The 71,017-nt window shown below is 37.0% G+C and overlaps 5 protein-coding genes and 3 long non-coding RNA genes across 12 annotated transcripts in view; 4 read left to right on the forward strand and 4 right to left on the reverse strand.

Annotated features, from left to right (window-relative positions):
* The first annotated feature begins 2,984 nt into the window (after window positions 1-2,984).
* LOC112171564 (tRNA (guanine-N(7)-)-methyltransferase non-catalytic subunit wdr4) lies at window positions 2,985-5,300 on the forward strand. Its single transcript, XM_024308725.1, has 7 exons — window positions 2,985-3,211; window positions 3,622-3,799; window positions 4,139-4,209; window positions 4,583-4,661; window positions 4,754-4,813; window positions 5,022-5,125; window positions 5,228-5,300. The coding sequence occupies exons 1-7, from the start codon at window positions 2,985-2,987 to the stop codon at window positions 5,298-5,300; spliced, it is 792 nt and encodes a 263-aa protein (XP_024164493.1).
* Window positions 5,301-13,573: 8,273 nt separating this feature from the next.
* Window positions 13,574-16,992, reverse strand: LOC112171565. Its single transcript, XM_024308726.2, has 6 exons — window positions 16,535-16,992; window positions 15,302-15,356; window positions 14,456-14,880; window positions 14,299-14,358; window positions 13,954-14,188; window positions 13,574-13,826 (listed from the first exon to the last, which is right to left on the reverse strand). Exons 1-6 carry the CDS (start codon window positions 16,897-16,899, stop codon window positions 13,575-13,577), a joined length of 1,392 nt encoding a protein of 463 aa, XP_024164494.1. The 5' UTR covers window positions 16,900-16,992; the 3' UTR covers window position 13,574.
* An 18,284-nt stretch (window positions 16,993-35,276) lies between these two features.
* Window positions 35,277-37,774, reverse strand: LOC112172440. Of its 3 annotated transcripts, none has more exons than XR_005801897.1 (6): window positions 37,449-37,774; window positions 37,147-37,250; window positions 36,915-37,036; window positions 36,754-36,817; window positions 35,994-36,633; window positions 35,277-35,562 (listed from the first exon to the last, which is right to left on the reverse strand). It is a non-coding gene; the product is annotated as an uncharacterized LOC112172440 (long non-coding RNA). The 3 variants fall into 3 exon arrangements; XR_005801898.1 differs by having other exon boundaries at window positions 35,994-36,040; window positions 36,366-36,817; window positions 37,449-37,773; XR_005801896.1 differs by having other exon boundaries at window positions 35,994-36,817.
* A 3,841-nt stretch (window positions 37,775-41,615) lies between these two features.
* LOC121050102 lies at window positions 41,616-45,046 on the forward strand. The gene is made up of 6 exons (XM_040508957.1): window positions 41,616-42,070; window positions 43,248-43,302; window positions 43,724-44,148; window positions 44,247-44,306; window positions 44,417-44,651; window positions 44,779-45,046. Exons 1-6 carry the CDS (start codon window positions 41,706-41,708, stop codon window positions 45,019-45,021), a joined length of 1,383 nt encoding a protein of 460 aa, XP_040364891.1. The 5' UTR covers window positions 41,616-41,705; the 3' UTR covers window positions 45,022-45,046.
* An 11,362-nt stretch (window positions 45,047-56,408) lies between these two features.
* On the reverse strand, window positions 56,409-59,715 carry LOC112172442. 3 transcript variants are annotated; one of them, XR_002925300.2, is made up of 5 exons: window positions 59,466-59,715; window positions 57,592-57,716; window positions 57,287-57,351; window positions 56,865-57,200; window positions 56,409-56,643 (listed from the first exon to the last, which is right to left on the reverse strand). It is a non-coding gene; the product is annotated as an uncharacterized LOC112172442 (long non-coding RNA). The 3 variants fall into 3 exon arrangements; XR_002925299.2 differs by having other exon boundaries at window positions 57,287-57,355; XR_005801899.1 differs by having other exon boundaries at window positions 56,423-56,550; window positions 57,287-57,355.
* A 1,691-nt stretch (window positions 59,716-61,406) lies between these two features.
* LOC112172439 lies at window positions 61,407-62,761 on the forward strand. Its single transcript, XM_024309784.2, has 3 exons — window positions 61,407-61,675; window positions 61,788-61,848; window positions 62,169-62,761. The coding sequence occupies exons 1-3, from the start codon at window positions 61,512-61,514 to the stop codon at window positions 62,520-62,522; spliced, it is 579 nt and encodes a 192-aa protein (XP_024165552.1). The 5' UTR covers window positions 61,407-61,511; the 3' UTR covers window positions 62,523-62,761.
* Window positions 62,762-66,436: 3,675 nt separating this feature from the next.
* Window positions 66,437-67,885, reverse strand: LOC121050162. Its single transcript, XR_005802183.1, has 3 exons — window positions 67,377-67,885; window positions 66,761-66,866; window positions 66,437-66,640 (listed from the first exon to the last, which is right to left on the reverse strand). It is a non-coding gene; the product is annotated as an uncharacterized LOC121050162 (long non-coding RNA).
* A 1,325-nt stretch (window positions 67,886-69,210) lies between these two features.
* The window catches only part of LOC112172998 (FCS-Like Zinc finger 8), a 2,275-nt gene continuing 468 nt past the window's right edge, over window positions 69,211-71,017 (forward strand). The window contains exons 1-2 of the mRNA XM_024310540.2: window positions 69,211-69,980; window positions 70,074-70,871. Of these exons, the coding sequence (XP_024166308.1) occupies window positions 70,120-70,871 (752 nt within the window). The 5' untranslated portion in view covers window positions 69,211-69,980; window positions 70,074-70,119. The remainder of the gene's footprint in view (window positions 69,981-70,073; window positions 70,872-71,017) is intronic.

Raw genomic sequence — 71,017 nt, forward strand, 5'->3', positions numbered from 1 at the left:
ATAAACACAAATACAAGAATGGAACATATGAAACAAAGATCAAAACCAAATTCATAATCAAATTCGACTCAACCCTAATATTGTTCATCTTAAGTCATGAGAAAGAGTTGATCATGTGAAATATTCAAAGCAAATAATTTCCCATATTTTACTTTCCAATGCTAATTAACCTAAGTGAAAGCACAAAGATTAATCCTATCAAACATGCATTCAAGTTCTAGAAAGCTAGGCAATCATAACATGTTCAACGCAGGCTATCAACTCAAGTGTACAACTTAGTATGAAAAAGTCCACCTAATTGCAGTCCTTTTTAATTAACTTCGGTTTTTGTCCAAAACATTTACTACTCTTGATTCAAGTTCACAAAACAATAAGTTGAATCATGTTCTTAAATCTAGCAACAATTATATATCAACCCTATATGTTTTGAACCACATAAGAAAAATACATAAAAGATTTCAATCAAACAAATTTAATTAAACAATCTCACAAAAGCAACCAAGAATCACAATATAGGAATCTGAAATTTATTCAATCATAAAAATCTGGAATTAAACTTTATTCAAACGTTAAGGTTAACTAGAACATATATAATCAACGAATTCAAGCAAGGTTACAAAGAAGAGGTCGAATTACACTGTGAATGGAGATGGGAATGAGGGACTTGGACGTTGAACTTGAACTTTGAAAGCAAACCTTCAAGCTTCACGGCTCCAAGGTGGATGGTGGAGGGATGCTCACGGTTTCTTCTTCCTTCTTCCTTGCCTTGCTTGAAACGCCCAAGATGAACTAGAGAATGGAGAGACTAGACGTTAACTATGTTATTTTCTGAAAATTCTAAAGTGTGGAACTTTTTTAACGTCAAATATGAAGGAGTATTTATAGGGGCACGGCTGGGGTTCTCCAAGCAATCAGAAATTTCCACATCACTTCAACCAATGGTATGATGCCAAGTAAGCCTTGTGATGTGGTCCAACCAATCGTAGAATGCCAAGTAAGCCTTGGTGTGTCATCCAACCAATCAAAACTCTCCAAATTAATTCCCTAAATTCCTTTAATATATCGTTGCCTAAATTATATAAGGATTTTCTAATTTTCTTTATGAATTTCGGCCAACATTCCTTTAGGGAATTTATGGATGCACCTAGACACGTTTTGAGCTTTTTCTTGGTGTCCACATATCTTCTTTCCTTAAAAATCTCCCTATTTCTTCTCCTTGCGTCATCTCCTTGATTTCCCTTTGATTTTCACGTTGGTCTCTCTCTCTCTTTCTCTAAGTAATTCACGGCAAATTAAATCCCCAAGGAAAATAGATTTTCCCTTAAAGCTCTCCCTTGATTTCCTCTTCTTGGTTGACGCAAAAGTCTCTTTTTGGCAGGGTTTCCTCTTCTGGACAGGATTTCCTGGTTGAAACAGGAAAACTTTATTTCTTCATTTCTGCTCATTTTTGCAGTCCTTGAGCTCCTTCCAACTAGTTTGCTCCAAGGACCTGAAAATAGAAACTATTACTAAATATGGAAACTTTCTAAAAATAGTAACTTTCCTAAACAAGAAAGATTTATTTAAGGAAATAACTAAGTAAATATGAGGAAATAACACTTAAAACGTCGCATTAAAATGTTCCTATCACATTTCAATGTCCAGACTTTTCGAAATGCTTTTGTCTTCATGGATGTGACAGGTTTCAATGAGTTCACGAAGCTTTCCTTCAAACAATGTTTCACGAATGGAGGAGATCTGCAGTTCTCCAAAGAGGGTGGCAGCCTGAGTCACCCACATTTCAATCTCTTCTCTTCCCTTTTCAGTTCACTGATAAACCTTTCCTCCTCAAGTTTGGCTTTTTCAGCTTCTTAATGCAATTTTAACAGTTCTGCATGTTCAATACTTCTTCATGATCCTCAATTTTATAATTAATTTTGAGCCTAGATATAGATGGTGTTGTGGTGTGTATAAGAAGAAAGAATAGTAAGAGAAGGGAGAAAAACTGACAAAGAGAGCTGGGCTGGGCAGAAAGAGGGAGAAAAAGAGGACAAGAGAAGAAGGATAGGAGCAAAAACTAGGGAAAAATTGACCAAAAAAAATATTAGGGGTGTGTATTAAGGAATGAAGAATGTGTTAATAAAATTACTCACCAGCACATCATAGCTCACCGACTATAAATTATATAGAATAACTTAAAAGAAATGTTTTAAATTTACAAAAATAATAGTGAGCTTTATTTAAAACATTCATTTTAAGTTATTCTATGTAATTTAAGAGCGAAATAGCTAAAAATTAAAATTGACATCCACTTAGAAATCAAGTGCAGCTGCTAAAATTGATTAAAAAAAAAAACTAAAAATGCTCTGTAAAATTAGTTTAGAAGCCACATGCTCTTAGAGTCCTGAAAGCATAAAAACAAATTTTTTTAAACCCTTATTTTCAAAATATCTAAGCCTTATGTAGGTGGTCCTTTTTTTTTTTTTTTGAAAGTTATGCAGGTGCTTTTGCACGGTGAAACAAGAACATGTAAATAAAATCAATTGTGTCATCTCTACCACCTTTTTAAGCATAATAATTTTTCATTTTGTACATGAATAAAATACGAACTTATGTTTATAGAAACCCCATAATAGAGGAAATAGGAGGTTACAAACAATGTTATTAGGGTCCCGTATCAGGCATTACTTACAGATGCATTAGTTCCTTACACTGCCAGTACGAGGAAATAGTGAGGCTTAGTATTGGCTAAGCAATTTGCTTTTGTCCTATCATTTAAAACTTCCATAATCACTCTCTATGGCTAGAGATAAAAACTAATTGGCTTCGTTGAAATGCACGAGTAAAAATTAGCTGAGTTTCTTGTGTAATTTCAACTATATGGGGCGTACAAACAAAAATTAGTGTCAGTTTCGTTCAGAATCTGAACTTTAACTTTGTTTTGTAGTTGAATAAATACAATTCCTTGTTATGTTTTTATAGTCAAAACTGAGTGGTCTGTGTCAATGTATGTGAAAATAGATCTGTTTGAGCAAAATAATTACTCTACCTTGTGGTTCTTTGACAGTGGGGGTTGTGCGGTGTATTTGGTGGAAAATTCTGGTGGGTCACTTCATAAGGATTCCATAAGAGCCATTCGGTACAGAGCAAGTGGGAAGCTTTTTGTGTCTGCTGGTGATGATAAACTTGTCAAGATATGGTCAACTGAATCTTGGCGCTGCATTAGTACCATGTAAGTTGAGAGTCGTACTGTTAGCGGGAACTTTTTGATGATCTCTTATGGAAATGCATATGATATACTAGTGAAAAGATTGGCCCATGGTCTTGTACAATATGTGGTTTTGCTTACATCTATAAATTAGTGCAATGTAACATAACTTTGGCAAAATTTGGAGCATCTTATCTCCTCTGCGAAGTGCAAAAGAATCATAGAGTGGTCTGTAATATTTTTGCCATCTAATTTGGATTACTTTTTGGCACTTAATGTCACTTTGGTAGAACCATGAGATGGGATGCTCCCTCTATCTGCATCTGCAATGTATTTATTAATTTATCATGACTTCTCAGATACTGTCAATTATCCACTGTGTGCTAAAAGTATCTTTCTTCCCTATTTTAATATCTCTCTGTCTATTATTGTAGCTGCTCAGAGAAAAGAGTGACTTCAGTTGCCATAAGCAACGATGGTTCCTATGTTTGTTTTGCTGACAAATTTGGGGTTGTGGATGTGGATGTAGAGGGCTTTGACGGAAACCAAGTGTTTGCTGACAAAAAGGCAGCACCTATGCTTTCTCACTATTGTAGCATCATCACAAGCCTGGTGAGTCATTTGCGATTGTAAAGCTTTTTTGTGATTTTTATCAACTCTTATTTAGATGATTTTTTTTGTACTGTTACTTATCTATATTAGTGAGCTTTCATATCTCATAGATGAAAATTGTTTTGCTGTCCGTCTGATATTCATGAGAGAGAGAAAGAGAGATGCTAATTGTAGTTGTAATTTTTGCAGGAGTTTTCTCCTGATGGACGATTTTTTATCAGTGCTTATCGGGATTTCAAAATTCGTGTAAGCCAACATTGGACGTAATGACTGCCAAATCTATTAAGATAATAGTAATTTGTCTCGCACATAATTCACAGGGTTTTCCTCTTTTGACAGGTTAATGTGTTTCCCAAGAAGCCTTTAGATGGAGCCCATGAGATACAAAGTTTTGCCCTTGGTCATACAGAGTAAGATACTTTATATGTTCTCTTTTATAGACATTGGAGAAATATATAGATACATTCTTGTTTCTTTTCTTTTTCAAACAATAGTATGTGCTATAGTGTTAGTAAAATCATTATACCTTAAATCTGAAGGTGTTTACATATTTTTTAGATCTCAGTAATGCATTCGAAACTAAATGGACCTGGTTTACTGTTTCTTATATGAAGTAGCAACGCAACACCAAACATGAAATACTTTGAGTTAAGATATCTGTTGCAATGCTAACTATTATACTGAATCTTGATGGTATGGATTATCTGTGGAGACCTATACGCTAAAAAAATCTTTTTGCGGCTTAACATTCAGTTATCTTCTCTTCTTTGCATCTATTGGCAGATTTGTTTCTTGCCTTGCCTTTGTTTGCACTCAGGAGTTCCCCCAGGGTTTTCTTGTCTCTGGAAGTGGTGATTCAACTGTAAGTAATCATAAAACCTCATGTATTTTAAATTTCTTCTAGATGCATCCTGTGTACGTGGATCAATTAACCCGTGTTAACTTAATTTGCAGGTTCGCCTATGGGATATTTCCTCAGGATCTCTTTTAGATACTTGTGATATTAGAGAAAAGGTATTTCAGTTGTTCTAACTTCTAAGTTTCTTGAGCTTCTAAGTGACCTCTTTATTCTTTGTGGAGGATTTGAGTATGAAAAATGCATGGCCTAAAGTATTACCATGTTCTCTGAACCAATAGTTGATCGAGTTATTGGAACCCGAATATGTGTTTTCCTTTTTCTGGTGGCATGTCGCTTACTTCATTTCATTACCACTTCCTGAAGGCAGGACCTTTAGAGTTTAAAGGAATAGAAGAGGAGTGCTGTGCAGCTGTTACTGATTTATGCACCATCCCAGATAGTACACTTGTTGCAGTGGCTGTACAAAGGTAAGTTCCTAACCATGGGATTGTAATACCGTTTTGTTTCCTGAAATGGAGATCTTTATTTATTCATTCTGTCTCAATACTCATTAAGTTCTCTCATTGTAGTTTGCAAGGGATTATATTGTTGAGATGTGATCTTTCTGCTCAAACACTGCAAGGACCTCAATTAGTCAACTAGTAGTAGTAGTAGTAGTAGTAGTAGTATGATGATGATGATGATGATGTTTCCTGAAATGGAGACCTTTATTTATTCATTCTGTCTCAATACTCATTAAGTTCTCTCATTGTAGTTTGCAAGGGATTATATTGTTGAGATGTGATCTTTCTGCTCAAACACTGTAAGGACCTCAATTATTCAAGTAGTAGTAGTAGTAGTAATAATAATTATTAGGGGAATTTGATTCTACACCCAAATTGACACACCTCTTTTAGAATAAACCCATCCATAAGAGTGTTTTAATATACACCCAAACCAATTAATTAGATTTATGCAAAATAAAAAAAAACCTATTAAATAGACTAAATAATAAAACCCAATGTTGTTAAGAATTACTGAATCTGCCACTTTCAAATTCCCATTCACCTATTAAATAGGATTGATAATAAAATCCAGTAATGTTGCTGATGGAAGTCGATCATGAAACGGCTGCCCATAGACGTCGCCTAGAATTACTTAACCCTTGATTTCAGCAATTGATAATTCTCCTCTGGGTTGGAGGTTACGTAACTTCACATTGAAAAGTGTAATCTGCACATTCAAAGCTGGTGTCAATATCTCTACAAGCTTGTGATATAAATGGATTGCACAATCAGAGATTGGTGGGTTGCCTGTGTTCGACAGCATATCCGATTGGTACGGTTGATGAGTATTGTGATTGCTATCTATTCAAAAGGTGTGTGTGCTCCTGACGAAGAGGTATTTGTTTTGTGATGATTCTAGGTTTTTGATATTGAGTAGGTATGATAGACTATACAAGTTCTTGATTGCAGGTTTTTGTTTCATCTTCTTATTTCTCAATAGAAACTACAAGTTAATTTTGATGGCTAAATAGTACACCCACCTGGAATTTAGGTGCGACCTTCTCAAGTTTGGACATGTTATGACCGACGAGTTAAGGGCTGAAATTACTGAAGTGAAGCTTGATCTAATTGCACCCTCCATCATCTACAATAACATGGACCCTATTATGGAAAATTAATGAACATGGAATATTGATTCTATACCTACGCCTATTGGAATGGGGAATCAAATTTCATTCAAAAAAAGGGAAAGAAAAAAAAAGCAAAATGACATACCTTGATGAGAGGATGTTTAATCACTACATGATAGAAATACCTCTACAAAAGGATGTTTAATCAGATTGAGAAATCTACGAAATCTAATAGCAATATCTACACAACCACATCTACTTAAAAATAGCAAATATAAAGATCAAATCTGAAAGGAAGAGATATACAATAATTAAGACAATTAATCTTTTTAAATAAGGAATATCTACACAAACATATCTCCTAAAATATGGCATCAGTTACATACAATAATTAAGGCAATTGATCACGTTGACATATTTAATAATAGGATTATCTACACAAACATATCTACTAAAAAATGGCAAATATATAGGTCAAATAAAAAAGGAAGAGATATGCAATAATTAAGGCAAGTAATCGTTTTTAAATCAGGAAAAATAAATTGATGGTATTAAATTCTAATTTGTGTTTATAACTGATGCCATATTTAAATTATAAAAAAAACACCTATATTTGAGGAATTTTTTCCTTCTTCGACGAGAAGGGTAAAATAGTCAAACTAAACAAAGAGAAAAAAACTTAATTATAGACTTAAAACCTATACGGTAGGTTTAATTATGTGAATAGGTGTAGATTAAAAGAAAACATATGATTGGGTTTCCCTTAAAAGGAGCTTCATTTTTTGGGTTTTTTTCTAATTTTCTCTTTTTTTTTTGGCTAGTGTTAGTGATGAGAAAAGAGAAGGGGAATTTGATTCTACACCCAAATTGACACACCTCTTTTAGAATAAACCCATCCATAAGAGTGTTTTAATATACACCCAAACCAATTAATTAGATTTATGCAAAATAAAAAAAAACCTATTAAATAGACTAATTATAGACTTAAAACCTATACGGTAGGTTTAATTATGTGAATAGGTGTAGATTAAAAGAAAACATATGATTGGGTTTCCCTTAAAAGGAGCTTCATTTTTTGGGTTTTTTTCTAATTTTCTCAAAAAAAAAACCAATATGAAAAGAAACCAATATAATAATTGATGTCACCTCCATTAAGCAAAGCAATTAAGCCAACCCAAAAACAAAAAAGAATAGGCAATAGAAATCATTTTCACATTCATTATTTTCGCGGTTTTTCTTCTCTATGTTTTTCGCCCTTTCTTTTATTTTTGTGATCTTTAAAATTCTACCATTATCAAAGTTGCTTAATAATCTTTATTTATGGCTGGAAGAGAATAAGTGAGAGGGAATGAGGGAGAAGTGAAGGTGCAGGTTTTATTTTATCTTTTTTATTTTTCATTCTGCTCATTTTTTAGAAGGATAAAATTGGATTTAAAAACTTTCAAAAATTGTTGGAGGTCCAAATACCATTTTAAGAGGTATGAATAGAACTCCCCTTTAGAATACACAAATTTACCCTTCAGAAAGAAAAAACATATTTCATAGTTTTACACTTACACAGAGATCAACTAGGAAGTCACTATGTTGAATTTGTATTTCCACATTAGTGACTAAGTAACTATGCCATTAAAATGAAGAAGAAAATATTATAACACTACTACAATTTGAGTCACTCACCACTCCCGATAATGATTCGTAATTTTGACTTTTCTTGTTCTTCAACGGGAGAATAAAGGTCTAAGTATGTTGATTTGTTGTGCCAACCTTTGTGGTTTATGATCGTCCTATATTATGAAGGAAACAATCAATGTGTTAGAATTGTTGAAAGACTAATACCTACTAGTCTTCAGTCAATAAACCTTTCAACGGAAATAATATATAAACCTAGTAATCTAGTATAGCCAGGAAATCAAAAACTTCACTTTTTTTAGAGTAGTTCTAGTTGGACCTCTAAATTTGATATCTGGACATCTCTTACTTATTAAATCTCCAATTAACTTTTTGAATATTTAAAAAGCTAAGTACATATCCTTAATTTTACCAAAACACCCTTGAACAATTAAATTTGTATTTTCAATAATTTGTTGTTCCTTTTTTATTTTTTATTTTGTTAATTTTTTATTTTTATTTTGTGTGGGAGCTGTCTACATTTTTGTTGTACTTTCAGTGGCGGAACCAGAAAGTGACTCTTGGAGGGGCCGAACAAGTAGGCAATTACAAAAGGTTTTTAGACAATTACAAAAGGTTTTTTGTTAATCCAGATAGTTCGGATTTAGGGATGGTTCTAGAAAAGAGACTTGATTCTCAAATAAATAATATATACCCAATTAAATCTAATCAAAAGAAGTTGATCTTGGATCTTAATTAGTAATTAGGGCATGTTTACTTACTTGGAAGGAAATGGAATGATTACGGGGTAAAAACATTCCCGCGTTTACTAACACATAAAGGAATCAGAATGATTCCGGGTAAAAGAATTTCTGCGTTTACTAACACATGAAGGAATCAGAATGGATGTAGGTCCCACCTCCTTATCAGGAATCGATTCCTGAATACTCAGGAATTCGATTACGAAGGGGAGATGGGTTTAGGAATCATTCCTCCGGAATCAATATCGATTCCTTTCTTCTCCCATTCCACTTGTTTCCGATTCATGATTATTTTTCATTCCAAGTAAGTAAACGTGCCATTAGTCTGGTGCGAAAAATTTTCGTTTAAAAAAAAAAAAGGTGGGTAGTTATTGTAGAAGAAATAGATTCACTCATAGTTATTGCAGAGAGAAAATAGTGGCAGAGAAAAGTGGGGGTTGTGGAATCATTTCTTTTTAATTTTCTTAATAAAAATCTATTTTATAATTGTCCTATTTATCCTTGTGATTTAATTTATTCTCAAAGTTTTTTAATCTTTCAGGGTTAAATTTGTCAAATTTTTAGTTTTGGCTAACAAAGCCTCTTCTCTTAATAATAGTATAGATAACTACACCAAAATATTCAATGGAAATTTCAAATCAATTATTCCAAATCAGATTGTGAATTTACTTTTGTATTAATATAAGGAAATTCTAAAAAGAAAATAACAAATTACATACAAGTGTCATTTTGAGACTTTAATTAGTCATAAGGCCACCTAATTTTTTTGTACACATATGGCCACTTTAGAGCCCAAAACCATCAGCTTCTTTTTGTGCTATTCCTATTTTGCCCTCAACCCCCTTTCTCTCTCTTCTTCGATTTGAAACAGATCGAATTCTCTCTCTCTCTCTCTCTCTCTCTCTCTCTCTCTCTCTCTCTCTCTCTCTCTCTCTCTCTCTCTCTCTCTCTCTCTCCCCTTCACAAACTGACACGACAACATTGCAGACCTCACGATCTCACCGGTGAAGTACCTGATCGTCGAATGGCGAGTAGATTTCAAGCCTGACCCGAAGCATCTGGTTCTCCACAAGCAGGTTAATCTTCAGGTCTTGGATAGCGGTGTCTCAATTTGAGCTCGAGAGATCCGTCGGCACATCGATCGGTGACGCTTCTCCTTCAGATTGTTCTCCGTCGGTGACCTCCAACTCCGGTTATCCTCATCTTCCTCTAGAACGCCGTCCAGAATATGTCGGCTTGTGGTCGACTTCTCCGGCGGGGTCAGACTCCAAGAGGCGAAGACCAGCAGCCACGACCGGAGGAGGATGTCGTCGACGCGTGTGGAGTCGTCCTCCAAATTAAGCGTGTAGCTAACGCCGCCGTCTCCAATTCTGAAATTGAGATTCCAACACCGGTCCCTGATTTCCAGAATCCCCACTGCTTTTCTGCTTTCCGAACCTTCAACACCAAATTCCGTCAATTACTGCTACTTTTACTGGCTTCGCTTCGCCACCGACCTTAGCCCCTAGAAAGTTGTCTTCAATGGTCTGGTTTTGTTGATTTTTCAATCATTTTGAAACCTGCTTCTCTAATACAAGTTTTTTTGTTTCAATTTGAAGGGTTGGATCATCTTGAAGGGTTGGAGATTTGGAATTTGATCGGTCTATGTGTTCGTTTTGCTGAGTTTATGATTTTTGTATAGATTTAAGGCTTGAATTATGCATTGTTACTGTTTTTGGAAAAGGTTGAAACTCATTTGTTGAAATTTGTCATTCAGTTTGATAGCCTTAGGTTGATTTTAGTAATTCCTATGGATTTTATGGCTTACTCTAGTGAATGATGCTCATGGATACAAGTTATGTTGATGGATTATGATACGTGCAATGCATTCAAATTTGAGCAGTGCAAGGCCATATTTATAGTTGTTTTGATTTTTCATTGTAGCTTTTGTATTGATTGGTAATAGTTTTCTTAGTCAGTGATAGTAGTTTTGTTAGACTATGGTAATAGTTTTCTCAATCTCTGCTATATTTATAGTTGTTTTGATTTTTCATTGTAGCTTTTGTATTGGTTGGTAATAGCTTTCTTAGTTAGTGATAGTAGTTTTGTGAGGCTATGGTAATAGTTTTCTCAATCTCTGCGAATAAATTTTGTTTTGCTTAGTAGTAGCTTTTGGTGTCGGTGAGAGTAGCTTTTGGTGATGGTTAAGCAATTTTTGGTGTTAGTGACAGTAGTTTTTGTTTATGGTGATAGTAGATTTTGTTGCTGGTGACAGTAGCTTAGTGTTGGTGGGAGAGAGTAGCTTTTAGTGATGGTGAGAGTAGGTTTTGTTGCTGGTGACAGTAACTTTTATTGCTGGTGACAGTAGTTTTTGTGACTTTGCCCGAAATCTCACCATAGTAGCTTTTGTTGCTGGCGACAGTAGTTTTTCTTGCTGGTGACAGTAGCTTTTGCGACCTCGCCGGATTTGCCGGAAATCTCATCAGAGTAGCTTTTGTTGCTAGCCACAGTACCTTTTGTGGTCGCCGGAGTTCGCCGAAAGTTGGCCAGAGACCCACCGGAGGTCGGCCGGAGTTGACCGAAGACCTCGCCGGAGAGGAGAGAGAGAATGATTGTTGACTTTGTACTCTAGTGGCATTTATGTAAATATGTTGGTTTTTAATATCCAAAATATAACACCATTTTTAATCTAGTGGCCTTATGAAGGAAAAAAATAGTTAGTGGCCTTATGGCTAAAAAAACATTCAAATATACACTTATATGTAATTAACCCAAAAGAAAAACAATTTATTGAATGTTATATTAATGGGGAAGGTATTTGCGTTTTTCTTTTCTTTTTCTCTCTTTATCTTTATTTATCTTTTCGTATGAGTTAACAGAGTCTATTGATAATTAAAAAAAAAATGGAGGCCCAAATATCAAATTTGGAGGTCCAACTAGAACTAAACCTAGTATATATATGACTCTTCTCTCACCTTCCTCATCTCTTTTTAGGTCTGATTGAGTCTCTTGGTTTAAGTGGTCGGAAAATCTAAAAATCGCAGGGAGTTTTCATAATTTAATTATTTATGGCTGACTGGTCGAATCTTCCTCAAGATCTTGTTAATTGTCTCGCCAAAAGAATGACCTCCTTGGAAGATTTTTTGGTTTTTGGTAGTGTTTGCAGATCATGGAGATCAAGCACGATGAACAAGAACAACTTTACTGGTGGGTTGCGACATCAAGTCCCCTTCGTTCTTCTTCCAAAGCACTACGTTGTTTCCGTTCGTAAGTTTTACAGCCTCACAAAAGGTAGGGTTTACAAGCTCAAGCTGCCAAGAACTAGGAGAAAGCTGTGCTTTTCTTGTCTGGGATGGCTAGTGACCGTATCTGAAGGATTCACCATTACTCTGTTGCATCCTCTAAATCATCATGCCCCAATTAAGTTGCCACACCCTCATATAATTAAAACTGATATGAGAGATTTTATGGACTTAAATGTAGAGAAGGTTGTCTTATCGTCCAGCCCTTCTTCGACATTGGATTACACGGTCATGGTTTTTTATAAAGCTTGTAGTCTGGCTTTTTGTAGACCGGGACAGAGTGAAAATTGGACCAAAGTTTTGACTCCTGTGCCTCCTTTGACCATTATCGTAGATTTAGCTTACTATAAGGGACAATTCTATGTGTTGACCACGGACTGCAAAATTTTGATCTGTGACATTAAAAACCCTAAGCAAGCAAAGACAATGGTTGTTGCTCAAGTCGTGCCACGAGAACAAGTAGACATATTGTTGTGGAATTCTAAGGCACAGTATCTTGTGGAGTCAGCAGAGTCCCTGTTCGTGGTTTTCGGTTTTCGAAACAAGCCGCAAGATCCCTCATACGATGATACAACAACAGCATGCTGGTTAACTGCGAAATTTAGGGTTTTCGAGGTCTATAATGGTAATTCGTGGTCGACTTCGGAGGTAAAGAATTTGGGGGTTAGAACCTTGTTCCTAGGCGACAAAAGTCGTTCCTTCTTCATTGAGGAAAATACTGTATGCAAGCCCAATTGCATATACTTCTTGAATAACTATTTCGTCAGAAGAGACGCAGCCGACATAGGTATTTTTCATATGGAAGATGGAAATATAGAGTGGTTGTTCGACAAATCCTTTATTGACATTTATTTTAAGGAGAGCAAATCCAACTCTTTTCTAAGATCACATTTATGGATTCAGCCGAGTTTTTAATACGTAGATTCATGATACGTCTTTCTATTTTATTTTATCACATTGTAATAACGACTTCATAGCTAGGTCATCATAAAGTTCTTTTTTGTTGCTTCTTTTTGTTGGAGGAAGGGGAGGTCCCCCTCCTATAGTTCTTTGATTAGAAAAATGAGAGGCTTCTTACTCCTCTCCTATCCTCAATTTTTCAGCGTAAAAAAAGACCCATATATGCATGGTTTTGCCTTCCCACCATCATTTTTCAATTTAGTGATCGACTTGCAAGGCTAGGGATAATAGCAAAGGACTGAGATTGGCAATGAGGTCCAATTGCACTTTATGTGATAATCCAAAAGTAACAAGTCTTGAAGTTGTTACTTTTGGAGTTGTCGAGGACAATGAGCACAGCCATCGCTCGACGAGGATCCCTACGCCTGACTGTTTTAGCCATACACTGTGAGTCGACTTTTGTTTTAAAAATAAATGCATGCGATTTTATTTTTTGAGAATAAAATTTCGTATCATGTTTTCCTTGGCAATTTGAGTGGTGATATCCGATTTCTAATTAATTCGGTGATTTCTCGTGTTCTGAATTAATTTGATTTTCTGTATTTTGAGTTTACAAATAAATTGGTGACATCATGAACACTAAAGTATATGACAAGCGTATAAATCTCAAATAACAAGCGTCGATCATTCACAAAAATATATGACGGTCCTTCAATATTTGATTTACACACTAATATAATGCTTCAGACGTCTAACAAAGAAATAAATGCTGATCGCGCTTTACCAATTCAGCAGCACTCAACTCACACACAATAAACCTTTCAATAGTCCAATTCATTGTTGGTCTGGATATCTTCATCAGCTCTGTCACCTCGGCGGGTCGAAACAGCCTAACATGTTTGTCTAATACCAGCAGCTCCAACAACTTGCCACAATAATGATCCTCCATTGTGATTTCCATTTCATTCTTCAGTACATGTCTCAGAACCCCCTTAGCTTCATTCTAAAGTAGGATTTTAAAATAACCACAATGAGAAAAGTAAAAGAGGATGAACTTGTTTTTAAATGAAACGGATAGATTAAGTAATACCTCTGTATCTGATAAAAAAAAATTAAAAAAAAATTAATACCTCTGTGTACATTCCAAGCATCAAGTGCATAAGGGTATGTGAAATTAGGTCTTCATACTTCGCCATGTCAATATTTCCCTCCTTATCAATTAATGGACATTGCAGAGGTGGAAGGTCGGCATCAGCATCTGCAGACCATTCAAAGTATGGATGGAACTCCTTGCTTATAATCTTGTGGCTTTTGTCATCCTTGATGGCTTCTTTTTTGGTAGAGGGATCGTTGTTCGAGGACAATCTGTAAACAAACATGCTTTCAATTGGATTAACACAGGTCATCAATGACAAAAGTGTTTTCATTTTTATTTTTGTAAGTCAATAGCAGAACCTGAAAGCATGTATACAGACCTGAACTTTACATCATCAGTAGCACTTGAGTTGGCAGAAGTCTTCTCTCCATCACCAGAGCTATTTCATGAGAAAACATAAAGAAAAAAAGCATCACTTTATCACAGCTAGCAAACAACAATTGGACAAATTTTCTTATCTAGAATGCCAGCTATACCTGATTTGATACAGGTCGATGTGAAAAACCCTTCTAAGGAAATCTGGAAAGGGCTCGGGCTGAATATACCAAATTGTTTCTTTTTCGAAATTACCAGTTTGTTGATTGAGCCTGATACCCTTAAACTCCAGTTGGTAAGTTCCATTCCATTTGTATTCTTCACTTAGGCCCCGAAGCTCGGTGTACAAGAAGGCAAGGTCAGTGACCAAATTTCTGTCCAAAGCAAACAGACCTCTACTTTCCTGTTCATTGTCTTTGTAACGATGCTCATGAACAAGGATGAGGCTCTCTTGTTGTCCTTCAGATGAGTCCTCTCCATCCAATGAGTCATCATCATCGCATGAAGAATCATTATCAGCTATAAACTCCTCGTCAAAGTCCTCGAAAACATATTTTGATTCCTCGCTTCCATCTTTATGTCGCTTCTGCAATAAGAGAAACAAGCCAAGCTCGCTCACAGAATAAGAGAAAAAATAAAGGTAGATAATATTAAGTGAAAATTAGTTACAACACTAATACTGCCATTATTCATTATGGTATGATAGATAATTGTGATGATGAAATGTATTGTGGCATGGTTCAAATAAGAGATGGTGTGAGTTATGAGATCAGAAATCAGGACAGGGCTATACTGCCTTGTTCGTGTATTAGCTTCCAAAGAGTTCCAAAACTCTAAAGTTTTAAATTAAGCCTTCTTTGATATCCAACAGGAGACAGAATGTGTACAAAACCAATCTAGATATGTATCAAACTCAGTTCCCTAATAATTCTTCTAACATTACCAAAAGATTGCCAAATTCTGTTTATGCAATTTATGGCCAGAGGTAATACCCTTCATCAACATACCTTGAGAGGGTTTATACTCTCCAAACCTGCAGCTTTGACCCTTGTCACGAACGAACTGCATTGTGTGAAGGGAAAAGAAAAGATAATTGATTAATAAAGATCGACGTTATGCAAAGTAGCAAACAAGTAGCAAATGAAGTAAATAAAGAAAAAGGCAGCCAAGGGCACAAGGCCATCCCTACTGCAGAGTTGAGGGTGAAGAGAGATGCAACCCACGCAGCCCTTCAGGGCAAGCCATATTGTTGTGCAGCCTCCTCATCCAGACATTTACACATATATAGACCAAGACACATATAGGCATGCAATTGCAATTAAAAATCACTAGTATCGGATCAAATCCCTGAGTTCTCCTAATCGGCCGGTCACAGCTATAATCAAAAGAGAAAAAAGAAAAGAAAAAAATCAAATCAAGAAGTTTTCGTCATCTAGAAGATGGGAGTGGAGGTTCATCAGTAAATCAATCAAGGCTAGGTGTATCCAGTAATTAGACTGGTCCATGAATAAAAAATGAACATGTAACAACAACATATATATTGCAGTCTATAGGTAGAGTTGTATTTATCAACTGGTTTCTTCCCCTAACTGATTGGCTCAGGATCACTACCACACAGTCCTGTTAACAGTGATGCTTATAAATACACACACACTTAGTACACAAGTTAAACAACGGTTCACAAATTATGGCTTACCGAAACTGAGTTAATCTATTGGATCAACAAAAACTAAGCTAATTAATTGGATGATTGTTTCTTTCTTCCCAAATAAGGAAAAAACAGAATAGGAAATTATCGAAACAGCGGGCTTTGTCATCCTTTCGTTTCCTACAATTTCTTTAGTAACCAAGACCCTGTCACATAGTGCTGATAATTTCATTTATCACTTTCACACCCTGGCCTCACCAAAAGGAAAAAAGCCAACAGACCAAGCGGTACCAATTTCCTGAACCTATATATGTTTGTTGAAGGAGAAATCAACTAATCAATTAATATAGGAAAACGAAAATTCTCAATAAATAAAAAGATTCTATGAAAATTGGCAGGCATGCAGGAATTCAATCTGAGCTAATTTTCCGATGAGCAGAAAAAGAAAAAATCCTCAAAGCTAAATTCAGGATATATATGAACAAAACTATTACAGCATATATATATATATGTAACAGAGTCATGATAAATAGATTCCCAATCATATCGTTGTGAGCAAACAAAAATAGATCGAGGAATAGAAATGCCTCACCGGTGCTGAGTACTCTTCCTCGATCTCTTAGCCTCGCCACCACCGGAATTCTTATTTTCAGCTCCGGCTTTGGTGCCTTGGACGTTGGACTTGGCTTCCTCACCATCTCCGGACTCGAGCTCTTCGCCTTGTTCAAATTCCGTCTTCTTTCCATCACCTCGTTTGGTTCTCTTCCTCGCCGGAATCTCACGCCGCTTGTAGGGGCCCGACTTCGCCGGCGAACCGGTAGCTACTTCGCTCGAAGTTGCCTGAGTCGTCGACGGAGGCGGAGCGGAAGCAGGTTGAGTCACCTCATGATGAGTGGACACCGCGGGGCTCTTAGCCGCTTCCGGTTCCTCCTCAGGCTTGCGTTTCTCCGGAGGCATTGTCGCAGCTAGCTCAAACCCTAGAAAGAAAGTGATCAGAGAGAAAGAGAGAGAGAGAGCTCTGTCTCAGCGTCTTGGCCAAGCAAAGCAATTAACCAATGCAGTGGGTGAGCAAGTGACTCTGTTTCTCTCTCTAAATCTCTCACAGGCGCTTTTGCTTGTCTACGTGGCAAGCTTAAATTGGAAGGATCTGGAAGATAGTCTTCGGTTCGCCGCGCTTTTGCGATCGGGGAACTTGAACAAACGCACGGCTGGGATTGCTCGGAATTGTGATCAATGGCTGGCAGGCCGTCGAGGACACACTCACGCTCGCAAACCGTGTGTGTGCGCGCGTCAACTGTGAAGGCAAACGGAAAGGCTTTTGGTTTTTGGTGGAACCGCGTCCACACATTTACTGCAGCATTGACACACTCAGTCACCACAAAGACATGAACCGGTGTTAAATATATAAGTTACTGCGACAAGCTTACTTCACAAACAAAATTAGCAAGTTTTAATCTGATCCCCATAAGCAGAAGCAATTAGCAAGTTCCTATTTCATTAAGGAAAATGTAAGAGTTTATCACAACGTACGCTTAAGGCGCGCACTGAGTTATTACCAAGTTCGTTGGCTTAAGTAGGTTCATCGTTGACCGCATTAGCTAAATCAAACACGTAACCAAAATAACCATTTTACCAATTCACTAATTTTTATCTCAAATTCTCACCTCCCAGGAGAGTCTAGGCTTATTAATTAGCAAAGAATTTAAGATTTCTCAATTCATTAAATGGAGTGGAACAACACATGCATACCTAATACTTCGCTCAACTAAGATATCTTGCATGTAAATTCATTAAATACTGCTTAGTTATAACTTAAGGATCGTGTCAACTAGCTAGAGTGGAAATGTTATAAAAAGATTTGATTGAATCACTAGCAAACAAATATATACACGATCCAGCATTAGTAAACCTAATTTCAAATGGAAAACTGCTGAATGACAATCATGAAAATAAGCAATAGATATTTTAAGGATTATTCTAGTTATTTCCTGTCAATTTTTTCCACAAGTTGCGCATGCATCTCTCAAAAGATGGTTCGCTGAAAAGTAAAACATCATTTTGAGATACTTCCTGGAAACTATGAAGATCAAGTGCGTCAATACCAAAACGAAGAGAAATTGATTTACAAAAACGAAAATTATAAAAAAAAAAAATTAAAAAAAAAATGAAGAGAAGTTGAGCATATGTATGATGCAGCAGACCACTCCAAAACAAAAAGAAGAGCAGGCTGGTGCCTGGTAAGGTGGTGGGTAATGGACATAACAGCAAGAAAAGCAGCATGCATGCAGCTAAGAAACTTAACAGCGTAATTCTCTAATATGAAAGTATGAAACCTTGAAAGAAAATGCCTAAATCAGTTCTCTAATATGATCAGAATCAGAAATAAAATTAATTAACAGCGTAGGCTTTCACCTTGCAATTAAACACTGCTTGTGACGTTGATAAAGTTTACATCTTATTGCAAAAAACACAAACTACATATGCTTTCGGTCTAGGCGTCTAGCCCATAATTTTACCAAAATGAGAAATGAATTTTGACAAACTCAGTTGAGAAGGCCAACAAGGACATCCAATTTACAAACTCGCGCGGTTGAATCCATGAATGGAACCCTCTTAATTCTTCATAATTAAAGAATTTGTCAAAGTCTCGGGTGATTGTCCCATCCTTCATATTAAAAACACCCATATCTCTGCTTTGTCTCGGAAAGACTACCTTATCATTCATGAAGTAGATGGAATTGGGCTTACATAATCCAGAATAGTCTGATCGATGCCTCGATTGAGAAGGAAGAACTACATTTACTTAGGAAAATGGTTCTGTTCCCCAAGCTCCTAACCTCCGAGTCCGACCACGATTTGCTGTTTGTAAATGGGACCTCGATCAAAAACCCTGCAGCCAAATGTTATCCCTTGGTCTTTACACTTGGTGGTAGTGGTAGTAAACAGAACCACCAAAAGAACCCCCGCTGATTCCACTAAATAGTGCTCTTTAATAAGCACATTAGGACCTAAAAGTTGTTCCTTTGGAAATTCTGGAGAAACAAGCCTTATTTCTTCTTTGTCAATATCAAAAACTGAAATGCGGCTGGAAAGGTGCACGAAATAGAACTGTCCTTTATAATAACTTAGATCCCTTATTAAACCTCCCCATGATACTATGTATTTCCAATTTTCACCCAGCCCTGGCCAGCTGGCCTGCAAAAACCAAATCCATGACCTGATTGAAACATGACTATGTAATCCGATGTCCAAGAAGGGATCGATGACAACGCAAATTTCCCTACCCGGAACCCAGAAACAACGCTGCCTGTCAAAGACCCCTGTACATCTGGGAGCTCAATTTTGGCATGATTTAAAGGATGCACCAGGCTCCATTAATTCACACCCTTTAGTTTTAGATACAATCACCAGCCATCCAAAAGATGAAAAGCATATCCTCATTCTTGTTTTTGGTAATATTTTTGGTAGGTTAAGTTTGTAACTGATCGTATTACCTTTTCCCTTCAGACCGTAAAACTCAACTGCCTCATCCAAACCCTCACTCTTGTCCTTGCGAAGCGGCCTGATAATTTTAGGAACGGGGTTGCAGACCAAGATGGGAGGAGGCCGTTGCCAACAAGAAAGTGGAAGCAAAAGGAGAGGAACTTGATGTGTTAATAATCTCAATGCAATATTATTAGGGTTTTTCTCCTTTACCTCAGTGGCGGCTGATCTCCATGATTTGCAAACTGTACCCAAAAAAATAACATCTTGCAAGGAATCTGTCAGCCGTTTGGCAACAGAGATGATAAGCTCTTCGGGAAGATCGTACGACCAGTTGGGCGCCTTCGAGATTACTCTTCTTTTTCTCTGGTAAACTAGGAGGACCGGAGAGTTTGACTCCCGTGTTCTTTTCTGATCATCCATCAATTCATCAACACGTACACCCCGATCAGTAGTGTTGCCGGCGTTTGGATATGGATATGGTGCTTCTCTCTCACTTTGAAAAAACTCTCTCCTCACATACATGAATCTCTCGAACTAAGAGATAAGTCTCATTTATAGCATAGAATCCAAGTTTCAATAGATTGTTGAGACCCTCTGAGTATCTTTAGAAATGATAACTATTTTGTAGGCAAATTTTAGCCAAGCTATATAAAAAGTCTTTTTTTTTTTTGGGTACAAAGCTAAAATGTCATTTTGGCTAGTCACCAGAATAGTTTTCTCAATTTTGATTTTGAATTTATATGATTTATTAAATGAAGAATAAATAGTGTAAATACACTTTATACATTAAAAAAAATAAAAAATAAAAACTTTGGCTCACCTCACCCTTACACATGGCAGTGAAGATCAAACTCATGACATTTACAGTGTTGAAATTATAACTTACCAACATGTAATAACTTAAAATGAATGTTTTAAATTTACAAAAATATTAGAGAGTTTTAACTAAGGGGTCCGGGACACTTTATCTTACACATATTTTTACACTTCTCGTTAGCCATTAGATTTAAATGCTTTGAATGGTCTTGATTACTTTCAAGTATGATGTGGCAAATGATGTGGAAATAATTATATTTTCTTTAAAAAAAAAACTTAAATTAAAATGATTTTATACAGAAAATCAAATCAAATTAGAAGATGAATGTCATCTTCTTCTTCTTCACGCAAAAAAGAAAAAAAAAGGCATGGCCTCTCTCTCCCTCCAAGTCTCCAACTTTATATTCTCCAAGTTAATTGCAATAACAATAATTATGTAATTGTTAAATATATTTCGATCACATAACTCAGTAAGATTGTGTAGAATGAGAAATAGAAAAACCACTCAATCTTCTTCATCTAGATCTAGATCGAATGATAGGTTGTGATTTTGGCCTAAAAGAAAGAAGAGGGATATGCAAACAATTGAAGACCCGAGGAGAAGAGAGATCTAAAAACTTGTAGTACAATTACTAATACTAACTTGATGGAATAAAAGAAGGGGATTATGGGAGGATGGATTTTTACAACACAAACTGCAGTAAGACAAAATGATTTGGGTGAGAAGATTTTTTGTAGCAAATCATGTGAAACCTAATTAAATTAAATGAAATCAATAAGGTATCATTCAAAAAATAAAAAAGTTGATTGTTCAACTCAAGGAAAAGGTGAGATGGTGCTAAAAGAAAAGCAGCAAGGTCTCTTAATCTCTCATATTTTCCAGAAGAAGAAGAAAGACGTTCATCCTCTATTTTTTGGTTTTTGATTTTCCTTATAAAATTAGTTTAATTGGAGTTTATCTATTTTTTCTGTGAAAAAATATTTATATAATTATTTCCATGTCATTTACCACATCATGTTTATAATGAATCAAGACCATTGAAAGTACTTAAATCTAATGGCTAAAAAGAAGTGTAAAAATATGTGTAAAATATAGTGTCCCAGGATCCGGACCCATATACACACACACAGATTTTATCCAGAGAGGAGGTCTGCTTTGAAATCAACGTGTGAAGTTCAAGTTTTGGGTCACTTTTCGGTCGCATATTCACATCTCGACCGTTCAGTTTTTAGGTAATAGTGTATATCATCTCTGCAAATTTTTAGCCAAATTGATAATCGTTAAGGTATCTAACTCGCTTAAACCAATGGATAGATTGAATCTGTCAACCTGAACCGTACTAGCTTTAAGGCAGTTATCAATACCTTAACGATCATCATTTTGGCTGAAAATTTGCAGAGATGATCTGTACACTAGTACCTAAAAACCTAACGGTCGAGATGTGGATATGGGACCGAAAAGTGACCCAAAACTCGAACTTCACAAGTTAATTTCAAAGCGGAGCTCCGCTCTGGATATGATATATATATATATATATATATATATATATGACTCTCTGTTACGGACGTCCGTAACTTTCAAAATCTGCGGATTTGCAACATTAGTCGTTGGATGTGGTTAAATGAAGCTCTACGGCCATGATTTAAGTAGCAAACAAAATGGCTAATTGATACGACCCGGATTTAATATAAAACCCACCTGCAAAGGTTTGAGTTGAATCTCGATGGTTCTCAAGTTGTCTTCTTCAGAAGAAAGAATAGCACAACTTCGTTCGTTTCTTCAGTCCTTCAAGCCCACCTCAACTCCCCAACTCCCGACCTAAATTCAGTTTCTTCAAGGTTGCTACGTACTGAAGAGCTTCACTCCTTCAATCCTTCAAGACCACCCCAAGTCCAAATCCAGGCGACCAGCCGACCACGATAGTCGAGCAAGGCAGCAAGTTGCTGCATTCCTTTCTCTTCTTCTCTCAGAGTCTCAGAGATCGAAGGCTCTTTCTCTTCTACTACTCTTCTTCTTTGGGGAAATCAATTGAATGTAGTGTAAGATTCAATTTTGTTGTATTTATTCAATTTAATTTGGGGAAATTTTTAGGGTTAAGAATTGATGTTGATTTCAATTTCGTGGGTGTTGATTTAGGCTTTGCTGATTGCTCTGGAACACTACTGGAAGTCTGGAATGTGCTCTCTTGCTTACAATTTATTGTGGGTTTCTTCTCTTTCTTCCAATTCGATGTGAGGAACTGACTCAACTGAGGACTGAGCCACTGGGGAACAATGGTTTCGAATTTATTGGTATGGTTTTAGTTTAATTTTCTTATTGGTATGGCTTTTAGTTTGATTTGTTATCAAGTTTTGCAATTGATGATTGTTGGAAATTGTGTGATGCAATAATTCAACACTCTGACATGTTAATTTAACGTGCTCTGTTTCTAGATGTTGTGGGTAATGTTCTCTTGCCATCGAAGTTGACAAGTTGTTAACTTGGCATAAGTTCGAGCAATGGCTTTTCATCCATGTTTAAAATTGAAAAACTCTTCATATTTCTCTCTCTTTGTGTACCTCTTAGATTGCTGTTGGAATTCTGCCAATAGGATGGATTCAATATGGTTTGAGAAGATAGGATAATCATAGGGTTTAGGAGAATAGAGACTAGACTGGTACCTTTGGACAACAATCTAATACTTTCGGTTCTTTTCTGATCGCATTAGACTGCTGTTCAAATTCTGCTAACTGTTTAGGAAGAAATATAAAGTGCTCACTCCCAATTTGGCCAAGTTGAGTGTTTGTCAGGGCTGCAAATACTTATGGGATTTAGAAATTTATTTGTAGCTTGAGTTTTGGGATTCAATAGTTCAACATAAAATATCACCTTCCATATATATATCTTCCTTTATGTATGTTTCTGTGCCTGAGCTAAGTCAACTTTGTCTTATATTAATTGAAGGTACAAATGCTAATACTTGTTACATCTATGCAGATTATAGCATAGTGAACAATGACCAAGCATCACCCTGATTTGATCATGTGCCGGAAGCAACTAGGGATTATCATTGGGTCGCTCTGCTAGAAGTGTGATGGGTCGTTGTGTTATATGTGGAGGAGTTGGGATTTCTAATGCTTACTATTGCTCATTCATAGTTTTTGTGGAAAGAACTATTATGTATGTTAGATAAATCAGAACAATTGTGGAAAGAACAATTATGTATTATGTATGTTAGCAATTCAAATCCACGATCTTCACCTGCTTTTCCTCTTGCACAGTTTCCAGCAATTAGTGATAAGGTGGTCATCTTGGTGCACAAGCTACCTTCTAATCAATACATCACACATCACCTGCCAATTGTTCACATGCTGCACTCTGCATTTACAACCCCAATAGAACACTAGCTCTTTTGGAGCATTCTAAGAAAAATTGCTTTTTTTCCCTTCCTTTGGAGCATTCTAAGTGATGCAATTGCTCATTTCTTTCATTATCAAGAATATAAAAAAGATGAACTCAGATTTCTTACTAGAGCCAAATCCTCAATGAAACATTAAAAGGGAGCAACAATCAGATGCAGATAAGTCAATCAGCATCCATCAACCCATATTTCATTTCTTTCATTATCAAGAATATATAAGGATAACAGCGATTACTCCATCTGTTTCAGAATCCAAGTCGATGATCTTACCTCAATATCCAAAACTATTGAATTGTTCACAAAATGGCAGACAACGATAGCTAGTTAATATAACATAGCAAAGAACAAACTTTTTCTGCTCAATCTGATCACTGCTTTATACTTTGCTGCTATGCTGCAAAACCAAGGACAAACTTTTCCTGCTCAACTCTTTCCTTCTTTGTACTCTGCTGCTATGCTGCAAAAAGCAAGTCTTTGAGATAAAGTCTCTTCAAAAGCAGGGGAACTTAATTGTCATCATCTTCATCGAAGGAACTAGGGTCCTCATCTTCATCAGTTGATATTGGCTCGTGATCATCTTCATCGATCCTTGTCCGCATATTTGTCAAGAACAGAACTACATGAAAATAACATCTAATTAACTACATCCCCATATAAAAAATGAAATTATACAAGGAATAAAAAAAGTTCTTCACAACATTACCTATCGTTAGGCATATAATTAAGCACCGGATAGTTCTGTTTATCATGTAATTGCCCATACAAACCACATCCATGACATTTCCTTGTACTACTTCAGTTTCTCTCTATCTTCTCCTTTGACTTCTTAAGCCTTTCTCCAGAACCCCTTGCTTTGATAATCTTTGGCTCATTATACCTATATATGTTGAACTTCACTTGCAACTTCTTACCGATACTTGCACTTTCACTACTATTGACTTGCATTTGTTTGAGCTTATCAAGAACATTGTCAAGAGCCTCGATAAACATGGTCTGAGCTTCATGAGGACTTGTAAGGACTTTATCAATAACAAGTGAAGCATAATGAAATAAATTACTACGCTTCACCACCAATGCATTTGTATCTATTATCTCCAACCCATCTAGGTCCTTAACTAAAGTAGCATTTGCAGCTTCAATCCATCTGTTCAAAATATATTGGTCAGGCAATGTAACATCCCGACCTCAAATTCATTTGAAAATAATCCCGATTTTTGAGAGGAAAGGAAATAGTTTTGCCCCAGAACACCAATTCGTTCAGAACTCAATTAAATTGAGAAACAACTATACCAGGACATAGATCTTGACGAGAGGACCAACCTTCTCACCTCATGTGTAACCAACCGTCGCCGGAATACCAAAAACCTTTCAAGCTGTGATACTTCTTCCTTGCCCAGCAAACCAAGACTAAAGGTAGAACCGCGACAAGGAGAGAAATAGAATGAGATCGATCCGTCACCACGTCGTGGTTGGCCGGACAATTTTTGATAGAGACCCATTGTGGGTCGTCGAGTCACCGACATGAGTCAGAAGCCTTGAAGCTTCTGGAGCTCTCCCCCCTATGGACAAAGATCCCTTCGATCACACCGGTAATATATGTGAGAGAGAGAGAGAGAGTCGGTAAATATCCCAAGATATGCCTACAGGGGATTCCTTCACTTTGAAATTTTTAGCAAGTACATGAAGCAAGGTCCGTATGCTTGTCATAAACAATTTCCCGATCCTTTTGAATATGATCACTTCTTTTCTTGACCAAATACAATCTTTGATTGTCATCCTCTCTCATAAGTTGAAACCTATAATTGAAAAAGCTAATATAGAACTCACTTTGAAATTGTTGGAAACAGGCACGAGTATAAATTCTAGACAATTGAGATTCCATAGGATAAGGGGTATTCATCTGAGGCTCTTCATTTGCATCGATATGGGTAGAAACTAACTCTTGATGATGTTGATGTACAAGTCCTCTATTAAAGCGAATCACAAAGTCTAGTAATGAATTTTTGTGGTCAACATAATTATTGAAAAATGAATGACAACTTTCAACACGTTGGCTAATTGACATTCCAGCTGAGAAAATGTGATTATAGTATGCAGGCACCCATGATGCTCGAATGTCGTAAATTGATTGAAGCCATCCACTGTCACTTAAACCACTCTTCTCAACAACTTCCTTCCACTTCTTATCAAATTTTTCTGTCATCTCAGAGTTCCACACACAACTTCTAAAGTCATCATAATATTCATTACATTTCACTGCACTTTTCTTTTCTGAAAACTTATTTAATATGTGCCAACTGCAATACCTATGGAATGTGTTAGGAAGAACTTGGGAAATGACAATCTTCATAGCAGGATCTTGATCAGTAATTATTATTTTTGGGGGACTTCCTCTTGGCATTGCTTCTAAGAAAGTATTGAGTAGCCAAACAAATGACTCTGTGGATTCATCACCTAAGAATGCACAACCAAACATAATGGTCTGGCCATGGTGGTTAACCCCTAATAGTGGTGCAAATATCAGCCGATATTTGTTAGTGTTGTATGTTGTATCAAAGATAACTACATCCCCAAAGAAACTATAAGCCTTCCTGGAGGTCGCATCTGCCCAAAAACAACGTTTAAAAGGAGATCTATTGGGGGTGTAATTTTGGGGAAGAAAATGTTTAGAATTGTTAACAGTGGGCTTGATTAGCTTTGTTTTTCCAACTTTGAGAGTTTCGGTTGTGTTACCAAGTTTTATCTAAATTGTCCAGTATCATTTAGTCTAGTAGCGTAATTTTCATTTTTGTAAATAGGAGATCGTGAGTTCGACTCACAAAAAATTATTTGTGGATATGATCGATAAAAAAAGTTGTATCAAATTAACATTCCTAAAAACTCCATAATTGCAATCATAACTACATACCCAAATGGTTTATAATAGCAAAAAGATGATTAATTTTAGACAAATTTAAAAAGCATAGATAATACGAGACGCGTAGTAGTACAAAAAATATACGTACGTGTATTAGGACATTTCATCAAATAGTTCGTTGAAAATTTGAGCAAAATATTTTTAATTAATTAATTAATTTTTAACATAAAAAATAATTTATATTTGTTATTTTTCAATAATATGTGTTAAATAATGTAAAATCGTGTATAATACTTTTGGCTTCAAAAGTATGGAAAATTTAAAGAGTTTTATTTATTTATTATTTTTTTTTTAAAAAAAAAGCGAAGTACAGAAGTGTTTAAAAAAAATGTAAGTATGTGTTTTATTCATGTATAAAACGAAAAATTACTACGTTTAAAAGGTGGTAGAGATGACACAATTGATTTTATTTATATGTTCTAGCTACCCTGCAAGCCATGTCATCTGACATAGCATCCCAAATACCATGATTGGCTAGAATCAAGCATTCATCTTCATTTCCCTCTCTTTCTGTGATGGAAATATTCAAAAGGTAGTGACCGGGAGACAAAAAAAAAGAAAAAGAGGAGATCAAATGACATCGGCTAGGGTTTCCGCCTTCTAAAAGTCAACGCTAGATCAGGCCTTTGCCGGGTACTTATCTATGGTTCTGGCGGTCTCTCCGACTCCGGCACAGCAACACTATCCTGGCAGTGAAGACTGCTCGAGTTCCCAGTTTCTCCAGTTCGCGTCTGTTTCCCCTACGAGGACGCGTCTCCTCTTCTGCCTTTGTTCCCATCGATCTTAAGTTTGCTTACCGTCAACTTGTGTCACCATGTTTGATGCCAAGATTCTAGTCTGGAATTGTCGAGGTCTTAATAACATTGAAACTCAAGATGCTTTGGTACAAATTGTTCGCCAGTGCCACCCTAACTTTATATTTCTATCTGAGATGCTAGCAGCTCCTAGCCTTGTGAATTCTGTGTGCCAGGTTAGGGTTCAAAGGCTGCATTTGTCATCCCTTTTCGGAGGAGTCGAGGGGTCTGTCATTCATGTGGCACCATGGTATGGAGGTGAGACAACGTGATCATTTTCATAACCATATCGATGTTGAGATTGGTGTGCCAGGATCAAGAGAAGAATTTCGTTTTACTGGTATTTACGGTTTCGCTCATCAAGAGATAGGTTTCGGACATGGAATCTGTTGAGATCATTGGCTGCACAATCGTCTCTTCCATGGCTGATCGCAGGGGATTTTAACGAGATCCTTTCAAACGCCGATAAGTCTGGTGGCCCTAGGAGGGAAGCTGCTCCTATGGTTCGTTTCAGGCAAGCTCTAGCTGACTGTGCCTTGGTTGATATGAAGTTTTCAGGACCACGGTTCACTTGGGCCAACCGCTTTACTAGGGAGCATCTGGATCGTGCTTGTCACACTTCCTCATGGAGAGATAGATTTCCGAATTCAAGGGTGGTTACTCTGCCATTAAGTAAGTCTGACCATAATCCCCTTCTCGTTGTGATCAAGACTTCTAGGGCTTTCTACCATAGAGCACCTAAACGGTTCCGATTTGAGGAGATGTGGTCACAACACAAAGACTGTGGATCTGTTATTGAGAAAGGATGGATGATCCCTTCAACAGGTAACCCTATGCTCCAAGTTGTCTTGAAAATTCATAGCACTGGCCGGTTGCTTTCCTCTTGGAAGGAGGGAGTTTTTCAGCAGTGTCATATGGAGATGAAATTAATACAAGCTAAATTTGACCAGTTAATGGGGCTGCCCTATGAGCCGTGCCAATGGGATGAGCAGAAAGCATTGCAGCATCGTTTTAATGAGTTGTTGTCTTTGGATGAAAGATATTGGCATCAACGGTCAAGAGTTCTTTGGCTAAAAGATAGGGACCAAAACACAACATTTTTTCATCGGAGAGCTTCTAATCGAAAGAGTAGAAACTGTATTATTGGTTTATTTGATCCAGAAGGTACTCGGCAGACTTCTCATTCTGCCATAGCTACTATTTTGACCAATTACTATGAGAACATTTTTCGACATGTGCATTCTGACCCTTTTCCAGCAGATATTGTTCTTAATACTATTCACACTCGTGTAACTGTTGAAATGAATAGTGATTTAGTTTCTCGTTATTCTGATGATGAGATTAAAAAAGCTTTGTTCCAGATGCATCTGTCTAAATCTCCTGGCCCAGACGGTATGTCTCCTCATTTCTTCCAAAGGTATTGGTCTATTATGCATAGTGATGTTTGTCTGGCAGTTCGTACAGTGTTAGAAACTGGAAATCTCCCTATGGAATCCAACTATACTCACTTGGTTCTAATCCCTAAAGTGAAGGAACCAAAAGTTGCTTCTGATCTGTGGCCTATTTGTGAGCCCCGGAAAAATGCATCGAGCTTAATGGAGATCGTACGTGAAATTATTCAACGATCTCGATAAATGTCAAGATACTCGAGGAAATTTTCAGAAATTTTCATAAAGTGAAATCCTCAATTTAAGAGTTGGATAATAAAGTACACAACACGATGAGTTCGTGGAAATTTTCGGAAGATTTTTCGGACACCCGAAGTGTTTATAATGAATTTCCGAAGTTTGGAAATTATGGAAATTCATTTAAATAAAAAGAAATTTCTGCGGTGCAATCTTGGCCATTCATCCATCCACCGCTTGATCGTGGCCGTTCAATGTTAATTGGACAAATCTATATATATATAGGTGTTTGATCAGATGGAAGATCCAGAATGATCGAGAGAGAGAGGGAGCTCTCTGACCTAACACCTTAACCCGGTCAACGCTACACCGTCAGGCCACCTCCGGCCGGCAAACGGACACCATCTTCTTCGTCTCGCCGTCGCCAACATCCTCCTATCCTTGGATTGTCCATGCAATGAGCGTGAACGGAGAATCGAAGGCGAGAAGCAACGCTTGCTCCACCGGTTCTGTGGTGGTTTCCGGCCACCGTCTGGGCCGCCTTCGGTATAGAACTTCCTCCTCTCGCCTTTCTCTACACGCTAGATTAATTATTCTTTGAAATTGATGGGGTTTTGAAGATTTCGTTTCTGGGTTTGGTTTCGGGCTGCCGTGTTCTTCGACACCGGTGACCTTCCCGGCCATTCTGGGCTTGGTTTTCACCTTGGCCGCACTTGTGGACTAGAAATCAAGAGGCTTGCTGGGTTATTGGCGTCAAAATCCTCAACTCATCAACATTCCAGTTCCAGCAAGGGGTTCTATAAACCCGAGCTTGATCAACGTAGGTTTTTGAAGGTATATTTCAAACCTCGAATCAAGTTTTGATCTTGGTTTGTTCTTGGAAGATAGGGAACTGAGTTTGGTTTGGTATGGTGAGATGAAATCTCTATTTGATATCGATTGTGTTAAGTTAGTTTACTGATGGCTTTTGGAGTTTATGCTTGAATTAGGAATTAAGTTTGGAGGAGTTGATTGTTTGTATGTGTTATGAACAGTGTTGTGGTTGAATTCGGATTTCCCTGATTGTGTGCTTTTATTAAGTTGTTGAGAGTTGATAATCGGGTATTGTGATCTTGAAGTGGATAATTGGTAAACTTGATGTTTTGTTATGGTTTATAAGGTAAATTATCAAGGAAATGGTTGTGAAGAGTGAACTGGGGTCACGTGTGATTTTGGGTTTCCTTAGTGGTTTGGACACACCTTGTGAGGGTAATAAGTAAAGAAATGATAATAGCATATTGGGTGGCCTTAGTAAATTTCAGGTACGCCTAATATGTTTGAAATTAAATGGTTGCTTGATTTACTTCGACATAGTCGTAATTGGTCGATATTGTAATTTCAAGTAAAAGTTCGGTAATTTGGGTTAATTATCGAACCAGTATCGATTGGTCAAATGTGGTCAAACTAAAAAGTGTCGGTCAACGTGGTCAAATTGGTCAACTCCTGGTCAAACCAGGAAAAGTTGGTTGGACGATTTATTAATCGTCGAGATTTCATATAATTGTTCAATGTGATATTAACGGTCGAAATGTCGGAATCTAGGACTCCAGTTACCCGAGGAACGGAAGGTTTGCGACTCTCGGAATACGTGAGAGAAAGCATCGGAATCCAGGTAGGGAATTCGAGACTCTCCTCGGTTAGTAGTTTTCTTATCTATTGTTATTGAAATGAATGCATGTTAAGTGGTACGGTTTGGTTAAGTTAAAATGCAATGCATACTAACCAATCCATGAGAAAATGTGTGATGGCTTGAGAGCGAAAGGTGGCTCTGACTTCCTTGGGTTCGATCCCCAAAACCTCCGGAGGGTTAGCTACACCGGTCGGACGGTGCGCGATCGCAATGACGACCCGATCCGTGTGTGTAGCTAGGTAGCGGACGCTCTCGCTACGCTTACCTGGTGATAAATTAATTTGAGGTAAGGTCGTGTAGTGGGTCTATGGGACCGGCCATCAGGTAATACTTGGATTTGGCGCCGTATTTATTTAAGCATCATGCATAAGTTTTCAAATTGAGAAATATTATGAAGTTTGTCGTTCCTTAAAAATATTTGGTTTAAGCTTATTTTCATACTGGGATCCCAAATATATATTTATTGGTTTCAAACTTAGTCGTGGTAGAGTTCCTGTAGAGCAGCGAGGACTAAAGCTCACCCCTACAACAGTTTGGATGCAGGTACTGTGCACTGGTAACGGGACAATAGCGGATGGAGCTGGGTGTGCAGAACAAATTCGGTAAATTACCTTTTTATTTCTTGAACTTCGTATTCTGAGACCAGTAAATAGTCAACTGAGTGTCAAATCCAGTCACACTTGTTCTTTGAAGTGCGTACCCTCTGTGTGAACACTAATTCCAAGCTTTAGCCTATTGAAATGAATTTTTCACCTCAAAATTATTTGTAGCTTCCGCTGTGTTTCTAAGAAAAGTTTTTCAAACAAAATGCCTAGCGGTTCTCTAGAATGTAAATCGAGCGTTCGGTTTATGTTTTAGAGACTCGCGGCACTGTGACGTGCTTAAGCTGGTGAGGTGCAGCTTGGGGCGTTACACTATAGCTCTATGTAATGTGGTATATAAAATTGCTTCTAAAGTTCTAGCTAACAGAATGAAAGTGATTTTGCCTCATATTATATCACCTTTGCAGAGTGCTTTTGTTCCAGGTAGACTCATCTCAGACAACACACTTGTGGCCTTTGAGATTAATCATTTTATGAAAAAGCTACGTGATGAGTTGGATGGGTTTTTTCCCTTAAAGTTGGATATAAGCAAAGCTTACGACAGACTTGAATGGGACTTCCTTGAAGCTATTTTGCGGAAACTTGGGTTCTGTAATAAATGGATTGATATTGTTCTTTGCTCAGTGAAATCTGTTAGCTACTCCTTGATTATTAATGGGGAACCTACTGGTTTCATAACCCCAACTAGGGGCATCAGGCAAGGAGACCCTCTTTCTCCTTATCTATTTATCTTGTATGCCGAAGGCCTTTCTTCTCTGATTTCAAAGTCTGTTGAGCAAGGTTCCCTCAAAGGCCTCAAGATGAGTCCATCTGCTCCGATTATACACCATCTGCTATTTGCAGATGATAGCTTCTTGTTTGGGGAAGCTACTGAAGCTGATTGTACTCGTGTTAAATCAATTCTTGATATTTATGCCAGAGCATCAGGACAACAGATTAATTTGCAGAAAAGTAGTGTGATGTTTAGCTCTAATGTGAGTATGGAGACCCAAACGAATTTGACTTCCATCCTGGAGGTGCAATGTGTGACAGATCATGGGCAGTACCTTGGTCTCCCATTGCATGTGGGAGGGTCCAAAACTGCAGCGTTTGCAAATCTAAAGGAAAGACTTACTAAGAAGCTTGTGAGTTGGAGATCAAAAACTCTTAGTATCACTGGGAAGGAAGTCTTGATTAAGGCAGTTCCTCAAGCCGTTCCCCAATATGTTATGAACTGTTATCTGTTGCCAAAGTCATTGTGTGATGATTTACAACAATTATGTGCTCAATTCTTTTGGGGCTCTACGGAGGAAAAAAAGAAAATTCATTGGTGCTCTTGGGAGAGGATGTGTCTTTCTAAGCAGGAGGGGGGGTATGGGTTTTAAATATCTACACGCTCACATTTTAGCAATGCTTGCTAAGCAAGGATGGCACTTGATGTCCAACCCTAACTCTCTAGTAAGTCGTCTTCTCAAGTCTATTTATTTTCCTAATGGTAATTTTCTAAGTGCTGATATGGGTGATAGACCTTCTTATGCCTGGAGAAGTATTATGGAGGCCAAACCGATTATCCAAGCTGGAGTTTTTTGCAAAATTGGGGATGGGCACAAGGTTAACATTTGGCATGAGGATTGGATTTCATCTTGCCCTTCTTACTCTTTACAAAAACCTCAAGGCACAACTTTTGAATTTGTTTCTGATCTGATAGATTCTGTATCCACTGCTTGGATGGAGCCGGCTTTGCATGCATATTTTCCTCCTGAAATTGTTCTTAAAGTGTTGAGCATTCCGCTCAGTAGAAGAAGGGGGCAAGACATTATTACCTGGAAGTTCAACAAGAAGGGTTTCTCTTCAGTTAAATCAGCTTATAGGTTGCTAAGGATTTCTCTTTGGGTAATGTTTTGGCCTCTGGTTCTGGAGGGGATCCTTATGCTACACTGTGGAGGGCCTTATGGAAGGCCAAAGTACCGGGAAAAGTCGCAGTTTTTGGGTGGAGGGTTGCCCACAATCTACTGCCTACTAGGGCATCTTTGGCTTTGAAAGGATATGAAGGGGAGATGAGATGTTTATTGTACTCTTTTCCTTGGGAAGACTTGGGACATGTTTTATGTCAATGCCCTCTAGCTCAATCTATTTGGACTGCTCCTCCTTTCTTGTTTAATATTGATACTTCTAATCCTTTGAATGTAAAGGACTAGTTATTGGACAAGGCGAGTACTCTGTCTTCTTCTGATTTTGATAAGCTGCTAGTTCTCATGTGGAGCTTATGGCGAAACCGCAATGACCAATTGTGGAATAATCACCACATAATAGGTCCTGCCCTAGTGGCTTCTGCCATGAGTTGGTTGGAGGAGTTTAATCAAGTTCGTGCTACTGGGAAGCCTGCCTCTTTGAGCCTGCAGTGTTCAAGGAACAGGTTTTGGTGCCCACCGCCTTCTGGTGTCATCAAAATGAACACGGATGGCGCCTTCCTTAATGGTATTTGCCATGGAGGTGTTGGTGGTGTATTGCGTGATGAGCACGGTAGTTTTTTGGCTACTTTTTCAGGTAAAGTGCAGTTCATTACGTCACCCCTTCATGTTGAGTTACTAGCTATCAAGCATGGTATGCAGATGCTTCAACAGTTGGGAGTGACAAAAGTAGAAATTGAAAGTGATTGTCTTGTTGCTGTACAATCTGTTACTGATCAGGTTGGTGACCATTCTCTACTAAGTAACCTAGTAGATGACATCAAGGATTTATGTAAGTCTTTTTATTTCATTGAATGGCTTCATGTAAATAGGCAAGCAAACTTTGTTGCTCATAGGTTGGCTAGCCTTGGTTTTGAATCCTCCATTCAGACTAAGTGGTTCACTTCTGCTCCGACTATCATCTCGGATGCCCTATTGCATGATCTAAATCATATTTGATGAATAAAGTCTTTGTTCTTTAAAAAAAAAATTGATTTTATTTATATGTTCTTGTTTCACCATGCAAAAGCACTTGCATAACTTTAAAAAAGAAAAAAAGAAAAAAAAACCTGCCTTAGATATTTTGAAAATAAGGGTTCTGAAAAATTGCTTTTATGCTTTTAAGACTCTGTGAGCATTTTTAGCAGACTCTTTATCTTGACTTCTTAACAAATTTTGGAGATCATGTGGCTCCTTAACTAATTTTAGAGAGCATGTTTAGTTTAGGTTTTTTTTTTTTTTTTTAATCAATTTTAGCAGCTGCACTTGACTCCTAAGTGGATGTCAATTTTAATGTTTAGCTATCTCGCTCCTAAATTACATAGAATAACTTCAATGAATGTTTTAATTAAAGCTCTCTAATATTTTTGTAAATTTAAAACATTCATTTTAAGTTATTACATGTTGGTAAGTTATAATTTCAACACGGTAAATGTCATGAGTTTGATCTTCACTACCACATGTAAGGGTGAGGTGAGCCAAAGTTTTTTTTTTTTTTTTTTAATGTATAAAGTGTATCTATATTATTATTAAGAGAAGAGATATCACTACCAGAAAAATGGTCATTTACGGCCCACAATGAGCGCCGTAAATGACAAATTACAGCACACAAAAACGCGCCGTAAATGGACATGCCGTAAAAGACAAACCTCTTTTACGGCGTGTTTCCAGATTGCCGTAAAAGACCCCACGAGTGCGCCGTGAAAGATATAAAAGAGCGCCGTAAAAGGGTTTCAAAAATTCTTAATTTCGATTTTGAAACATTAAAGCGCGCCGTAAATGACCAATAAGTGCGCCGTAATTGATCACATAAGCACGCTGTAAGAGAGAAAAAATGAGAGCTGTAAAAGAGTTTTAAAAATTTTTTATTTCAATTTTCAAATTGGAAAGCACGCCGTAAGTGATATCTAAAGCACGCCGTAATTAATTAACAAGCTTGTTGTGATTGATTAACAAGCACGCCGTAAATGTGGTCGTAAGGATATATTTAAGATGCGTAACATTTGCACTGATTTTTTTTTTTCCCTGTAAATGTTGTGATACCATTTCAAAATCGAAATAAATCTATACAATTTATTGAGATAAAAAGAGAGAATACAAACTGCAAGTATCACATTAGAAAATGTAAATTATACATTTATATGCCAACAACAATTGAGTATTGTACAAAAACAACTTAACTAAACCAACATATCATCACCATGCTAAAATCTAAAACATTATCAGTTCCTTTGTAATAATCTTCTGCATTCACTTAAAACCTTCATAATTAAGGTCCAAGTAGTTGTAGTTATCCATATTCTGTTTTAGGGTACCTCAGCCAACATGTATGACAAATAAGCCATAAGCATCATGAGAGCAACTTCACGATCTGTAGAATGCCTGTTGCCAAGAGAATCATAAATTCATAATGTCAGGGAAATTGGTTAAGTATAGTTCCACAGTACAAGTCTTTCCATCTAATTGCTATTCAAATTTGCTAACTACGCAGATGGTCATAATTTAATAAACTTAGCTTTTGCTTAACTTTATAATAAGCGCAGGAACACATATGCCATTATAATTTTAGCAGATTTTAATCTTGCTAATGTCAAGTAAAAACCAGAAACTAAGTGCATACGCTGAGCTTAATTATCTTCTATAAATTCATTTTCTTCCTATTCTTTGTATATGTATTTCTATTACAATAAAAAATCTATCTCATTCACTGGACCATAAGTGACTACTAGTCCTGGAATATATATTGTTTATACATACAGAAATGAATGCAGCACCAAATAATGGGTCAACATTCCAGAAGTGTTCCCTCATACCTTCCAAAGTAGAGTGTTTTTATGATATAAGCGCTTATAAGACCAGCCTGAAACATAGTAACGAAGCAAGTTAGAACATCCCAAACTTAGTAACAAGCGCTCAATTTCCTCCCAATCATATAATTACAGATTAAGCATATGCATATTGCACATATGTGAAGGTTCATGGTATTTATTCTAACATATTATCAATCCAAACCATCTTTTATGCAAAATCCACCAAATTAATAATCCAGACAGAAAGTGAAAATATGATGGCATAAAGTCTTTTAAAAGAACATTTTCTTAGGAATAACACAGTTTTTGTTATCCAGGCTATATTATTAGTCATTTTGTGTTATGTAGGGCAGTTACTTCAATCAGTAATATAACCTTGATAATCTTCACCATGGTAAAATAGCAGACTAGTAGAAACCAAGCACCCACATAGAACAATTACTTACCTGCAGTGTCCCATAATCCAAAGGTTAACTGTGCTTCCATCCACCACCACATTAGCAATTAAAAAATATGTCATAAATCAATGAAACAAACTTGACTGATTAGTTATATATGAATCATGATGAAATTAACACCATGCTTCTTACAGTGGGGAAGGTAATGTTGGTATAAGAGATCAGCATGCAAGTTTTTCCAACAGCTCCATCACAACATTAAAGAAGCAATCAGTCACCTCTACTCAAGCTCCAATCAAAAAGTCATTGTAGCCATAGTATGAGCCCAAACATATAATACATAAACTAGTGGAGGTACAACTTACTCTCTTTTAACCTCCCCTGAAGGTGTGAAAGATCAGGAGGTTGATGCGCCTCTTGTTCAAGTTCCTATATCATTAGGAAAAAGACGTTGAAAATTTAAGCAGGAACGAAAACTAGATACTTATCAATTAATATTCCAGTAAGTCATGTGAAAGAAGCAAACCTGGTCAGTTGGTAATCTGAACTCATCAGATTCATCCTTAATATTTAATTCCAGTTCCTCTCTACCTTCTTCTTGGGCTTCTTTGGAATTTTAGCGGTGAAAGGCTCCTTCTTTTGCTTCGTCTTGAGCAAAATTCAACAAAACCATTACAAAATCACCACAAACAAGATAAATAAAGCTTCAGAATCCGAATTAAAAAGAACCGCAAGCACAAAGTTTTGAAAAGTCAAACCTAAAACAGTAGGAGAGGGTTGGAGAAAGCACCGGACTGCTCAATCGGGAATAGTTCAAGATGGGATGGGTTTCGACGGCATAGAAACTGTATAATCACAAACCCTGAAAACCCATAAAGAAAACCGAATCAAAATTAGATCTTGAGCTCTAAATAGACCCAAATGAAATCCACCCAAATCGAATGAAATTCGCACAGTACCAAATTACAATCAAAGATCAACACAATCGATATGCATGAAAGAGGAGAGACAACTGGTGATAGCAAAAAACATGGAAAATCAGAAATAACAGAGAGGTTACCATAGATCTGAACACAATATGAAGTATCTCGAGATCCAGCTCTAATAGAGAGAGCCCTGCCACATATCTGAAAATGATGTCGGAGCGCTGCTACAGATAACGCAGAATGGACGTCGGCATGTATAGAGAGAGAGGCAGAGCTACGGTGAATAGAGATGTGTGAACCGAGTCCTACTCCAGATCTAACAGAAACCCAAACTTCCCAGAGAGGAACATCCCGTCCGGTAACTCTCATTGGAGTAGGCAAGGTCGCAAGGATAAGAAGAGAGAGAGAGATCTAGGATACAAGAAGAGGGAAGTTTAATTGTCAGCCGAAAATTATTAGCGGGCTCTTGAAATTTTGTGACATTTAGGGCGCTCTTCAAAAACACGCCGTAAAAGATTAGAAACACATGTCTTTTACAGCACACTTATAAAGCACGCCGTAAAAGACTTTTCTATCATTTACGGCATACATGATAAATACGCCGTAAAAGATAAAAAATGAAAGTCTTTTACGGCTCACAAAAAAGTACGCCGTAAATATAATTTGTCATTTACGGCATACATGGAAAGCACGTCGTAAATGACCAAAAAGAGAATTCTTTTACGGCACATAAAAAAATACGCCGTAAATGAGACTCTTTTACGGCGCACATGATATGCACGCCATAATTTGCGCGTCGTAAAAGACTAATTTTCTAGTAGTGTATTGTTCTCCATAACTGATTTTTTTTACTAATTTACCCTTTGTATATTAAAATACTTTAAATCAGAAATAATCAATAGGGATAATTTAACGAAATAAAAAATATAAATAAAAATAAAATTAAATGTAGTGGAAAACGTAAACGTGAGGGTGGAAACTCCCACTATTTTTAACTACCCCCACACACTCTTAAAAAAAATAAAAAATAAAAAAAACAAACAAACAAACAATCTTCCTACACACTCTGTGTGAAGGCTAATGCTAGTTTACACTATTTATTCTTCATTTAATAAATCATATAAATTCAAAATCAAAATTGAGAAAACTATTCTGGTGACTAGCCAAAATGACATTTTAGCTTTGTACCCAAAAAAAAAAAAGACTTTTTATATAGCTTGGCTAAAATTTGCCTACAAAATAGTTATCATTTCTAAAGATACTCAGAGGGTCTCAACAATCTATTGAAACTTGGATTCTATGCTATAAATGAGACTTATCTCTTAGTTCGAGAGATTCATGTATGTGAGGAGAGAGTTTTTTCAAAGTGAGAGAGAAGCACCATATCCATATCCAAACGCCGGCAACACTACTGATCGGGGTGTACGTGTTGATGAATTGATGGATGATCAGAAAAGAACACGGGAGTCAAACTCTCCGGTCCTCCTAGTTTACCAGAGAAAAAGAAGAGTAATCTCGAAGGCGCCCAACTGGTCGTACGATCTTCCCGAAGAGCTTATCATCTCTGTTGCCAAACGGCTGACAGATTCCTTGCAAGATGTTATTTTTTTGGGTACAGTTTGCAAATCATGGAGATCAGCCGCCACTGAGGTAAAGGAGAAAAACCCTAATAATATTGCATTGAGATTATTAACACATCAAGTTCCTCTCCTTTTGCTTCCACTTTCTTGTTGGCAACGGCCTCCTCCCATCTTGGTCTGCAACCCCGTTCCTAAAATTATCAGGCCGCTTCGCAAGGACAAGAGTGAGGGTTTGGATGAGGCAGTTGAGTTTTACGGTCTGAAGGGAAAAGGTAATACGATCAGTTACAAACTTAACCTACCAAAAATATTACCAAAAACAAGAATGAGGATATGCTTTTCATCTTTTGGATGGCTGGTGATTGTATCTAAAACTAAAGGGTGTGAATTAATGGAGCCTGGTGCATCCTTTAAATCATGCCAAAATTGAGCTCCCAGATGTACAGGGGTCTTTGACAGGCAGCGTTGTTTCTGGGTTCCGGGTAGGGAAATTTGCGTTGTCATCGATCCCTTCTTGGACATCGGATTACATAGTCATGTTTCAATCAGGTCATGGATTTGGTTTTTGCAGGCCAGCTGGCCAGGGCTGGGTGAAAATTGGAAATACATAGTATCATGGGGAGGTTTAATAAGGGATCTAAGTTATTATAAAGGACAGTTCTATTTCGTGCACCTTTCCAGCCGCATTTCAGTTTTTGATATTGACAAAGAAGAAATAAGGCTTGTTTCTCCAGAATTTCCAAAGGAACAACTTTTAGGTCCTAATGTGCTTATTAAAGAGCACTATTTAGTGGAATCAGCGGGGGTTCTTTTGGTGGTTCTGTTTACTACCACTACCACCAAGTGTAAAGACCAAGGGATAACATTTGGCTGCAGGGTTTTTGATCGAGGTCCCATTTACAAACAGCAAATCGTGGTCGGACTCGGAGGTTAGGAGCTTGGGGAACAGAACCATTTTCCTAAGTAAATGTAGTTCTTCCTTCTCAATCGAGGCATCGATCAGACTATTCTGGATTATGTAAGCCCAATTCCATCTACTTCATGAATGATAAGGTAGTCTTTCCGAGACAAAGCAGAGATATGGGTGTTTTTAATATGAAGGATGGGACAATCACCCGAGACTTTGACAAATTCTTTAATTATGAAGAATTAAGAGGGTTCCATTCATGGATTCAACCGCGCGAGTTTGTAAATTGGATGTCCTTGTTGGCCTTCTCAACTGAGTTTGTCAAAATTCATTTCTCATTTTGGTAAAATTATGGGCTAGACGCCTAGACCGAAAGCATATGTAGTTTGTGTTTTTTGCAATAAGATGTAAACTTTATCAACGTCACAAGCAGTGTTTAATTGCAAGGTGAAAGCCTACGCTGTTAATTAATTTTATTTCTGATTCTGATCATATTAGAGAACTGATTTAGGCATTTTCTTTCAAGGTTTCATACTTTCATATTAGAGAATTACGCTGTTAAGTTTCTTAGCTGCATGCATGCTGCTTTTCTTGCTGTTATGTCCATTACCCACCACCTTACCAGGCACCAGCCTGCTCTTCTTTTTGTTTTGGAGTGGTCTGCTGCATCATACATATGCTCAACTTCTCTTCATTTTTTTTTTTAATTTTTTTTTTTTTATAATTTTCGTTTTTGTAAATCAATTTCTCTTCGTTTTGGTATTGACGCACTTGATCTTCATAGTTTCCAGGAAGTATCTCAAAATGATGTTTTACTTTTCAGCGAACCATCTTTTGAGAGATGCATGCGCAACTTGTGGAAAAAATTGACAGGAAATAACTAGAATAATCCTTAAAATATCTATTGCTTATTTTCATGATTGTCATTCAGCAGTTTTCCATTTGAAATTAGGTTTACTAATGCTGGATCGTGTATATATTTGTTTGCTAGTGATTCAATCAAATCTTTTTATAACATTTCCACTCTAGCTAGTTGACACGATCCTTAAGTTATAACTAAGCAGTATTTAATGAATTTACATGCAAGATATCTTAGTTGAGCGAAGTATTAGGTATGCATGTGTTGTTCCACTCCATTTAATGAATTGAGAAATCTTAAATTCTTTGCTAATTAATAAGCCTAGACTCTCCTGGGAGGTGAGAATTTGAGATAAAAATTAGTGAATTGGTAAAATGGTTATTTTGGTTACGTGTTTGATTTAGCTAATGCGGTCAACGATGAACCTACTTAAGCCAACGAACTTGGTAATAACTCAGTGCGCGCCTTAAGCGTACGTTGTGATAAACTCTTACATTTTCCTTAATGAAATAGGAACTTGCTAATTGCTTCTGCTTATGGGGATCAGATTAAAACTTGCTAATTTTGTTTGTGAAGTAAACTTGTCGCAGTAACTTATATATTTAACACCGGTTCATGTCTTTGTGGTGACTGAGTGTGTCAATGCTGCAGTAAATGTGTGGACGCGGTTCCACCAAAAACCAAAAGCCTTTCCGTTTGCCTTCACAGTTGACGCGCGCACACACACGGTTTGCGAGCGTGAGTGTGTCCTCGACGGCCTGCCAGCCATTGATCACAATTCCGAGCAATCCCAGCCGTGCGTTTGTTCAAGTTCCCCGATCGCAAAAGCGCGGCGAACCGAAGACTATCTTCCAGATCCTTCCAATTTAAGCTTGCCACGTAGACAAGCAAAAGCGCCTGTGAGAGATTTAGAGAGAGAAACAGAGTCACTTGCTCACCCACTGCATTGGTTAATTGCTTTGCTTGGCCAAGACGCTGAGACAGAGCTCTCTCTCTCTCTTTCTCTCTGATCACTTTCTTTCTAGGGTTTGAGCTAGCTGCGACAATGCCTCCGGAGAAACGCAAGCCTGAGGAGGAACCGGAAGCGGCTAAGAGCCCCGCGGTGTCCACTCATCATGAGGTGACTCAACCTGCTTCCGCTCCGCCTCCGTCGACGACTCAGGCAACTTCGAGCGAAGTAGCTACCGGTTCGCCGGCGAAGTCGGGCCCCTACAAGCGGCGTGAGATTCCGGCGAGGAAGAGAACCAAACGAGGTGATGGAAAGAAGACGGAATTTGAACAAGGCGAAGAGCTCGAGTCCGGAGATGGTGAGGAAGCCAAGTCCAACGTCCAAGGCACCAAAGCCGGAGCTGAAAATAAGAATTCCGGTGGTGGCGAGGCTAAGAGATCGAGGAAGAGTACTCAGCACCGGTGAGGCATTTCTATTCCTCGATCTATTTTTGTTTGCTCACAACGATATGATTGGGAATCTATTTATCATGACTCTGTTACATATATATATATATGCTGTAATAGTTTTGTTCATATATATCCTGAATTTAGCTTTGAGGATTTTTTCTTTTTCTGCTCATCGGAAAATTAGCTCAGATTGAATTCCTGCATGCCTGCCAATTTTCATAGAATCTTTTTATTTATTGAGAATTTTCGTTTTCCTATATTAATTGATTAGTTGATTTCTCCTTCAACAAACATATATAGGTTCAGGAAATTGGTACCGCTTGGTCTGTTGGCTTTTTTCCTTTTGGTGAGGCCAGGGTGTGAAAGTGATAAATGAAATTATCAGCACTATGTGACAGGGTCTTGGTTACTAAAGAAATTGTAGGAAACGAAAGGATGACAAAGCCCGCTGTTTCGATAATTTCCTACTCTGTTTTTTCCTTATTTGGGAAGAAAGAAACAATCATCCAATTAATTAGCTTAGTTTTTGTTGATCCAATAGATTAACTCAGTTTCGGTAAGCCATAATTTGTGAACCGTTGTTTAACTTGTGTACTAAGTGTGTGTATTTATAAGCATCACTGTTAACAGGACTGTGTGGTAGTGATCCTGAGCCAATCAGTTAGGGGAAGAAACCAGTTGATAAATACAACTCTACCTATAGACTGCAATATATATGTTGTTGTTACATGTTCATTTTTTATTCATGGACCAGTCTAATTACTGGATACACCTAGCCTTGATTGATTTACTGATGAACCTCCACTCCCATCTTCTAGATGACGAAAACTTCTTGATTTGATTTTTTTCTTTTCTTTTTTCTCTTTTGATTATAGCTGTGACCGGCCGATTAGGAGAACTCAGGGTTTTGATCCGATACTAGTGATTTTTAATTGCAATTGCATGCCTATATGTGTCTTGGTCTATATATGTGTAAATGTCTGGATGAGGAGGCTGCACAACAATATGGCTTGCCCTGAAGGGCTGCGTGGGTTGCATCTCTCTTCACCCTCAACTCTGCAGTAGGGATGGCCTTGTGCCCTTGGCTGCCTTTTTCTTTATTTACTTCATTTGCTACTTGTTTGCTACTTTGCATCAACGTCGATCTTTATTAATCAATTATCTTTTCTTTTCCCTTCACACAATGCAGTTCGTTCGTGACAAGGGTCAAAGCTGCAGGTTTGGAGAGTATAAACCCTCTCAAGGTATGTTGATGAAGGGTATTACCTCTGGCCATAAATTGCATAAACAGAATTTGGCAATCTTTTGGTAATGTTAGAAGAATTATTAGGGAACTGAGTTTGATACATATCTAGATTGGTTTTGTACACATTCTCTCTCCTGTTGGATATCAAAGAAGGCTTAATTTAAAACTTTAGAGTTTTGGAACTCTTTGGAAGCTAATACACGAACAAGGCAGTATAGCCCTGTCCTGATTTCTGATCTCATAACTCACACCATCTCTTATTTGAACCATGCCACAATACATTTCATCATCACAATTATCTATCATACCATAATGAATAATGGCAGTATTAGTGTTGTAACTAATTTTCACTTAATATTATCTACCTTTATTTTTTCTCTTATTCTGTGAGCGAGCTTGGCTTGTTTCTCTTATTGCAGAAGCGACATAAAGATGGAAGCGAGGAATCAAAATATGTTTTCGAGGACTTTGACGAGGAGTTTATAGCTGATAATGATTCTTCATGGGATGATGATGACTCATTGGATGGAGAGGACTCATCTGAAGGACAACAAGAGAGCCTCATCCTTGTTCATGAGCATCGTTACAAAGACAATGAACAGGAAAGTAGAGGTCTCTGTGCTTTGGACAGAAATTTGGTCACTGACCTTGCCTACTTGTCCGACAAGATTCGTGGCCTAAGTGAAGAATACAAATGGAATGGAACTTACCAACTGGAGTTTAAGGGTATCAGGCTCAATCAACAAACTGGTAATTTCGAAAAAGAAACAATTTGGTATACTCAGCCCGAGACCTTTCCAGATTTCCTTAAAAGGGTTTTTCACATCAATCTGTATCAAATCAGGTATAGCTTGCATTCTAGATAAGAAAATTTGTCCAATTGTTGTTTGCTAGTTGTGATAAAGTTGATGCTTTTTTTCTTTATGTTTTCTCATGAAATAGCTCTGGTGATGGAGAGAAGACTTCTGCCAACTCAAGTGCTACTGATGATGTAAAGTTCAGGTCTGTATACATGCTTTCAGGTTCTGCTATTGACTTACAAAAATAAAAATGAAAACACTTTTGTCATTGATGACCTGTGTTAATCCAATTGAAAGCATGTTTGTTTACAGATTGTCCTCGAACAACGATCCCTCTACCAAAAAAGAAGCCATCAAGGATGACAAAAGCCACAAGATTATAAGCAAGGAGTTCCATCCATACTTTGAATGGTCTGCAGATGCTGATGCCGACCTTCCACCTCTGCAATGTCCATTAATTGATAAGGAGGGAAATATTGACATGGCGAAGTATGAAGACCTAATTTCACATACCCTTATGCACTTGATGCTTGGAATGTACACAGAGGTATTAATTTTTTTTAATTTTTTTTTTATCAGATACAGAGGTATTACTTAATCTATCCGTTTCATTTAAAAACAAGTTCATCCTCTTTTACTTTTCTCATTGTGGTTATTTTAAAATCCTACTTTAGAATGAAGCTAAGGGGGTTCTGAGACATGTACTGAAGAATGAAATGGAAATCACAATGGAGGATCATTATTGTGGCAAGTTGTTGGAGCTGCTGGTATTAGACAAACATGTTAGGCTGTTTCGACCTGACTCCGGGGAGACAGAGACAGAGCTGATGAAGATCGCCAGACCAACAATGAATTGGACTATTGAAAGGTTTATTGTGTGCGAGTTGAGTGCTGCTGAATTGGTAAAGCGCGATTAGCATTTATTTCTTTGTTAGACGTCTGATGCATTATAATATTGGTGTGTAAATCAAATATTGAAGGACCGTCATATATTTTTGTGAATGATCGACGCTTGTTATCTGAGATTTATACGCTTGTCATATACTTTAGTGTTCATGATGTCGCAAATTTATTTGTAAACTCAAAGGACAGAAAACCAAATTAATTCAGAACACGAGAAATCACCGAATTAAATAGAAATCAGCTATCACCACTCAAATTGCCAAGGAAAACATGATACGAAATTTTATTCTCAAAAAATAAAATCGCATGCATTTATTTTTAAAACAAAAGTCGACTCACAGTGTATGGCTAAAACAGCCAGACGTAGGGATCCTCGTCGAGCGATGGCTGTGCTCATTGTCCTCGACAACTTCAAACCCGGTCTTCTTCAAGTGTTCAATTCTCCCATCTCCAATTGAATCGAGTTGAAAGGTGAGCATCGGCGTGATCAGTGAGGCAAGGGCTCCAAAGCCCAAGCGTGACACGGCTTGAAATGGTCGCATTTTAAAAATGGGTCTGCCGCCGCAAGGATAGCTTCAATACTCCTCCCTTAGCGCAAATCGACCTTAACCACCACCAGTGATTTCAAGGGGAGGAAGAGGCGGTGAAAATAGGATCGGTGGATAGTTGCGCTGGAGCGAGAGCTCTCACCTTCCTCAAAGAAACCATGTTGTTTGGGATTATCTATGATCAGATACTTTCTATCTTCACTTTCTCGTGTTTCCCTAATCAAATTTACATGCAAAGACTAACTGGCAAAGTGCTAGATTAGATATGTTTCCTCACTGAAATCAACATTAACGAATCCAATGTAAAAGAAAAACTCTGACATAGAAGAATCTTCGTTCATAGTGAGGAGTAAGAAGCCTCTCCTTTTATTAATCAAAGAAGAACAATAAGAGTGGTTTTTCCTCCAACAAAAAGAAGCAACAAAAAAGAACTTTATGATGACCTAGCTATGAAGTCGTTATTACAATGTAATAAAATAAAATAGAAAGACGTATCATGAATCTACGTATTAAAAACTCGGCTGAATCCATAAATGTGATCTTAGAAAAGAGTTGGATTTGCTCTCCTTAAAATAAATGTCAATAAAGGATTTGTCGAACAACCACTCTATATTTCCATCTTCCATATGAAAAATACCTATGTCGGCTGCGTCTCTTCTGACGAAATAGTTATTCAAGAAGTATATGCAATTGGGCTTGCATACAGTATTTTCCTCAATGAAGAAGGAACGACTTTTGTCGCCTAGGAACAAGGTTCTAACCCCCAAATTCTTTACCTCCGAAGTCGACCACGAATTACCATTATAGACCTCGAAAACCCTAAATTTCGCAGTTAACCAGCATGCTGATGTTGTATCATCGTATGAGGGATCTTGCGGCTTGTTTCGAAAACCGAAAACCACGAACAGGGACTCTGCTGACTCCACAAGATACTGTGCCTTAGAATTCCACAACAATATGTCTACTTGTTCTCGTGGCACGACTTGAGCAACAACCGTTGCCTTCGCTTGCTTAGGGTTTTTAATATCACAGATCAAAATTTTGCAGTCCGTGGTCAACCCATAGAATTGACCCTTATAGTATGCTAAATCTATTATAAGGGTCAAAGGAGTCAAAACTTGGGTCCAATTTTCACTCTGTCCCGGTCTACAGAAAGCCAGACTACAAGCTTTATAAGAAACCATGACTGTGTAATCCAACGTCGAAGAAGGGCTGGACGATAAGACAACCTTCTCTACATTTAAGTTCTTAAAATATCTCATATCAGTTTTAATTATCTGAGGGTGCGGCAACTTAATCGGGGCATGATGATTTAGGGGATGCAGCAGAGTAATGGTGAATCCTTCAGATACGGTCACTAGCCACCCCAGACAAGAAAAGCACAGCTTTCTCCTAGTTCTTGGCAGCTTGAGCTTGTAAACCCTACCTTTTGTGAGGCTGTAAAACTTACGAACGGAAACAACGTAGTGCTTTGGAAGAAGAACGAAGGGGACTTGATGTCGCAACCCACCAGTAAAGTTGTTCTTGTTCATCGTGCTTGATCTCCATGATCTGCAAACACCACCAAAAACCAAAAAATCTTCCAAGGAGGTCATTCTTTTGGCGAGACAAGTAACAAGATCTTGAGGAAGATTCGACCAGTCAGCCATAAATAATTAAATTATGAAAACTCCCTGCGATTTTTAGATTTTCCGACCACTTAAACCAAGAGACTCAATCAGACCTAAAAAGAGATGAGGAAGGTGAGAGAAGAGTCATATATATATATATATATATATATAGAGAGAGAGAGAGAGAGAGAGAGAGACAGAGACCTCTCTTTTTCTTTTTTTTTGAAAAGAAGAGAGAGACTTCTCTTAAGAAAATAGATAGTTTTAGTTGGACTATCAAATTTGGATATTTCGATCTCCATCTTTTTTTAATTATCAATAGATTTTGCCAACTTATATTTGAGGGATTCTTTGGATTCGTGCGTCTGCGGCTGCGGTGCAGTGGATTAGTCTGGCTTTCGCCGCAATGTCGGTGCAGGTGTCCTGGCGCTGGGATACGACATTACCACTGCATGGGTGTGTGAGTTACTAACAACTAACTACCTGATAAAAAAAATAAAAAAATAAAAAAAAACTTGTATGAAAAGATAATAAAGATAAAGAGAGAAAAGAAAAAAGGAAAAAAAAAAAAAAACTCTTCTTACTTACCCATTAATATAACATTCAATGTAAATTATTCTATGCACATTCAATAGATTTTTTTTCTTTTTTAGAATTTCCTTAAGTTACCTATATAATTTTATAATTAAGTAAAAATAATTAATTCTATACGGCCCTATGATTTGGAATTTCCTTAAAATTCATTAAATATTTTGGTGTAGTTATTAATAATTAAGATCCAAGATCAACTTCTTTTAATTAGATTAATCGAGTATAATCAAAGTCTTTTCTAGAACCATCCGTATTGCAAAATAAACAAAAAAACTACAATCTGGACAAACAAAAAATCTTTTGTAATTATCCATTTGTTCGGCCCCTCCAAGAATCACTTTCTGTTCCGCCACTGAAAGTACAACAAAAGTATAGGCAAATACCTCAAAAAACTGTTCGTTGTTGAATTGATAGAGCTAAAAAAATAAAAAAATAAAAAAAAAGGAACAACAAATTATTGAAAATACAAATTTAATTGGTCATAGGTGTTTTGGTAAAATTTAGGAGGTGTACTTAGTTTTTTAAATATTCAAAATGTGAATTGAAGATTTAATAAGTAAGAGAGGTCCGGATATAAAATTTGGAGATCCAACTAAAACCACGGTAAGAAAAGTGAAGTTTTTGGTTTCCTAGCTATACTAGATTACTAGGTTTATATATTATTTCTGTTCAATGCTTTATTGACTGAGGACTAGTAGGCCTTGGTCTTTCAACAATCCTAACACATTGATATTTTCTTTGTAAGATAGGACGATCATAAACCATAATGGTTTTTTTTATCTATTATTTATTTATTTTAAAAAAATAAAAAATAAAAAAACCATTAGCCCACCATACCCCTACATATGTCAATGAGAATGGAACCATGACCTTTACAATGTTGGAATTATATCTTATCAACAGGTCACAGCTCAATGACATAAACCATAATGGTTGGCACAACAAGTCAACATACTTGAACTTTTATTATTTCTCAGAAGAACAAGAAAACTCAAAATTACGAATCATTGTGGGAGTGGTGAGTGTGTCGTGATAATTCTTTTTCTTCATTTTAATGCATAGTTACATAGTCATTAATGTGAAAATATAAATTCAACACATGATTTTAATCTATGGCCATAAAACAGCTTTGCCATGCCAAACTTGCTCAGTGATTTTTACTAGTCATAAAAAGTTAAAAACATATATTCTCGTGAAAATTAGTTGTCTCTTTTAGAGAAAGAAGAGATTATGTATGTAATGAAATTACTCAAATAAGAATAAAAATTAAAATCAATATGGGTCTGGATCCTGGGACACTATATTTTACACATATTTTTACACTTCTTTTTAGCCATTAGATTTAAGTACTTTCAATGGTCTTGATTCATTATAAACATGATGTGGTAAATGACATGGAAATAATTATATAAATATTTTTTCACAGAAAAAATAGATAAACTCCAATTAAACTAATTTTATAAGGACAATCAAAAACCAAAAACTAGAGGATGAACGTCTTTCTTCTTCTTCTGGAAAATATGAGAGATTAAGAGACCTTGCTGCTTTTCTTTTAGCACCATCTCACCTTTTCCTTGAGTTGAACAATCAACTTTTTTATTTTTTGAATGATACCTTATTGATTTCATTTAATTTAATTAGGTTTCACATGATTTGCTACAAAAAATCTTCTCACCCAAATCATTTTGTCTTACTGCAGTTTGTGTTGTAAAAATCCATCCTCCCATAATCCCCTTCTTTTATTCCATCAAGTTAGTATTAGTAATTGTACTACAAGTTTTTAGATCTCTCTTCTCCTCGGGTCTTCAATTGTTTGCATACCCCTCTTCTTTCTTTTAGGCCAAAATCACAACCTATCATTCGATCTAGATCTAGATGAAGAAGATTGAGTGGTTTTTCTATTTCTCATTCTGCACAATCTTACTGAGTTATGTGATCGAAATATATTTAACAATTACATAATTATTGTTATTGCAATTAACTTGGAGAATATAAAGTTGGAGACTTGGAGGGAGAGAGAGGCCATGCCTCTTTTTTTTCTTTTTTGCGTGAAGAAGAAGAAGATGACATTCATCTTCTAATTTGATTTGATTTTCTGTATAAAATCATTTTAATTTAAGTTTTTTTTTTAAGAAAATATAATTATTTCCACATCATTTGCCACATCATACTTGAAAGTAATCAAGACCATTCAAAGCATTTAAATCTAATGGCTAACGAGAAATGTAAAAATATGTGTACGATAAAGTGTCCCAGGAACCGGACCCCTGGATCTAGAATTGATTCAGGAATACAATAGAATGGAAGAGTACAAGGCTTTTATGTCAGCAGCCGGAAAAGTACAAGAAATACCGCCTTATTTCTTCTTTGTCAGTAGACAAAAAAGTACAAGAAATAGAACTGCTCTTTATAATAAACTACATCCATTATTTGATCTCCCAAAAAACTTATTGTTCTCCATTTTTCACCTAGCCCTGATCTAGAAACTGGACTTGAGATTTTCAAACTTGAGCTGAGTTTTAAATTGGGCCCTTAAATTGTAGAGTACATTTAAATTTCTTTTTGTTATATAAGCAATTTCTGAAACTAAAACTATAAACTCAAAATTTTATTGTTAAATAACAAAAAAAATGTAGAGTAATTTTAAATATACATACCTATCTTATCAATACACAGCCCAATTTTTTGCAAAATATTTAATCCCTATTTCAACCTTCCAGCTATCATCATCTCCAACCTCCAAGTCTGATCTATTCTATGACAAGCGTGCACTGAAGATAGAGAAGGTGAAGAAAGAGATGGACTGGACCAAGAGAAGATAAATCCAAATTAAGAAGAATTGAAAACCACTGTAAATTTGGTTGTTTCAAACAAAAGTTGAAGATTGAAGAACAAAAAATAAATTTAGGATTTCAAATGATCATGGGCGGATATGGTTTGGATTTCAACTTCAACCACATGAGGAGATTAGATGCATCAATTCTTTTTCTTTGCTCGCTTAGAGATTAATATCACTTCAATAATCCCAAATGATAAATCAAAATCAACACTAGACAAAGGAAAAGGCATAAATACCGCTCTTTCAATTCTCAAATTATATTTTCTACAATGGTTCGGTTCGGTTTGTAGGTCACAAACACCCATCTTTCTTTCTTGTTTTTGGTCCGAACACACACCCATCTTTGCTCTCTTGAATTGCTTTTGCTGTAAGTAATGCATTCCTTCATGATCTTCTTCTCTTCTATGTTTCAATTATAGCTGCTAAAATTGGATTTTTTTTTTTTTTCATTTCTTGTTGTGCTTGTGTAATCTTGGTCCAGTATGGCAGAATTTTCTAAGTACAGCACAATCTTAAGAATTTTCATAAAGAGTAAATTAAAGAGTAGCGTCTCTGGTGATTTTACGTGGGAAGAGAGATGAGGAGATGGATGAGAAAGGAAGGGTAAGCAGAGAAAAATTTGGGAAAAATTTGACCAAAGAGAATTAAGAGGTGTGTATTGATAAATTATGTATGTGTATTTAAAATTAAGATTAAATTCAATTTACTCCCCTGAACTTTGAGGCTAAAATCAGATTGATCCCTCTTTCTGAAAATCAATCTTGATGGTCCCTATACTCTCAAATGACATCACCCGAGTCCAAAATTTGAATATGAATCCAAAAATGACGTCACGTGCTGAGTTGGAGCCGACATATATAGGGCCCCACTTTTCAGCATTTAAACCTCAATTTGAACAAAATGTCCAAACTACCCCTTATTACCTTTGACTCGGCATTTGACCCCATACTCTTTTCCTCATTTCTCTTCCTCTTCTTCTTCTTCTCAACCTATCTCTCTGACCCAATTTCCTTCTTCAAATCCCAATTTCACTCTGAACCCAAACCCTAATCAAAGCCCTAAAACCCAAGAGCTCATCTCTCTCTCCCCACTCTCCTTTCTCTCTCTTCACCTCCACCACGAACTCAACCAAAATTCACATCCCATAAATTAAAAATCAAAATCAAATCCCAGCAATGGCTCGCTCAACATCGATGTTGAGGACCTCAGCATTTCCTCCTACTACTTCATCACCGCCGCATCTCCTCCTCCTCCGCCACCGCCGACACCGAGTCTTCGCCAACAAGTTCCCCGGAGTCTTCGCGGCCACGTGTCTCTCCTAAACCGCCATCGAGATCATCGACACATGGCTCAACTCTCCCTTCAAAGCATCTTGTCCTGCATCGGAGTCGAAACCTTGGCCGAAAATTGGAGCTGATTCTGATTTGAAGGAGACCTCTTGTTCCATCTGCTGTTTGGTGAAGAATCGGAATTTGAATCCGATTGATATAATTCCGGGTCTTCTCATCCCTCCCTCATTCCTATTTGCTTCAATTTTTGTATTGAGGTTTTGGATTAAATCCCAAATCTGTGTATGTGATTAGAAGCAGTTTGGAAAATTGGATTTTGTCTAGGTTGAACTCAGTTTGATATCATGGGTATGGGATTTTGTTGGAAGTTGATGAGGTCGAGGAGGGTTTGGAGTGGGGCGGTGGCGGTCGTGCTCTGTATTGGGGATCAGAATTACAGGTGTAGAGAGAAGAGAATGGAGTGTGCTTAGAAGAAAAAAGGAGCCGAGGCGGTTGGAGGAAGGTGTAGGGGAGGATCTGGATTAGGTGGACGATCAGGTCAATGGAGTGGGTAGTGGCGGTGGCCGCCTGCAATGACTTGGATTTGGGCGGCTTTTTGCTGGATCAGATTCAGGTCTTGGGATTGAATTGAAAAAAGAGGAGGAGACCGACATTTTATTGAATTGATGGACTAGTTTTGATCGAATTGAAGAAGGAGGAGGAGGTTCAAAGATAAAATGTCCATTTTACCCTTCTTGAATGGTCAAATGCTGAAAAGTGGGGCCCTATGTCGGCTCCAACTCAGCACGTGACGTCATTTTTGGATCCATATTCAAATTTTGGACTCGGGTGATGTCATTTGAGAGTATAGGGACCATTGAGATTGATTTTCAAAAAGAGGGACCAATCTGATTTTAGCCCCAAAGTTCAGGGGAGTAAACTGAATTTAATCCTTAAAATTACTCCAAAATTTAATATAAACTTGATTTTTGATAAAACCGAAGAAATTCTAAATCAAAATTTAAAAGATTAGTGATAGAAAACATATTCTACCTAATCTTGCCTGAAGTTGTTTAGGATGTTGATGTTAATTACAGAAGAAAAACCATCTACCTGAAACCACTAAGTTGCTTTCGACATGTATGCTTTTGGTAATGTTACAACTTACAATCAGGCCCGACCTTGCCCAAAGGCAGGCTTGGTGACTCCCCAGGGCCTACGAGAAGGAGGGGCGCAATTTTTATTTTTATTTTTTAAGGTTTGTGTGTGTGTGTGTGTAATTATTTATAAATAGCAATATACCATTTAGAGGAATTATATACACACACCCCCACTTTATTAATACACACCCTTGCATTTTTTTTTTCTTTTCATTTTTTCCTTTAATCTTCCTGTTCTACCCATATCCTATTTTTTGGGCAAATGCCAACCCTTAATTCCTACCTCTTGAATCTTGCCCACTTCATGGTTCAACTCCATATTGCAGGAAAAAAAAAAAAAAGGAAGCTTGAAGATAAACAGTCAATACCCAATAGTCATGGCATCAAACCATACAAATCAACTTGAGCTAAATCATCAGTTATTACCTAGATTTGATTTGGGTGATCTACAAAATATTGATATATAGGAGTACCTTGTTCTGATCTCTGAATAGATACTAAAAGTTTGATTAATTCTTCTTGTCTAGAAGGTTGAAGAACAATGATTTATATCATGTTTTTTCTACTATGTAACATTTGAGGAAGCTTAGAATAGAGAAAATGGGGTAAGATCATATATATAACTTTTTTTTTTGTTTGCTTGGTTGTGAAAAGGGGTATAATCCCTTTCAAAAAAAAAAAAAAAGGGGTATAATTAATGGAGATTTTTTAATTTTCAAAAAAGAGGGGTGTGTATTAAGTATTTATGGATGTGTATATTAAACTTCTCTATCATTTATGATCTCTCTTCAAAAAATAATATCATTTATGATCTTTCTAGAGGGGTATTTGGTACTACTTCTCTAATTTTTTTTTTTTTAATTTTAAAATAGAGGATTATGCAATATTAGCACCTTAATAGCGGTATTTGAGCAAGGCGCCTACCCTCCCCGTAAAGGGGAAGGGACCACTACACCTGGAGACCCACCGTTCGTCCCTCTATTTTAATTTATTAAATAGAAAAAGAAAAGAGTACAAGCTGGGAGAGGGCGAGATATAGTCGAAAACCCCTCCCAAAAATAAAATAGAACAACCCAATACAAAATCTTGAGAACTATTAAGGACACCCAAAAATAAGAATCAACAAACAACAATCCTTTGGAGGCCAAACAGCAACACCTAACTAGAAACCAATGAAACAAGTGCTTCTGCGAAGGTGACTTCAATTACTCAAATTCATAGCAAGCAAAGTTTCTTCGTCAACTCCATGTCCCACAAAGTCAAGGTACTGCTTATTTGATTATAGCAATAATAACGTCACCAATATGAGCATATCATCTATGATTTGAATACATGTTAATTCTTGGACCCCGCTGTTATCCGCATACTATATATAAAAAAAAAATTTATTCCAGAATTCCAGACACACCAGCTGCGTCTCTTCTTCTTCTTTGAGAACTGCAAAAAGTAAAGCACCATTATAGCTGAGGCTCTCACTCTCTCCAAAACTTTGAAATCAAACAAATTTTCTCTTTGAATTTGGGGTTTCAATGGGTATTCAATCAGTCAATTCCTTCTCATCATCTATACATCATCTCCCACTCTTTCCCCTCTCTAATTTTATGTTCTTTTATGGTGATCAAAAAAATTCTTTGCCATTCCATCTCTTGAACTGTCACTTAAGGTACTTGTCCACCACACATCATTCCCTTCCCTCTCAGGGTGCTTCTTCTATCCCCTTTTTTGGTGCCCCTTCGGACCAAGAGACACGATCGGATGGTATGGGCCTTACTTGAGTCCATGTAGGCTCAGGTTGAGATCAAAAAAGGTATTAAGTGTTCTTCTATTTTAAAATTGATTAAAATTTTGAATATAAAAGTTATGATTAAATTCAGTTTAGTCCTCTGAACTTTAAGGCTAAAATTAGTTTGGTCCCTCTTTCTGAGAATTAATTTCGTTGGTCCATATTCTCTCAAATGACATCACCCGAGTCCAAAATTTAAATTTGGCTCCAAAAGTGACGTCAGCTGCTGAGTTGGAGCCAACATAGTGTCCAACTTTTCAGTTTTTTCAGCCCACGAGAAGGGCAAAACAGACATTTTCACAATAAAATGATTATAAAAAAAAAAAAAACAAAAAAACAAAAAAGGATGCCTTCGTCTTCTTCCAAACCTCCAATTCCCTTTCCTTCTTCTTCTTCTTCCTCCGAACCCATCAAAAACCAACCATCCTCAAAGAAGTCTTATCAATTCTTGTAACTGTATCACTCAATTTCCACATCTAAACACAACATTGATATCATATTACAAAGAAAAGCAAATGTCACAAAGTGATCACCTGCCTAACAACATAAGGAAGCAGAGATTTTGGTATATATGTAATACTCATGAATCTCCAAACTGGTCTTCTGCCCACTCCGAACTTTCCTAATATAGAAAGTCAAAATCCTCTTCCTCCCTATCACAGCCTTGGACCCCCGAGCTCTGATATCACACTCTTTCGCAGTAATCTTCCAAATCCCTCTCTCGGTGGCCCAGTTGGCCTGGCCCTATTTCTTGCCGGACTTGTAATCCGATCTACTGAAGTAGAATCACTCCTCATCATCCAACCTTATCGGCGAAAATGCTGACACACCCAGTTTACATAATCTCAGTCTCAACAGAACAAAATATTTTGCAAAAAAGAAGAAGCAGAATTGAAGCCAAATGGGGTTCAGTTTCGTTACCAGGCAATGCAAAATTTGGCCACCATCTCATATCGCCCCAACCACTCAAAATAGGACACAAATCCGATCAAAGCCCAAGCTTCTTCACTGCAATGCACTATTATTTGCCTTCATACACGATAACCCTTGTAACCACTACACCAAAATTGGTCTTTTATGGCCCACCATGTGCGCCGTAAAAGCCTATTTACGGCGCACAAAAACACGCTGTAAAATCTCGCGCCGAAAAAGGCATATCACATTCACGACATGCATTTGTGTGCCATAAATGTTCATTGAAGCACGTCGTAAAAGTGTTCCAAGCAATTGTTTGATCTCTAATCTCACATATAGGTGCGCCGTAAATGCTCAACAAAGCGCGCCGTAAAAGACTTTCTGTATAACTCATTTACGGCACACATGGTATGCCATAAAAGAATGCCTATATAGTTATTTACGATGCGTATAGGACGCCGTGAAAGACTCTGCACCCCATTATTGACATTTTTTGTTTGCAGGAAATTTTATATTGCTGCTCATTTGCCAAATATGGCAGTATATTCAATGTAGCTGCTCAACTAACAATAATTCATTTCAAAACCATATGAAAGATATAGATTGTCAAAGATCGAGCAAAGATGAATTAACATATATGATATATCAGATATATATATTCCATCAATTGAAATAGGATGTCTGTACAAACTTGGCTCCATGCCATATGCAACTAAGCTACAAAACAACTGCATTTGCATGTCCCTACAAACTTGAGTTTAAAAGTAACATATTACAGTTCAAAAATATATTGCAGGGTAATCGCAAGCTTTCAAGCACCATTAGCCAACTGCAAAAATGCATGTCCCAATCAATTCGAGCAAGTTACCAACAATAGCAACATAAGGCATTAATCCGCATACACCTCAAAATTTCACAGTACCTACTAGAAACAAGTTGGAGAATATATGTTACACATTGGTTGCATGATTTTCTTCTTCTTTAAACTAGGTTAAATAAGATACTAGCAAAGGATCAAAACAGATTCTAAATCACTAAAAGCATAGTACAATACTGGAAATAAGAAAAAAGATGAGTTCATGTAGTTCCCTAAATCTGTCCAACAATTGGTATTCAAAAGAAATTCCTATCTTCACGAACTACCTGAACTAAAGTTTCTTTTCTGGGTTTGATGTAGCTTGGCCTTCTGGAATATCATCTTCTGCAGGGGTTGAATTTGAACTTCCATTAGAGATTCTAAAAGATTCATTCATTTCTTCCCTGGCTGCAACAACAGCAGCTGCTCTTGCAGCTTTTTTCCTGCTTTTTGGCTCTCTTTCCACCTCGTTTTGAGGTCTCTCCTCCATCCATACTCTATAGGATCAGCAGAATAAGTTCTACGAAGCACAAAAACATTGTGATAAATGTACTAACTTTGAAGGGACTGCTCCAAATCCAGTAACAAACTTTCGCGCTCCATCATAAAAGGCCTTAGGATTGCTAAGACAAAAAAATAATAAAATGTTTATCAGATGGAATTGTGGTTTATATCATCAGAATATAAGGGTTCCTGGTTTAGATATAACCTGCTTTTACAACGTGCCCATTCTGTATCCATTTTGTTTCACCTTCGTTTTCCTTGGGCTACGTTCTAACTTGTATTTAGACAGCAAACATTTTACAATTTAAATACTATAACTGTACTTATCCAGATACTACTAACCATTAGAAGTAATAAAAAACATAAATAAAAACAAAATAACCAACTAAACACAAAGCTTCACATATGCAATTCTTTAATATTTCATTGTTTCAATCATGTGCTTGCCTTAGTTAAAGGAACTTTGAAATCAAATGACAAGGAGGAGGGGGAGAGAGAGAGAGATCTTACTGCTAAATGCATTTCACGAAAAGTAGATCATTTAATACTTCATTGCATACAAAGCTGCTCTACTACCAACTCTAGCTAGTACTGAACTGTCAATGTTGATATCTCCAAGGGTTGAAAAAGTGTAGCTGGATAATATGATAACTATATCAGAAATCATATAAAAATGTAGCAATTATTATAAAATAAAAAATAAAAATATAAAAAAAAGTTCGATAGAAGTAATACAACATAGACGTCTAGAAGGCAACATATAACAAATTTTCAGAAAAATTATAACTCGTGGGATCAAATTTGCAAGCTTTCAATTGTAAAAGTATACTAATAGCTAGGTATCAAGATTCAATTCCTTTTTCACCTAATCCCATTATAGTTAAAAAGGATAGAAATAAAAAAGACAGAGAGTGTAAGAAGTAGAAACTGAACATAACGCATAGCTGATTGAGATTCCAGATATAGCGCATCATTAGACTATCAATTTAATTTATTATACACAATGAAAAGAAACCTACAATCATGGAGTTCTTGCTTAGAGTTTGACCTGCCCAAAATTACCAAGTGAATAGGAATGATCACTATGCTGATCATGAGAAGTACTGTTGAATGACTATGAATATTCCAAATTGGGACCAAGCAACAGATATTGACCACGTACTAATGATTAGTTATCCTAATTGAATCATACATATATATATATATATATATATATATATATGATGTACTCGTTTCCAGTTTGAACCATACACATCCATGATGACAATATTAGATTAAACGTAACAACCTTGACCAAATCATTATTTTGCTAAATGTTTAACAATGTAGCAATTAAAAAAAAAGTGGCTAGAGAGAAGTAATACTGCATAGACGTCTAGAGGACAAACATATTACAAATTTTCAGGGAGAAATATCCAACTCGAGCTAACACCCACACTCCTATAACACTAAGCTAAATTAGATACAATTAGGCACTGCTTTTCAGTGAGAAAAATCCAAATGAAGAAACTTCTACACTAAAATCCCAGAAGAGTTTCACTTTAAGACCAGTAACTTGCTGCTTCAAATCAAGCAAATATTGAAATTTGAAATCCAGTTGGAATCAAATCCCTAGACCACATATATGGAAGCAAAGAAACTCAATTCAATCTCAAATTGTTACCCAAAAGCAGAAATTTAAATTTAAATGTGCAGAGGCCACATCCCAAAGCACCTCAAAGACTACAGAAAGAGCTAACTAACTAGCAACAACCTGCAAGTGAAGCAATTAGCGCTGACCTCTTTAAAAAGTGGAGCAGTAGTCAATACCAGTCTCTACCTCAACTCAAAACCCCTTGACCAAAACCCCTAAGTTGCTCAACAACCATAGTCCTTCATACCCACATCTCAAAAACATCACAGAATACCAACCATCAACACACATCAGAAGAAAGAAGAAAAGGCCCCAGAGTCAATTTGAAAAAGGTTCAAGGTTTCACAAGCATTGCCATCACTTAGCAGATAAAGCAATGCCTAACTTCTACCAGTGAGAAAGCACTTTTTCACAAATGGGTCTTCCCCCATTTTCAAAAAATATATATATATATATATATATATATATATATATCTCTCTCTCTCCCTCCCTCCCTCCCTCCCTCCCTCCCCCCATAATTTTTCAAAGCAAATCCAATTCCAACGACCAAATGAACTCAGAAACTAATTCAATACACTGATCAATCAAACCAAAAGTTTCAGATTTTACAAATCAATCAAACACCTATCTTAGATTACCAAATACCCAGCTATAAATCCAACACTTTAGACACACCCAGTTCAATTTTGATATAAAAACCCAAGCAAATATACCAAAATCTATATGAATCCACAATATCACATGGCCATACCTGAACATATGATTAGAAATCACAATCTAAGACACCCATCTTTGTCCTCGACCAAACACACAACGCCAGGTCGCGAAATCTAACCGGTTGCCCAAGAGAAGAACTCAGGGAAGAGTTCAGATTTTTGCAGCAACTTGAGAACTGGGTGATTAGACGATGTTTGAGATTTTTGCCATTAGGTAAGTGATTAGAAGAGGTTTGAGGCTCTGCGAACTGGGTAAGACTATCTTAGAAGAGAAAACTGAGGAAACTAAGAGCAACTCCAACAGATTCCCTATATTTTAATTTTTCTCTACTTTAGGGAAAAATAAGCCTCTTTTGCTCCAACAGATTCCCTATAACTATCTCTATTTTAAGGAAAGTGAGGAGAGAGAAAACCAAATTCCCTATATTTACAGCAAACTCCAAAATTTTAAAGAAGAATATGGAGATTTTATAGATTACTGTAAACTAGGGAATCTGTTGGAGTTGGAGAAGAAAAATAGGCTAAAGGTTTGACTTTTGCTTCTCTATAATACAAAAATTATAGGGAAGCTGTTGGAGTTGCTCTAAGAAAATTTTGGGAAAGTCGCGAAATGAGGAAAGAGAAAATTGAGAGGGAAGTCTGAATTTTTAGGGAAAATTTAGTGCCTTAAGAATCCTTTTTTACGGCATGCTTCTTGTGCGAGCCGTAAATAACTTTCTTGATAGTTATTTTTACGGCATGCTCAATATGTGTGCCGTAAAAGTATAATACAATTATGGCGTGCACCTTCTGCGGGCCGTAAAAGACTAATTGATAAGGACAGTGAGGCGCACCTGTAAAGCACGCTGTAAAAGACTAAATGAGAAAGGTTATTTACAGCAGGCAAAATATGCACGCCGTAAAAGAGTAAAAATTATGACGCGTAATAATGCACGCCGTAAATGCCTGGAATTCTTGTAGTGAACTTCCGCCGTCGATTCTGATGACCGGCAAGGTGAAGATGTCGGGTCAAATCGAGGCCTTCATGATGTCAGATCTGATCGAGGCTTTCATGACTTAGGTAAGGCCACAGTTTGGGCTTGATCGAAGGCCATGTCTCCTTCGACGAATTGGACTGAGACTAAGGGATCGAAGACGAATTGGACTAGTAATTTCATAATTTCGCTAGGGATTGACAGACCCATTGAGTGTGGGAGGAGGATTGGGCGGGGGAGAGGCAATTAGGGTTGCAGAAGGCGTGGAGGGAGCATGATTGGCAAAGTGAAATGGGGGCGGTTTGGGGTTTAGGGGTTTTGAAGCAGTGGAGAACGAATTGGCCGCCTTTGAGCTCTATCGAGGTGGGGGGGAGGGGAGTGAGAAGAAGAGAGAGAAAATATAGACAAAAAATTTTGAAAAAGAGAAAAAAATTAGAAATGTCTATTTTGCCCTTCTTATGGGACCATATGTCGGCTCCAACTCAGCAGCTGACGTCACTTTTGAAGCCAAATTTAAATTTTGGACTCGGGTAATGTCATTTGAGAGAATATGGACCAATAAAATTAATTCTTAAAAAGAGGGATCAAACTGATTTTAGTCCTAAAGTTCAAGGGACTAAACTGAATTTAATCCTAACAGTGATGTTGCTTGTTTTTTGTGGGACTTGTTGAATTCTAACAACTTGTTATTTGGCTGGTTTTCAATTTTCAAATTAACTTTGTGCAATTGAAAATTGAAGTTACATGTCTAATCACTGGAAGTTGGGCACACACAAAAAAAAAATTCGCCCTGAATCATAAACCTCGGGCCGGCCTGCTTACAATCAAAATGGGACCAGAAATTGGAATAGTTGACTTGAATTCTCCAGCTGAACCATAGTCTAGAAATGGAGTGCCCGTATTAAGCTTATCTTTTAGGATAACCTTGATTAAGGGGTTAAGGTAATCTTTGAAAGCTAATTGAATCACTAAATCCGTCTACTTCTGTAGTTCTATGTTCGATCTATCCACCTGGTGTTGTTTTAAGCATTGTCTATGATTAATAATTAACTACTTTTATGCCTGGTCGAAAAAAGATGATTATCCCCATGGAAGTTGATTATCCTAATGGATTACGCCACTAAAACAAGTTTGGACCCATTCTTCTACTTCATTACCCAGTTCCTGAAGGCAGGACCTTTAAAGGAATACAAGAGGAGTGCTGTGCAGCTGTTACTGATTTGTGCAACATCCCAGATAGTACGTACACTTGTTGCAGTGGCTATACAAAGGTAATTAAGTTCCTAACCATGCATGGGATTGTAATACCGTTTTGTCTCCTAAAATGGAGATCTTTATTCATTCATTGTCTGTCTTAATAATCATTAAGTTATCTCATTGTAGTTTGCAAGGGATTATATTCTTGAGATGGGATCTTTCTGCTCAAACACTCAATTTTGCCAAGGTAATTAAGGACCTCAATTAGTCAAGTAATATTAATAATGAGAACGCGAAAGAACAAATTCACCCTGTTATCACTTCTCAGGCACATTGAAATGAATTCATCTTACAAAAATGTCTAGTAACACTTTTTTTCTTGCATGACATTGATTTTTTTATCATCCGTCCTTCCTGTTTGGCTTAGCCATATTTGAAAGGCAAAATACAAGCTTGACGTTTGATCATAATCACCAGATTATCATGAATATGGCTACAGGGAGCTGAAATGTCGGTATAATTAACATGAACACGCACACATTTTGATAGTAACGAATTTTCCGGCAGGTGGTATCTATCAAGGGAGATACATTTATTCCTACAAGCCTGGCAACTAGTGTATCCTCGGGACTATTGTGGATGGTAAGAGGTGTCTCTAACTTGGGTGATCTTGAAAGCCCCTCTTTGGCTCGTGTCAGGGTTATCTCTGACTTTAAGGAAACCAGTCCTCATGTTGTTCGGCAAGGGCCGACTGTTTTAGAAGATGATGAGATCCCTCGGGGCAAGAAATTGCTGGAAAAATTGCAGGGAATTAGAGTATCCATTGACGAAAAGGTTTTCTCGACAGCAGCTGAGGCTTTGAAAACATCCATGAGAAAAGGGACTTTAGAAAGAGAGGCAGAAATGATAAGAAAACAGTGAAGGGATTCCAGCAACGGCAAAGGGACTACTCGGAACTCTTTGTAATCCTCTTAGCTCATGTAACCCTAGTGTCATTTTTATTTGTTTTCCTCACATCTTTGTACCAAAATGCTTGCATTACCTTGTATTAGTTTAAGAGCTGTGCCTTTGGAAGTTGCTATGAATTTGACTAAGCACCAATTGCAGCCATGTTGTATGCAATATATTGCTTTTTCAGTACAATCCCTGTTTCATTTTTAGCAGAAATTGTGGTTGAAATAAGCATACTTTTGATTACAAATGAATATCATCAATTGATTTGATGCAGTTAGTTGAATTATGTCCTAGTAATAGATAACAGATTCTACCTAACCTTGCCAGAAGTTGTTCAGGATATTGATGTTTATTACAGAAGAAAAACAATCTACCTGAGACCATCAAGTTGCTTTCGACATGTATGCTTTTTGTAATGTTACAATCAACATGGAACACATAAATTGGATTAGTTGACTCGAATTCTCCAGCTCAACCATAGTCTAGAAATGGAGTACTTTGCAGAGGAAGTAGATTAGGGTTGATTAGAATTAAGCTTATCTTCTAGGATAACCTTGATTAGGAGTTGAGGTTACCTTCGAAAAGCTCATTGAATCACTAAACAGACAGAGAAATCCGTCAGGGAATTGTCTACTTCTATGTTGTTTCCAGCTGGTGTTGTTTTAAGCATCGTTAATCTTTATGATTATCATTCGACCCCCTAAACATCAATTAACTGCTTTAATGCTTGGTCAAAAAAAGATGATTATCCCAATGGAAGCTGATTATCCTAATGAATTACGCCACTAAAACCAGTTTGGAGCCATACTTCTACTTCATTGCCCTGTCTTTTATCTCCTCCCACATGGCAATGGGAAATCATTGGAGTAAAGTAGTAAACTAATGGAAAAGCCTGCTCACCTAACAGACAGTTTTTAAGGAATTATGAGGAACAAGTGAATCTGACGGCTGAAAATAAATGCACAGTTTTTACTTATTTCTGCTTTTATATTTAATACATGTGGTTGAGATGTATTTGTCCCTCACAATCTCTTAAAAGTTAAAACTGTCTTTTAGGTGAGCAAATCTGAACTAATGGAAGTTACTAAAAAGGGATTAACTAATCATGTCATTTTTCCTTTTGTTGTTATTGTGAATAATAAATTATTTGTGGAGAATATTTGTGATATCACTCTTGCAGATAATATTATAAATAACATGTTATTATTATGTATTGACGAGCAAACATGACAAAATAAGATAAGCGAAATTACAAATTTGAGTTAACACTGGTGAAATTGTCACGTTAAGAAATTTATGAGCCGAATAAAAAATTCAACAAGAAGTACATAAGGTTCTAATTTTTTAGATATATTTAATAAGCTTTTTATAACAGTTAGTTCCAACTAGTTAGTTTAATGAACCGAAATATCTCCAGCCTTTTGAGTTTATTTCATCTTAAGTATTTGAACTTTTAAGACCGCCTGTGACTTTTATTCTTATTGAAATTGTATGAAGATAGAGCCAGCAAGTAATTATTATAAAGTTCTTAATTGCTATATGAAATGTTATATTTAGAGCAATAAAATCACTCGAATTATGATACGTGATAATGAAATGTCTAAATCAATCTACTTTGTGCCAACCATTACGGTGGATGAATTATGATCATGTCTATCATATGAACCAAATTTTCAATGCCTTGAAGAATTGAGTATAGATCAAGAGCTAGGTAGCTAGTAGTAGTAGTGCCTCAGTCAATAAACCAATTATTATGCATCTAAAAAATTTGAAGAAGAAAAAATAATTGCACTGACAACATCATCATCTTGTTTGCTTGAAATCATGTAATTGAAAATTAGCACCATGAAAAGGACGGTCACCTTGTTTGGTAGCGAGACAGTGGGGGTCATTTTATCATTTAACCCTATCGAGCACAACTTGACAAGTAGTTCGTCATCTATTCCCAGATTGGAACGTGCGGCGCGTGAGGTGTACATACTGATGTGGAGCCTCTATCGAGTTGAGAGCGACGGAGGAAGTAATGGATGGATTTTGACATTTTGTCAACGAAAATCTAGTTTGAGTGTGAAACTAAACAATCTCTTATTATTGGATGATAAAATCGCTTTCTGTTTTGCTTTGTTTGGTTTGTGAAAGTGAAATTTTAAGAAACGAAGTCCTAATCATTTTTGTTCGGTATAGTTAGTAGTATAAGTCTTCTCTTTTATAAGTCAGAGGTTCTAATTATCAATTCATGGATGACAAGTTTTTATAATTTTAATTGCGGTGTAATAATAATATTAAATCAATTATTGAGACAAAAATGTTGTCAGTGTTTAGTAATGTTAAAGATAAAGATTATTTCTCCATGATATCATTTACAAAGTGAGGCCTTGTTCTTGCCACATCACTACTTAAATGAGTTATTTGACACTGTTAGGTAGAGGTATGAAATTCTTAACAAAATCAATCACAAGGTATGAAAACGCCAAAACTTGATACTCGGATGGAAAATAAAAATGACCCTAAAATTCAGGGATCTTTTATAATTAATCATTTATTTCATCCATTAGTTGATTGGAGGATACGCTCAAGTTAAAATTCTGGTAGAAAAAATATTGTTTTTAAAATAAATTTTGAGTCGGTGGATGATGTTCACGAGATTAGTACTATCATGCACATAAAGGGGAAGGGACCAATAACAAATTGTCAAATTTTATGAAACTGCGAAAGATAAAGTAAATAAAAATGAAATATAAGAGCCTGAGTTTCAAATAACAAGAAGCAAACAGGTAGGGTAATACCAACTTAGTAGCGAGCCATAATATTTTACATGGAGAGAAGATCTAAAGCAGCATTATGATTGTATGCCAATCAAAATGTGTTAGAAAAGAAGGTAGGAAACTATAGGGGATAAAGAACCTTTGCTTTTGGGGCAATGATCCAAGCATAAAGATAAAACACCTAATGATTTTGCTTCCCAGTTATTTCTCATACTATGATCACTAATCTTTATCTCCTTTAGTTGTTAGAACACGCACCTTATAGTGCGAGTCTCCCTCATGGGGTTGCTTGCAAAGTACTAACTGTCAGGCTCGCAATTGACCACAACCCGGAAAAAACTGGGCCTGAGAGAAGTTGGGTCTGGTGTTACAAAGCGAAAGGGGACTGGTGGTCCGGGAATAGGGCCCACGGCCTGCACCTGGTGGAGTGAAAAGAGGCGGGTCCCAGCAGTCTAACGTAACTTAACGGCACGGAGTTGGGGAAAATCCGCTGCACCTCATAGATGTCAGGGCCGTAACTGTTAAGGAATCAAAGATATTTCCAACCGCTACTTTCAGTGGGCCCTCCCCGCACCATTTGCCTCTCGTGTTCTGGACCCCAATCCGATCACTTATTCGAGCCATGAAACAAGCGCGTCCTATTATCCCCCTAATCGGGAAAGACCCTGAAATTTAATTTCCTTACTATTTTGTCACATCTTCTTAATTAATTTTATATTTGTATTATAATTCAATAATCGAAACCATTTTCATAAGAATTATCTAAAATAAAAATATATCAACCTTGTCTGTAACATTGGGGGGCTTATGACTACGGCGGATTATGTCATGACTTGTTAACCTAGACTGAAACATGGGGGACTTTTGGTTAGGCCTCGTTATGTCATGACCTGAATGAAGTTAGACGAATATGGTGTCTTCATCTCTCTACTCACTCCACCAATATTTGATGTTAGTGAGACTAGAACATGTGACCACTAAAATGTTGGTCAGAGTAGACGAGCTAACCAACATGGTTTGATCGGCTCACAACCAACTTAATGACTAATTCATTTTCGACTTGAGTAAGTTTATCTTGATGGATGTGGTCATCAACACTACTAAATATATTAGGGCTGGGCGCGGTGCGGTTCGGGTCCGTTTGGACCTGAAACCGCAACCACACCGCATTATTCGGTAGGTCCATTTTACAAACCGCAACTGCATTTATATTGTTTGGACTGCATTTTCGGTTGCACCGTTTTATCGGTCCGGTACGGTTCGGTTTGCACCCAAAACCGCATATTAAAACATGTAACCAATACCTGGAAATTTAAAAACCTGTAGACTTGAAAAAATAAGTGGTGCGAAAGAGAGGTAAAATTGAAAGGCTAATACAAAGCATTTCCCAAAGTTCAAATTAACCAAATGCCGAATCTAAGAATGGTACTGGAACATCACTTTGAACAACTGCAGCACTCGGACTCGGGGTGGGGGTCGTCCCTATGCTAGAGTCTGCAGTTCCAGCTGGTGTAGAAGCCGGGGTTGCGGAAATCCCTTCCATAATCTACAAGTAGCCATGAAAAAAAATGAAACTCAATCAACAACAAATTTGGGCAATTACAGTTCACACAAGCAGTTTAAAAGTTAAAACAGTTGAGTAATTACTAATTAACCAGCTAACTTGAGAAAGCACAGAACAAATTGGTGGTGTCCTGCAAATTGCAGAGACTAATTTTAGATATGTAACAGAAAAAATTGAAACTCAATCAACAACAAAGCTGCAGTTCAGTACTAAAAATAAGAAAGCAACAAAGTAGCAAACTAGTTGAACACAAAGAAAGCCCCAAATGCAGTTCAGAGAATGTCGTCCCCTATTCTTAATTTCTTATCCAGAGCATGAATTCGTCATCACACTCCCATAGTCTCAGACTCTCATCAAGCTGAAAAACAAGGACTGAAAAACCAAGGACTGAATTCGTCATCACACTCCCATAATTAAACACAAAGACTGAAAAACCAAAACAAAAAAAAAAAATCGAGGGAGACAGAGAAGAGAAGGGAACTCGATCCTTACCGGTGATTGGCTTCACCCAGTGAGAAGCACCGACAGCTGCTGTCGTGTGAACTCGAAGAAGCTTGCACCAAGCTGCTATTGTGTGAGAGATGAGAGAAACTGGGAGCTGCTGTCGTGTGAGAGATGAGGGAAACTGGGAGCTGCCGTCGTGTGAGAGATGAGAGAAACTGGGAGCGGCCGAGAGATGGAGATGGAGAGAGAAGAGAACAAAGCAAAAACGCAAAAATGAAGGAAGCGGCTGAGAGATGGAGAGAGAAGAGAACGCACAAAGCTAGGGTTAGTACCAAATAATATAAACTATTTGCATCAAAATAATTATATAAATATATATCGGTTCGGTTCGGTAAATGCAGGCGGTTCGAAGTCGTAAACCGCACCCGCACCGCATGTAAGCGGTTCGGTGCGGTTCTCTTCAAAAACGACGTCGTTTTGAACCGGTTCGGTAACCGAACCGGATTTTCCGGTGCGGTTCGGTCGGTAACCGCTTCTCTGCTAGTTTCTGCCCAGTCCTAAAATATATGCACGCATTTGGTGATCAAACCATGCCTTTGCCATACATATTTAAAACATGAAGATACATAAGTTTTTTTTTTTTAAAAAAAAGTAAATAAATTTCAGCATTTTACTCTAAATTTACCTAAATGAGAGACATTTGCATAATACCATTTGATCTAGTGGCATAAATTTTCTCTTTATAAGTTGGAGATCGTGAGTTCGACTCACAATAGACATATACTATTTAATTCCACACCTTTACAATAGACATATATCATTTGATCTAGTTATTGTATATAAGTTGTTTATTTCAAAAAAAGAAAAGAAAAAAAAAAAGACATATACTATTTAATTCCACGCCTTACCATTATCTTATGATTTACGTTCTGAAGAAGAAAATTTACCACGTTCAATTTCTCTTCTCTTGTGGTCAATAAGAAGATTTACCTTGGCATAAAATTCGTTTGACCAACTTGTAAATCGAGGTTGCAAGGACAGGCAATGGGCAGGTGGCCTTTATAATACTTGTTTTATTTTAGGGCAGCTTCTGTACTTGGGAACCAAAGCTCAAATCACGAAAATGCTGACAATATTTAGTACTGAAAGTTGCACGCGGGGTTAGGCAAAATTAGGTATTTTAAGACTCTTAACCCAAACTCCCACAATTTGATAAAACAAAACCTATACTTGCTATCGCAACTCGCAAGCTTTGTCTATAATTGCTAGGCTTCTACAGACCGACATCATAACCCTAATCACATTTTAATATTGCTATCTAAGCCTCCATGAAATTGATTATCGTTACTTAAACTTAAATGATAAACATCGATAATATAGTGTCTGGAATGTAAAATTACGTTTTGAAAACGCAATAAATAATAACTCTAAAGTTCATAATAGTAGAAAATGTCTTTGCAAATTCTATATTGATACTAACACATAGCTACAAACTCATATTCCAAAACTTTTCAGAGTCGATTCGAGAATCGAATAGTCAAATACTCCAAAACGCAGCACAGGGTCTCGTTAACACAACCGAAGTTGATTAATTAAGAGACTAATTAAGCACTAGACTAGCACCAATAATTTCAAGTACAATACATGAACGAATAAAAAAACCGAAATGAGAAACGTAGAATGAGCTCATTATATTCCTATGAGTGCGTGCGTTTATTTCTGTTCTATAATTCATAACCACCACAGTCACAGTGACAGAGACTACGAGTTTCACACAAAGTCCAAGCAAGCCCCGACAAAATGAGCTTCCCTCACTCATAGAAAGACAAAATTTAATCTTGGTTAGATAGAGAAAATCTTAATTAAGAAAGCTTCACTTAATCAATTCTGGGTTCTGAAGCTGTGTAGTGGAAAACCACAGGGTTCTCATGCAGACGCAGACGCCTCTTGTTTTTCCTTTTCACTCTCACTCTTTAAAAAGTAGACAGAACTCTTTCTTTCTCTTTAAAACTGAGGGCCTAGTCTTTCCCATCTTTCACTTTCTCTGTTCGCCAAGTTGCAAATTCTTGGACTGATTGAAACTCAGATAAAGAGGAAGTGAAAAAGTGAAATTTGATCGCTGGGATGTGAAGCCAAACCCCCATTATCCAAAAAAAAAAAAGCCAAACGCCCACTATCACAAAAGTGCTTAAAGCTTTGATCCTATTACTTTCTCTCCTTTAAAATTCAGTTTAGTGTTGATTGTGTTGATGTCTCTTTTTCATGGGAAGTAGCAAAGCATTTATGCCAATTCTGCCTGAGACAAGCAGGGCATATTACACAGAGCTTCTTTTGCTGTAAAGAGCCCCAGAGAGAGAGAGAGAGAGAGCTCATCTTCTATAATATGTCTTTCTCTGTCTTGATCACATGGCTTGCATGAGGCTTGATACGACTGCGCGCAGTCTGAGTCTGGCTAATCTAGTGAAACAAATTGAGCATACCAACTTCAACTTGTTTGTTTTATTACTTGTTTTCTCTCAGCTTTCTGGCATGGAGGCTACAGAAATATAGGAGGGCCCTATCTTTCAGCTTCAACAGTTCTTCAACAGAAAGAGACTTTATTTCATTCATTCATAGTGGTTTCTTGGTGAGATTTCTCTCATCAATTTTAGGGTAAGTTCTCAAACAAATAATATGATCTGGTGCTATATATCTCTTCATCATTTTGTTTTTATATATGTTTGATCGGATCTTTTATTTTTGCAGTGACAAAATTTTTGTGACATTTTGCGGGTTGAAAATCTATTTTGTTATGCTGAGGAATAGATCTAGAGCAGTGACCAGCAAGCAAGCTCTAATGGCTGATCACAGCTCTCAAAGATCCCAAAACTACTACACAACCAAGATCCCATCTTTCTTTGGTTCTCCAAGATTCAGAGCCTTTTTCACAATAAAGGGTAGCCACTCTGAAACGGACCAAAACCCTATGATAAGTCCCACTTCAATCCTTGACACCAAGCTTTCACTCCCATTTGGAAACCATTTTTCATGTGACAAAAACCAACCCAGTTTAATCCCAAAGGCTTTGTCAGGGAACAAACGCTCTTGGGACAACTCAGAGGTCAAAGGCATTGGCCTTGCTCTTGTTGACACACTCATTGATGAAAAATTTGAAGTGAATAGTAGTAGTGCTTGTAAGGAAAGTAATGGGAATAAGGTCCTGTTTGGAACTAAGCTTAGAGTTCAAATACCTCCCTATCCGGCAAAAGGATCTTCTAATTCCGGCATCCAAACAGAGAATTCTAATTCGAATTCGAATTCTCCTCAGGCCTTTTCAAGGTGTGTCTCAGTGAGGGAAATGGAGCTTTCTGAGGACTATACATGTGTGATATCTCGTGGACCTAATCCAAGAACAACTCATATATTCGACAACTGTATTGTCGAAAGCTACTACACCTTATCGGATTCAGGTCACTTGTCCAAATCTGCTCCGGAGAATTTCCTCAGCTTCTGTCACACATGCAAGAAGAATCTTGAGCAGAACATTGACATTTACATCTACAGGTTTGTTTCGATCACCGAATTTGATATCTCTCATTATTGTTTTGAAAATAATTAGACCATTGTATATTATGGAAACGAAACATTAATTTCTTTTACATGAACATGAGTATTTCTACCATACTAATTGGTACGGCACACAAAAGGCT

Source organism: Rosa chinensis, chromosome 6 (genome assembly GCF_002994745.2).
Source record: "Rosa chinensis cultivar Old Blush chromosome 6, RchiOBHm-V2, whole genome shotgun sequence".
Classification (NCBI taxonomy): domain Eukaryota; kingdom Viridiplantae; phylum Streptophyta; class Magnoliopsida; order Rosales; family Rosaceae; genus Rosa; species Rosa chinensis.

Coding starts and splice junctions, on each gene's coding strand:
- LOC112171564 (XM_024308725.1), top strand. CDS start 2,985: ATGTATGTGAAAATAGATCTGTTTGAGCAAAATAATTACTCTACCTTG. Junction 3,212..3,621: donor TGGCGCTGCATTAGTACCAT/GTAAGTTGAGAG, acceptor CTATTATTGTAG/CTGCTCAGAGAAAAGAGTGA. Junction 3,800..4,138: donor GTAGCATCATCACAAGCCTG/GTGAGTCATTTG, acceptor CTCTTTTGACAG/GTTAATGTGTTTCCCAAGAA.
- LOC112171565 (XM_024308726.2), bottom strand. CDS start 16,899: ATGCCTCCGGAGAAACGCAAGCCTGAGGAGGAACCGGAAGCGGCTAAG. Junction 14,359..14,455: donor ATCGACCTGTATCAAATCAG/GTATAGCTGGCA, acceptor CTCATGAAATAG/CTCTGGTGATGGAGAGAAGA. Junction 13,827..13,953: donor TGCTTGGAATGTACACAGAG/GTATTAATTTTT, acceptor ATCCTACTTTAG/AATGAAGCTAAGGGGGTTCT.
- LOC121050102 (XM_040508957.1), top strand. CDS start 41,706: ATGCCTCCGGAGAAACGCAAGCCTGAGGAGGAACCGGAAGCGGCTAAG. Junction 42,071..43,247: donor AGGAAGAGTACTCAGCACCG/GTGAGGCATTTC, acceptor CACACAATGCAG/TTCGTTCGTGACAAGGGTCA. Junction 44,149..44,246: donor ATCAATCTGTATCAAATCAG/GTATAGCTTGCA, acceptor CTCATGAAATAG/CTCTGGTGATGGAGAGAAGA.
- LOC112172439 (XM_024309784.2), top strand. CDS start 61,512: ATGGATTACGCCACTAAAACAAGTTTGGACCCATTCTTCTACTTCATT. Junction 61,676..61,787: donor GTTGCAGTGGCTATACAAAG/GTAATTAAGTTC, acceptor ATCTCATTGTAG/TTTGCAAGGGATTATATTCT. Junction 61,849..62,168: donor AAACACTCAATTTTGCCAAG/GTAATTAAGGAC, acceptor ATTTTCCGGCAG/GTGGTATCTATCAAGGGAGA.